Source organism: Lepus europaeus, chromosome 4 (genome assembly GCF_033115175.1).
Source record: "Lepus europaeus isolate LE1 chromosome 4, mLepTim1.pri, whole genome shotgun sequence".
In the NCBI taxonomy this organism is placed as follows: domain Eukaryota; kingdom Metazoa; phylum Chordata; class Mammalia; order Lagomorpha; family Leporidae; genus Lepus; species Lepus europaeus.
The window spans coordinates 83,742,254-83,814,342 of NC_084830.1; the positions used below are offsets into that span (position 1 = coordinate 83,742,254).

The 72,089-nt window shown below is 38.3% G+C and overlaps 2 protein-coding genes and 1 pseudogene across 2 annotated transcripts; 2 read left to right on the forward strand and 1 right to left on the reverse strand.

Annotated features, from left to right (window-relative positions):
- Positions 1-7,712: 7,712 nt before the first annotated feature.
- LOC133758712 (probable 28S rRNA (cytosine(4447)-C(5))-methyltransferase) lies at positions 7,713-9,649 on the forward strand (the record flags this gene model as incomplete). Its single annotated transcript, XM_062189883.1, is given in 4 exon segments — positions 7,713-8,133; positions 8,136-8,789; positions 8,792-8,973; positions 8,976-9,649. Coding segments are annotated over 4 exon segments (1,833 nt in total), but the record flags the coding sequence as incomplete, so codon positions are not given.
- Positions 9,650-9,710: 61 nt separating this feature from the next.
- On the forward strand, positions 9,711-10,983 carry LOC133757727 (prohibitin-2-like). Its single transcript, XM_062188462.1, is given in 2 exon segments — positions 9,711-10,200; positions 10,203-10,983. Coding segments are annotated over 2 exon segments (870 nt in total). The 5' UTR covers positions 9,711-9,806; the 3' UTR covers positions 10,679-10,983.
- Positions 10,984-31,540: 20,557 nt separating this feature from the next.
- Positions 31,541-32,428, reverse strand: LOC133758713 (probable ATP-dependent RNA helicase DDX43; annotated as a pseudogene).
- Between the last annotated feature and the right edge of the window lie 39,661 nt (positions 32,429-72,089).

Below are 72,089 nucleotides of genomic sequence, written 5' to 3' on the forward strand. Positions count from 1 at the left end.
TTTCTCATTTTTGCTTCCCATTCACTTCAACTCTTCAGAGAAACCTGGATCCTGACTCTGGGTCTCAGGAACATTCTCATCTATTTGTGATTTCATTTCTGTAAAAGAAAATGATTTGAAATTACTTGGAACCGATTTACCCTGAGAAAAATGGGAAAATCGCTTAACCTTCTTGTGTCTCATTTCTCACTCACTGGCACCCTGATGGAAGGGTGTATACTCTGTTTAAGTGTAATTCCATCTGGTTATTTCTGTCTGAAAAGTATCGATTATTCAACAGAAAACACAAATCCTAAAGACAACTTCATCATTGGGCCAAATGTTTAACAGCCAGAAGAAGCCATCTATCAAGTTTCAACACAAAATTCTTACAGGTTTCTTATGTTTGATCTCCCATTAAAATGTGTCCACAGATTTAATGTCTTTTACAAGGTCCATCTTACCATGATGTATAATTTACATCAAAAAATCCATACTGAATTAATTTTATCTTCTGATACAGTTTGACTTGTAATACTTTATTGTAGATTGTTCACTAGCTTCTTATCCAATAGAAAGATTATTTAACATAAAGCCAGTTTCCTTAAGGAGCAAGCTACTACTTCTTTAGTGCTAATTCTTCTAATTTGTTTAACTTTTGCTGACACTGTGAAATTTCTGTGATCAGTAGAGTAAATTAGAAAAAAAGCAACATAAATTTTTCCAAGCAAGCACAATGAATATCATGTTATATTTAAAAATTATACCTATATTCTATGTAATCTTTTATTAAAAATAGATTCATGGGGCCGGCTATGACACAGTAGGTTTATCCTCTGCCTGTGGTGCCAGCATCCCATATGTACGCCGGTTCTAGTCTTGGCCGCTCCTCTTCCAATCCAGCTCTCTGCTGTGGCCTGGGAAAGCAGTAGAAGATGGCCCAAGTGCTTGAGCCCCTACACCCATGTGGGAGACCAGGAAGAAACAGATGGCTCCTGGCTTCCGATTGGCGTAGCTCTGGTCATTGCGGCCATTTGGGGAGTGAACCACCAGAAGGAAGACCTTTTCTCTGTCTCTCCCTCTCACTGTCGGTAACTCTACCTCTCAAATAAATAAATAAAATCTTTAAAAACAAACAAACAAAAATACATGCACGGTTATTTTCCTAAGAATAATGCATATTGATATGTGATTAAGACATTTTTAAATCCAAATAAATCATCTTTTTAGTGGAGATACAGAAACAGCACCAATAATATGAAGTGATAAAATATTATATATCTGTAGCCACCCATCTGTAATAGAATGCCAAAACTTGTATTTTGTATCTAATTGTAGCTTAACATTCACTGACAAAATTTTCCCCATTCCTCCTTACTCTACCCACCCTCTGAAAGCCACTATTCCACTCTCAACTATGAGGTCAACAATGTAACATGTATTAAAACATAACATGGTAACCCACAATATGTATAATTTCTCTATGTCAATTAATTTTTTAAAAAATGGGAAAAAAAGAAATGTAACATAAAGGAGGATTGACTTCCAATATCATAGTGTAAGTGGCTCGGTGGACTTGTTCCCTTTGAGACCAGTAGAAATTATTTTTAAAAACCCCAACAACAACTTAAAGCCTCTAGAAATAGTCTTCAGGGCATAAAAATTCAAGAAAACCTGCAGAAGTAGTAGGAATAGCAGCAGTCTGTGGTTTTACAATCAAAACCACTCCCTTCCTTCTTTCTCCTAACTCAGAAAGTGGAATCTGCACTCCAGACTTCCAAGGCCAAGAATACAGGTCTCTTTCCTCCCTCAACTCCCCATTGGAGAGCTTTCTTGGTGGGAGGAGCAGAATATCAGTGTTGCTCATCCTGCCACAAACTACCTGTTCCTGAGGCTAAATTGTAGCCATGAGCATTTAGAAAGTGGAGTCCCCCTCTTATGCAAAGTCTTTGCTTATTTAATGAAGGCCCTCTGTTGGGTAAGAAGCAGCAGAGCATCAACAGTCCCTGATTTCCTTGCCTAGACTTGTCAGATAGAACAGGAATCCAAGAGGCCCTTAGCCCCTAGTCCACATGTACTTGTCAGTTTTTCATCACTATTCCTACCTGCAAGGAACTCTTAGAGAGGAAGATTTATTTTGGTTTACAATTCTGAGGTTCACTGTCCAGGGACAGAAAGCAATATTGTTTCAGCACCCCGTTAGGCTGGAGGATTTCAGAAGGAAATTGTATGGTGAGCCTGGAAGCAGAAAAACAGGGAGCATGGTCATTCATGACTCAATCAAGACTATAGTCTGGTAACCCAACCCAATGACATACAGAAGGTCTCACATCCAGACAGTGCGATTGGAACAAGTTCTACCCATAATTCATTAACGTAAGACTGGGTAGAAGTCCTTAACACATGAGGCTTTAAGGGACGCTCAACTATTATCCAACCCATATCATGATCTTACTCCACAGAGCATTCAACATCCTACAATGTGGGTATAACTCAGAGAGAAGAGTGCCATTGTTCCCATCCCCAGCTCCAATGCCCTGGCTTAGAGTTTGGGGATAAGAAACAAGCTGTGGCACAGGTATCACCTAAGCTTTTACCAAAGGAACTGGCTTCATTTCCCACATAGTGTGGGAAGTTCAAGCTTAAGGGTGCTCTCAAAAATAGTAGAGGTTGTGATTGGAAACCATTGAAAGGAGATTCAAGATACAGGATAAACTAAAGGTTGGTTAGTTTGCAGGAGAGATTTAAGGAAAGAGATGACTGGGAGGAGCTCTCCCTGGGTCTGAATAGATACAAAACACTGAAATTGGAGACTACACCTTCCAGCCAGCCAAAATTAGATTGAATTAGTTTCTAGAAAAATTTATTCAGCAAAAATACAGCAAACATCCTACAATGAAGTGGAGCCTAACATTTGGATGTGAGGGGAAGAGAAAAAGTCTTATTAACCACTGCAGGTTGATCGTGAGTATGTCCAAAGAGGTGCCTCTTTCACTAGCAATGTCAAAGGTGAATATTATCAAAGGTGAAATAAACTACAATTAGATAATCAGCCAGTCACTAAACAAACACACAAACAAATAATACTATTAAATGTGGGGAAGAACCAGTACCCAGGTTTTCTAAAATATAATATCCAAACTGGTTTCTAACCAAAATATTTGAGACATGAAAGAAATAGGAAAAATATAACCCATGCACCTGAAATTAAACCACGTAGCGGAAAATGCTTATGGGAGTGACTCAGTGGAAAGTTCAACAAAAACATATTTCAAAATATCTATTTAAATATGTCCAAAGAATTTAAGGAAACCTTGATTAATAATGCAAAGGAAGACATGATGACAATGTTCCATCAAATAGAGGATATCAGTAAAGAGGCATTACAAAAACTACCAAATGGAAATTTTGGAATTGTAAGAGTACCAACACTAAAAGGAAAAATTTCCTAAAGGAATTAAACAGATTTCAAATATCAAATTGAAGAATTAACAAACATGAAATAATATGATAAGGATTTCTGAAAATAGAAGGATGAAAATGAATATAAATCAAGAGTGCCAAGGAGTACTGTAAAAATTAAAAGAAATAATACAAAAGAAAAGAGGACGGAGGGCGAGACATTGGGTGGGAGGGAGGGTGGGAAGATCCACTATGCTCCTAAATCTGTATGTATGAACTACATGAAATACTTTCACCTTATACAAATTTTAAAAAGTGTAAGAAATAAAAGAATATTGTTATTTTGTTTTTTATATAACACTGAAAGTGGTGAGACTGAAAGGAGCAGATTGAAGTTAGCAGCATAATACATGCAGACTCCTCAAACTGTAAGTGCAACAAGCTACAACTGGGATAGGCATAAAGAGATGCACAAACAGACATTATAACAAAATTTCTGAAAGTCAACAACAAAGAGAAAAATGTGAAGCAGTAAGGAGAAAAATCACTCTTACCCTATGAGGCAACATGAATAACATAAATAGCTGACTTCTCAGCAGAAAAGTAATGAGATAACATATTTAAAATGATTTAAGATAAATACTATAAACTGGATTCCTATATCCAATAAAGCTATTTTTCAAAGATGAAGATGAAATAAACACACTTCCAGATAAAAAAAAAGTGAAAGAATTTGTTTTGAGCAGACATTCCATACAAGAAGAACTAAAGGAGTCCTTCAGAATGAAAACAGTAACAGCAGCTGGTAATTTGAATCCACATGAAGAAAACAAGAGCCCTAGTAAAATAACAATGCAGTTAAAAATAAAATATAACTGTATATTTATCATTTCTTACCTTCAATAATTTAAAAAAGCAATTATTGGGCCCAGAACTGTGGTGTGGTGGCTAAAGCCGCCACCTGCAGTGCCAGGATCCCATATAGGCACCGGTTTGAGTCTTGGCTGCTCCACTTCTGATCCAACTCCCTGATAATGTACCTGGGAGAGCAGTGGAAGATGGTCCAAGTCCTTGGGCACTTGCATCCACATGGGAGAAGAAGCTCCTAGCTCCTGACTTTGGATTGGCTCAGCTCTGGCTGTTGTAGCCATATGGGGAGTGAACCAATAAATGGAAGATTCTCTCTCTCTCTCTCTCTCTCTCTGTAACTCTGCCTTTTAAAAAAAGTAATTATGGATGTGGCATTGTAACACATTGGATTACACCACCTCCTGAGACACCAGCATCCTGTATTACAGCATTGGCTTGAGTCTTGGCTGCTTTGTTTCTGATCCAGCTACCTGGTCATGTCCCTGGGAAAGTGCATAATGCATAATGAGGGACCTGGATGGAGTTCCAAGCTTCTGGATCCTGCTGTTGTGGCCATTTTGGAAGTAAACCAGCAGATGGAAGATTCTCTCTCTCTCCCCCTGTCATTCCACCTTTCAAATAGATAAAATAAATCCTATAAAATAATTATGCAATATAATATGTGTATAATTTTGGAAGCCTATAATATATAAAATAATTTATTTGTGGTGTGGTTAACAATAAAACATAAAGGAGGTAGGTACAAAGATACTTGGCACATTACAGATGGCACATTAATAGTTATAAAAATGTATTAGATTCATAATATTAATAGACCAAACATATGAGAAAGAGAATACAAGGATACTATTTTATATTATATATTATACAGTATATACATATATGCTCTTAATAACAGAAAATGAAAATATATTAAATAAAAACTGAAATGAGATAAAGTATGAAATAGGCAATTGAACAAAAAAGTTGAAGAGTTTAAAACCCACATTCAGTAATAGCACAATTACAGGAAAGAGCAAAAAGAAAATAAAAACACAATGACCTCACCAAATGCTAAAACTTGTGGGTTCCCCTAAAAGCAGTGCTGAGACAAATTTATAGCTTAGATGCTTATATTTAGAAAGAAGAATTATAGAAATGTAATATCCTTATATTTAAGAAGCTGAAACAAGCAGAGAAAATTAAATCTAAAATAAAGGAAATAGGATAATAAAAATTATAACAAGAATCAATGAAATAGGCTGGCGCCGTGGCTCACTTGGCTAATCCTCCGCCTGTGGCACCAGCACACCGAGTTCTAGTCCCGGTTGGGGCGCTGGTTCTGTCCCGGTTGCTCCTCTTCCAGTCCAGCTCTCTGCTGTGGCCCGGGAAGGCAGTGGAGGATGACCCAAGTGCTTGGGCCCTGCACCCGCACCTGGCTTCGGATCGGCTCAGCACACCGACCGTGGAGGCCATTTGGGGGGTGAACCATTGGAAAAAGGAAGACCTTTCTCTCTGTCTCTCTCTCACTGTATAACTCTGCCTGTCAAAAAAAAAAAAAAAAAAGTCAATGAAATAGAGAATAGAAAAATAAATGAAATGAAATGAGAGCTTACTCTTTAGTAGGGGAGGGAAAAAGAGAAGAGAGAGCGGGAGGGATAGAAAACACCAAGATTTGTAGAATCAGAAATTAAAGTGAGGGCTGCTGTTGTGCCATAGTGGATAAACTCACCACCTGAGGCAACAGCATCCCATTTGTGTACCGGTTTAAGTCCTGGATACTCCACTTCCAAACCAGCACCCTTCTAATGTGCCTGGGAAAACAGTAGATGGCGGCCCAAGTATTTGAGTCCCTGCAGCCACATGAGAGATTCATAAAAAGTTCCAGCCTCCTTGCTTCAGCCTGGCCCAGCCCAGAATGTTGCAGCTATCTGGGGAGCGAACCAGTGGATGGAAGATTTCTCTTTCTCTCTCTCTATGTCTCTCTGCAACTCTGAATTTCAAATGAATAAATACATTTTTGAAAAAAAAAAAAAAGAAATGAATGCAGGGGTGGGCATTTGGTTCAGACACCTGTGTCCAATATTAGAGTATGTGGGTTCAAGTCCTAGCTTCTGGCTACCAATTCCAGCTTCCCACCAATGTGGATCCTGGAATGCAACAGATGATGGGTTCAGTATCTGGGTTCCTGCCACCCATATGGGAGACATCTATTAAGTTCCCAGATACTGGCTTCAACCCTGGTCTAGACCCCGCTGTGGTAGGAATTTGGAGGATAAGCCAGTGAATTGGAGCTTTTTGTCTATGTGTCTCTCTGTCTCTCAAATAACTAATAAATAAATAAAAAATTAGAAATGAAAAGGGGGGGAGGCGCTGTGGCACAGTGGGTTAACACCCTGGCCTGAAGCACTGACATCCCATATGGGCACCAGTTCGAGTCCCAGCTGTTCCACTTCCAATCCAGTTCTCTGCTCTGGCTGGAAAAGCAGTGGAAGATGGCCCAAGTCCTTGGGCCATTGCACCTGCATTGGAGACCCGGGAGAATTTCCTGGCCCCTGGCATCAGCGCAGCTCTGGCCATTGCAGATAATTGGGGAGTGAACCATTAGATGGAAGACCTCTCTCTCTCTGCCTCTTCTATCTCTGCGTGTAACTCCGACTTTCAAATAAATAAATAAATCTTTAAAAAAAAAGAATTGAAAAGGGGGACATCACGAACTGAACTTACCGAAATAAAATGACAATAAATCAGATAATTTATACCAAAGGAAAAATTCCTAGAAAGACACAAACTACAAAACAGACTAAACATATATAATATGAACAGATATTTTTCTATAAAGAGATTAAAGTAGCAATAAAAATATCATGCACAAAGAAAATATCAGGCATAGATGACTTCACCACGGAATTGTGCCAAACACTTACATAAAAATTATAAAAAGAGTTATACATATTTACTAAGTGTACTTAATTCAGCAGTGCAAGCCTGTTTAAAATTTAAAATGAATTAATATTTCAGTAGATATAGACAAAGTACTTGATAAATGCTTTTTGCCTTTCATGATAAAAGCACTTAATAATTAGGAATGCAAGGTAACTTTCTAAACCTAATAAAGAGAACTTATGAAAAATCCACCACTATTATATTTGCTGAAAGATAGGAGATTTTCTCTCCAAAATCAAAAACTAGATAAGAATTCCTGCTCTAATTTCAACATTGTACCTGTGATTGTAGTCATGGAAATAAGGCAAGAAAAATAATAAAACCATCTATTGCAACGAAAGAAGTAAAATTATCTGTATTCACAGATAACATGACATTATATATAAAAATCATAAGGAATCCTCTTTAAAAAGCTACTATAATTAATAAGGGCATTCAATCAGGTTTCAGGGTATCACAGCAATATAAAAAAGTTGATTGTAGTTGTCTACACTTATAAAAAAATAAAAATGAGGGAAACCTTCCTTTAAAATAACAATGTGGCCACTGCATCAGGTCCCACAAAGGAGCAGAAAGCCGACTCCAGCCTGCAGATCAGTGTGGAAGAGGAGGAGCCCTTTGTGCTGCCCCCTGATGGGCAGATGGAGCAGGATGCCCAGGCCCCAGACCTGCAGCGAATTCACAAGCGCATCCAGGACATTGTGGGCGTACTGCGTGATTTTGGGGTCCAGCGGGAGGAAGGTCGGTCTCGGGCTGAGTACCTGAGTCGTCTTCGAAAGGACCTGGCCACTTACTACTCCTACGGGGACTTCCTGCTTAGCAAGCTCATGGACCTCTTCCCTCTGTCTGAGCTGGTGGAGTTCTTAGAGGCCAATGAGGTGCCTCGGCCCGTCACCCTCCGGACCAACACCTTGAAAGTCCGCCGCCGAGACCTGGCCCAGGCGCTGATCAATCGTGGGTTAACCTGGACCCCTTGGGCAAGTGGTCAAAGACTGGACTAGTGGTATATGATTCTTCAGTGCCCATTGGTGCTACCCCCGAGTACCTGGCAGGGCATTACATGCTTCAGGGGGCCTCCAGCATGTTACCTGTCATGGCCCTTGCCCCCCAGGAACACGAGCGGATCCTTGACATGTGTTGTGTGCCAGGAGGGAAGACCAGGTACATAGCCCAGCTGATGAAGAACACGGGTGTGATCCTTGCCAATGATGCCAACGCCGAGCGGCTCAAGAGTGTTGTGGGCAACCTGCACCGGCTGGGGGTCACCAACACCATCATCAGCCACCACGATGGGCGTCATTTCCCCAAGGTGGTGGGGGGTTTTGACCGAGTACTGCTGGACGCTCCCTGCAGTGGCACTGGGGTCATCTCCAAAGACCCGGCTGTGAAGACAAACAAGGACGAGAAGGATATCCTACGCTGTGCCCACCTTCAGAAGGAGTTGCTGCTGAGTGCTATCGATTCTGTCAACGCCGCCTCCAAGACAGGCGGCTACCTCGTCTACTGCACCTGTTCTGTCATGGTGGAAGAGAACGAGTGGGTGGTGGACTACGCCCTGAAGAAGAGGAACGAGCGGCTGGTGCCCACAGGCCTAGACTTTGGCCAGGAAGGCTTTAACGCTTTCGGGAAAGGCGCTTCCATCCTAGTCTGCGTTCCACCCGGCGCTTCTACCCTCACACCCACAACATGGATGGCTTTTTTATCGCCAAGTTCAAGAAATTTTCCAACTCTATCCCCCAGTCCCAGCCAGGAGATTCTGCCACAGCCACGCCTGCAGGCCTAGGCTTGTCTGACGCGAAGGGTCAGGCCGCCCCAGGTCTGAGAGCAGCAGCCAGCCGGCCCCGAAGGCTGCAAAGGCAAAGCAGCAGGCGCAGAAGCGGCAACATCCCAAGAAGCTCAACGGCATCGCCAAAAGGGCAGGCGCGGAACTGGCCGCTGCACCTTCGGGCACAAAGGCCCAGGCCTCCCCCAAGCTCAAGGAGAACCGTCAGCCAGCTGAGAAGGCTGACGGGATCAGGGAGCTGGAGGTGAGAGGGCAGCCCAAGCGACCAGCGCATAAACGGCAGACCCCCAAGAAGGGCGCCGCCCTGAAGCAGAACGCCCCTCCCAAGGGCACGGACACAGAAACACCTGCCGTGCCCGCCTTCTCCAAGCCCAAGGATGCCGCTCAGCCCCTTGGGAAGGCCAGAGGGGCCAAGAGGCTCAAGCAGCATTTGCAAGAGCAGTCTTTGAAGAAGGCTCCCGTCCAGACTCAGAATGGCACCGCCGAGGGACCTCCGGTTCCCACCGCACCTTCCCTTACTTCCAGCCGGCCCCCACCTGCAAAAAGGAGGAGATCTCGGTCTAGGGGCCACAGCCAGCCCCTGCTGGCCTAGACAGATGCCCGCGAACCACACTGGGCTGACTCGCTGCCGTGGGCACGGGGCTGGAACTTTTTCCTCTGCGAGGATGGTGTCCCCACTGCGCACGCTCATGAAATTATATGCATTTCACAGCAAAAAAAAAAAAAAACTCCCGGGAGCAGCACGGCCTCGAACCCTCGTATGTGGGTGTGATCTCTGAACGAGTGGGGTCGAGGCGGGCCGCCACCCCAGCTCTGACTTCCGGTGCCGCCGGCCTCCGGACCAGACATGGCCCAAAACTTGAAGGACTTAGCAGGACGGCTGCCCGCCGGGCCTCGGGGCATGGGCACGGCGCTGAAACTGCTGCTGGGGGCCGGCGCCATGGCCTACGGCGTCCGTGAGTCGGTGTTCACCGTGGAAGGCGGGCACAGAGCCTTTAACCGGATCGGTGGCGTGCAGCAGGACACCATCCTGGCCGAGGGCCTGCACTTCAGGATCCCCTGGTTCCAGTACCCCATTATCTATGACATTTGGGCCAGGCCTCGGAAAAGCTCCTCCCCCACAGGCTCCAAAGACCTGCAGATGGTGAACATCTCCCTGCGAGTGCTGTCTCGACCCAATGCCCAGGAGCTGCCCAGCATGTACCAGCGCCTCGGGCTGAACTACGAGGAGCGAGTGTTGCCATCATCGTCAATGAGGTGCTCAAGAGCATGGTGGCCAAATTCAATGCCTTGCAGCTGATCACACAGCGAGCCCAGGTCTCCCTGTTGATCCGGCGGGAGCTGACAGAGCAGGCCAAGGACTTCAGCCTCACGGAGCTGAGCTTCAGCCGAGAGTACACAGCTGCTGTGGAAGCCAAACAAGTGGCCCAGCAAGAGGCCCAGCGGGCCCAGTTCTTGGTGGAAAAAGCAAAACAGGAACAGCGCCAGAAGATTGTGCAGGCCGAGGGCGAGGCTGAGGCCGCCAAGATGCTTGGAGAAGCATTGAGCAAGAATCCTGGCTACATCAAACTTCGCAAGATCCGGGCCGCTCAGAACATCTCTAAGACGATCGCCACGTCACAGAACCGCATCTATCTCACAGCGGACAACCTCGTGCTGAACCTACAGGATGAGAGCTTCACCCGGGGAAGCGACAGCCTCATCAAGGGTAAGAAGTGAGCCCGGTAACCGAGAACTGCCCCTGGAGAGGAAGTGGATCCGTCATCCCTGCAGGGTCCCAGCACAGCCCACGTCTGCCCCCCATATCATGTGATGATCCCCTCTGCACCCGTCACCCCAACGCTGTCTTGGATTAAGGAAGCGTGAAGACCGACCCTTGGGGAAAATGACTCTTCCTCCCTGTGTTGGCCAGGGATATTGGGACAGTGTGATTTCTCAGTGATTTCCTACAGTGGTGTTCTCTCTCTTCAAGACTAGGAGGAAATAACCACCACCCCAGGAATTCTCAATAAATTTTTATTACTTAAAAAATTTTATTACTTAAAAAAAAAATGAAAGTCAACAGAGTGCCTTCCCCTAGGAGGTTCACACCTCCCTTAGGATATACCCCATGGGAAGAGATAGATAGGTCTGGGCCTCTGAATTTACAAGGCCTAAAGCCCACCAGATTATTATCAAGCCCCTTCTATCAGGTTCTATTTGCCTCTCAATCAGAAAACTTAATTGTAGCTTAGACAGCACCTTTCTTAGCTCCTCTAATAATGACTCTGTCCTTTGTTCTAGGCCCTGTCTAGTGCACTTGGGCCTCATTCCTTTGTAATCGTAACCTCTACTCTACCACCAATGGCTCTACTCCCAACCTGTGTGTACTGATGGTCCTCTTCCCCACTTAATGCTGTATAATTGTTCAAACCTGGTAAATGCCACTCTTAGGATCATTGGTTACTATCCTCACTCTGTCTTTTATGACCTTGTCTAAATATGATCAGAGTCGGCAAACTTGGAAGGCTTCCATAGCCTTGGCAACTCATGACGACAGCCTAGGATGGTTACTGGCGCCATAAACTAGAGTGTCAATTTGTTGGGTCAACAACAGGAGCCACTGTGCAGTTGCTCCTCATGCGGGATCTCTGTCCTTAATGTGCTGTACATTTTGATTTAATGCTATAACTAGTACTCAAACAGTATGTTTCACTTTGTGTTTCTATGTGGGTGCAAACTGTTGAAATCTTTATACTAAATTGATCTTCTGTATATAAAGAGAATTGAAAATGAATCTTGATGCAAATAGAAGGGGAGAGGGAGCGGGAGAGGGGAGGGTTGCGGGTAGGAGGGAAGTTATGGGAGGGGGAAGCCATTGTAATCCATAAGCTGTACACTGGAAATTTATATTCATTAAATAAAAGTTAAAAAAGAAAAAAAATAAAATCAATAACACCAAAAAAAAATAACATCACAAAGAATTTTCTGAGTAAAATACAGAACTGAAAAGTACAAAGTTATAACCTGAAAACTATAAAATATTTCTTAACAAAATTAAAGACAATCTAACTAAATAGAAAAGAAATCTTATGCTTATGGGTAAGAATCTAGTATTGTTAATCTAGCCATACTACCCCAATTTTCCCCTCATTTAATACAATATCTATCAGAATCCCAGTTTATTTCTTTGGAGTGACCAGTCAACTCTACAATTCACATTCTTCTTTGAATGGCTCAGAATTGCCATAAGAATACAGAAAAATGAGAATAAAGTATGAAGACTCACATTTTATAATTTAAAAATTCAAAACAAAGCACTGATAACAAAGACAATGTGTTAGTGGTACAAGAACAGCTATGGAATGGAATTGAAAGTCTAGAGGTGAAACTAGGGGTCTATGCTAAACTGATTTGCAACAAGATGCCAACAGCATTCAATAGGAAAAGAACAGATCTTTCCATAAACAATAATAAGACAACTGCATACCACATGCAGAATGATATTTGACCATTACCCAAACAATGCACAAAATGTAACTTTAAATAGAGATAGAAACGTGCCAGCGGATTCCAATACAATCCCATCAAGGTGGCATGTAACAATGCCATCTCACTAGTCCAAGTGATCAACTTCAGTTCACAATTGATGGCTCTGATAGGTCTAAGAGTCAAAGGGATCACACAAACAAGACTAGTGTCTGCTAATACTAACAAATAGAATCAAAAAGGGAGAGAACGATCCATCATGGGAAGTGGGATACACAGCAGACTCATAGAATGGCAGATGTCCTAAATAGCACTCTGGCCTCAGAATCAGCCCTTAAGGCATTTGGATATGGCTCAAGAGCCCATGAGAGTATTTTAGGCATGGAAAGCCAAGACACTGTCAAAAAAAAAAAAAAAACACACCCTAAATGAAAGATCTCTGCAAGTGAGATACCAGTGGAAAGAACGGGGCCATCAAAGAAGGAGGTACCTTTCTCTGAAGGGAGGAGTGAACTTCCACTTTGACTATGACCCTGTTGGAATAAGATCGAAGTTGGCAAACCCTAAAACTTCCATAGCCTTGGCAACTCATGACTGGAGCCTAGGGAGATTACTGATGCCATAAACAAGAGTGTCAAATTGTTAAGTCAACAACAGGAGTCACTGTGTACTTACTTCTCATGTGGGATCTGTCCTTAATATGTTGTCCAATGTGAAGTAATGCTATAGCTAGTACTGAAACAGTATTTTTACACTTTGTGTTTCTGTGTGGGTGCAAACTGATGAAATCTTTACTGAATTGATCTTCTGTATACAGAAGATAATCAAAGAAATAAATAAAATAAAATAAAATAAAAGAAGAAAATTAAAGATAATTGAAAATGAAAATAACTTGGTTTTAAATTGGAAATTGCATAGAAAATTAATCAATTTTTAAAAAATATCACGTAGGATCTCTGTCCTTAACGTGCTGTACATTGTGATTTAATGCCATAACTAGTACTCCAACAGTATTTTTCACTTTATGTTGCTATGTGGGTGCAAACTGTTGAAATCTTTACTTAATATATAATAAACTGATCTTCTATATAAAGAGAATTGAAAATGAGTCCTGATGTGAATGGAAGGGGAGAGGGAGTGGGAAAGGGGAGGGTTGCAGGTGGGAGGGAAGTTTGGAGGGGGGGAAGCCATTGTAGTCCATAAGCTGTAGTTTGGAAATTTATATTCATTAAATAAAAGTTTAAAAAAAATCTGTTATATAATGAAATAACTTCACAGTGTGACAAAAATTATGTATTTGTTATAACATTGGCTGAAGTGCCCAAAGAAGCTACAAATATTAAATAAAGCTTCTGTGATTAAAAAAAATAGATTAAAGACCAAATTTTAGAGTTAACACTATGAAACACTTAAGGAGTTCAGGCAAGAGGGCAGGTACAGTAGGAAGAATCAGTATGCTCCTAAAATTGTTCTTATGAATTGCATGAAGTTTGTATAGCTAAATAAAATTTTTCTGGGAAAAAAGAAAACAAAGTGAAATATTTCCATTTATTCAGCAAAGAATTATTAGATATTACAGTAAAAAGCTTGAAAAACAAAAATTGTACTTTACCAAATGCAAAACTTTAGTTCTTCAAGGTTATCATAGAGAAAGTAAAAACAAAACAAAAAAACTACAAATGGGATAAAATGCTTACAAATCGTGTATTTGACAAATGAATTGTACCTAGAATACATGAACTCTTATAATGAACTTTTATAACTTTATAATAAAGTGATATCCTATCTTAAAAATGGGTTAAGCTATAGACATAATAATAAAGTATTAATGTAGATTCATCTATTATATCAAATTATCAGTCTTGTACGCGATGTTGATATTGTGGGAAGCTATACCTCCCATCATATTTTGCTTTGAATTATGTAAAATTGTTCTAAAATGTAAAGTCTTTAGAAAACATGGCAAAGGATCTGGTGATATTTTTTCAAGAAGGATGTACAAGTGACCAATAAGCTGATGAAAAGATGCTCTACATCCCTAGTCATCATAGAAAGCTAAACTTTACGATTATATGTATTTTATCACAAATATATGAAAAAGGGGCAAAGAAGCTCTCAATTAGGGACAACTGAAAAATGCCTTTTTATCATAAAAATACATTTAAGACAAGATAATTATATAGAAACTTAAGTGAGAAACTATCATATTATCAAGGAGAACAATGAGGGTGACAAGAGTTGGGTTTGGGTGTTCTATAAAGGTTGTTGTCTGCTGGTTCAACTCCTGGCTGCTCTGCTTCTGATCCAGCTCCCTTCTAATCACATGGAAAGGAGATTTTGTGAGTGCTTTACTTTGTACCAGAGACAGAAAGTGTCCTGTTTAATTATTGGCCACTGTCCTCCAAGGGCACTGCTTATCTAGATTTGGGACCATATTCACAGAGAACCTTAGGAGCCTCTTCAAGATCATACAGCTAGTTAGGGGCAGAGCCAAGATTATAATCCAAGTCAATTTGATTCCAAATGTTATGTTTTCACTACTACCACCTGCTCCTTCTGAGAGGAATCTTTATTTAAACTCATAGACTCAACATCTTATCTTTGACAGTGTTTTTTTTTTCCTAAATCAAGTATTTTAAAGGGGTAAATGATTTTAGAAGGGTAGTCTCAAATTTAAAAATAAACATTCTGAGAATATCTAATAGCAATGATATTTTAAAATCCAAAACTGTGCAGAGATACTGCTGTTGCTACTTCTGGTGATAATGACATTGATGATGACACATTTTAAGAACAGGTGTAAGGAACACACTGAGAGCACAGGACATAAAAATGCTATAAAAGACAGAAAATTATGTCATAAGGCAAATAGCCAAAAGAGAGCTGATACAAATAGAAATTTCATACAATAGAGTCTTTAATACAGAAGACATTCTTAGAGATAAAGTACATAGTGATTCATGATACACTGTACCAAGATGAAAGAATAATTTTAAATTTGTATGCATTTAATAAAGCAAACGCAATATATAAGACAATATCAATATCATGAAATAAAAAGAAAGACTGGGACATTGTTCCAGATTAAATGAAACTTAGGATGCATGAAATTAATAGAATGCATGAGCCTAGATTTTTTTCCCTACATTAAAAAAAAAAACAAGTTTATTACAGACAGCATTAGTGAACAATTGGTGGAATGTGAATATGGGTTATATATAACTTATTTCTTGAATTTGATTATGAGTGTACTACTGTGGTGACATCAAAGATTATTCTTGCTTTTAAGAAATGGATTTAGGATTTAAGAGGCAAGAATCTACAATTAATTTGTACATTACACACTCAAATACACACACACACATGAGGGAGGCATTAAGATTGGATAGGAGAGAGGAATAGATAAACAGAAATAATGTAGATACGGCAGAATGTTTAAAAAGGTGCAGCTAGACTGTCATGGAATGAATAGTGTCTTCCAAAAACATGTGGCTAAGTCCTTACAGCCAGTTGCTGTGAGTGTGATTTTATTTGGAAATAAAATCTTTATAGATGTAATCGAAAATGAATCTTGGGCTGAGCTCACTCTGGATTAGGGTGGGCCCAAGTGATTGGTGGTCTTAGAAAGGAAAGATTTGAGACAGAGAGATATGGTGAGAAGATCTTGGGAAGATATATTTCAAGATGGAGACAGACATTTTCTTTTTGTATTTTCATTTAGCTTGTTCCCCTGAAGTTTGTCAAAGGCATGTGTGTATCAATAAATACTTTTTATTGTGTAATAGTAGTCATGGTGAAGAGGATGGAAGGTGGCAAGGGGGGGGGGGATATTTGCCAGCAATATTTACAACAGAAATCTTAAATAACAAATAAGACAAGGGTAACAATATCTAAACAAACAATCAAATTAGAAAAAGGAAGGGTATGAACATCTATTATATCAAAGTGGATAAAGTGATAGTAAAAAAAATGTGGATGATGCTTGACATCATTAGGTGTTAGGGAAACACATACTAAAACAAATGAGATATCAAATTATTCCTACTTGCAGGTGACACGATTCTATATATAGGTGATATAAAAGATTCCACTAGGAGACTGTTGGAATACATAAAAGAGTTTGGTAAAGTGTCAGGATATAAATTTTTTTTAAAAATTTATTTGACAGATAGAGTTAGACAGTTAGAAAGAGACAGAGAGAAAGGTTTTCCTTCCATTGGTTCACCCCCCCCCCCAAATCTATAGCCAGAGCTATGCCAATCTGAAGACAGGAGCCAGGTGCTTCTTCCCAGTATCCCACACGGATGCAGGCACCCAAACCCTTGGGCCATCCTCCACTGCCTTCCCGGGCCACGGCAGAGAGCTGGACTGGAAGAGGAGCAGCTGGGACTAGAACTGGTGCCCATATGGGATGCTGGCACCGAGGTGGAGGATTAACCAAGTGAGTCACGGCACCAGCCCCAGATATATAAAAATTTTAAAAGATTTATATTTTTGAAAGACAGAGGTACAGAGAGGCAAGGCAGAGAGAGACAAAGATAGGGGGAGAAAGAGAGAGAATCTTCCATCCATGGGTTCACTCCCCAAATGGCCACAAAGACCAGAGCTAGGCTGATCCAAAGCCAGAAGCCTAAAGATTTTTTCAAGGTCTCCACGTGGGTACAAGGGCCCAATGACTTGGGTCATCCTTCACTGCTTTCCCAGATCATAGCAGAGAGCTGGATTAGAAATGGAGCAGTTGGGAAGCAAACAGGCACATATATGGGATGCTGGCACTTCAGGCAGTGGTTTTACCTGCTACACCATAGTGCCAGACAAGAATATAAAAATTAACACAAAAATAATTAGCCTCTGTATACAAAGACAATGCCATGGCTGAGAAAAAAACTTCTATAATCACTCCCATTCACAATAACTGCAAAATAAAGGAAATAACTAAATTTAATCAAGGACATCAAAGATCTCTACGATGAGAATTAGAAAACATTAAAGAAAGAAATAACAGGGCTGGCGCCCCAGCTCACTTGGCAAATCCACTGCCTATGGTGCCGGCACCCCAGGTTCTTGTCCTGATTGGGGTGATGGATTCTGTCCCGGTTGCGCCTCTTCCAGTCCTGTTCTCTGCTGTGGCCCGGGAGTGCAGTGGAGGATGGCCCAGGTCCTTGGGCCCTATACCCCCATGGGAGACCAGGAGAGGCACCTGGCTCCTGGCTTCGGATCTGCACAGCACTGGCCACAGCACGCTGACTATTGCGGCCTTTTGGGTGGTGAACCAACATACAAAGGAAGACCTTTCTTTCTGTCTCTCTCTCTCACTGTCTAACTCTGCCTGTCAAAAAAAAAAAAAAAAAAAAAAAAGAAAGAAATAGCAGAAGACACAAAATATGGAAAAATCTTCAATATTCATGTATTGGAAGAATCAATATCATCAAAATACCACACTACTGACAGTAATTTACAAACTCAATGTGATGTCAATTAAATACCAAGGACCTTCTTTTCAGATATCGAAAGAAAATGATGCTGAAATTCATATGGAAACAGAGCAGACCCCAAATAGTTAAAACAATCTTTTTTTAAAACTTTTATTTAATAAATGTAACAGTTAAAAATGAAATCTTGTCATTCACAGTAAAATGGAAAACATGATACTTAGTGAAATAAGCCATTCCCAAATGGACAAATACCATATTTTCTCACTTACCTGTGGCAACTAATAGAACACCTAAAAGGTAATTTATAGGAGGATGTTGACACCTTAGGATACCATGGCTTTCAACAGCTTTTGTCTCAACTGTTGAGGAACAGGTTGTTTTTTTGTTTGTTTGTTTTTTTGTTTTTTGCTTCATAGTATTTGTTGAACTCTTTACTTAATATATCATTAGTCTTATATGTATAAAGTTCATTGAAAATAGATCTTATTTAAAAATAAGAATGAGAATAAGAGAGGGAGGAGGGAGAAGGGTGGGAGTGCAGGTGAGAGGGCAAGTAGGGTGAGATGAATCATCATGCTCCTAAAGTTGTATTTATGAGATGCTTAAATTGTATACCTTAAAGAAAAGTTTATGGAAAAAAATAATCACAAAAAATAAGATAACTTGAAGGATAGAGGGTTGGCTTATGGTTGGGGGGAATTATGTGAGTATAATTATTCTTACCTTCCATTTAAATGCTCAAACATCTAATTATGGTGGTCGACTGAACCCTCAGAAGGCAAATATTTTAAATCTCTTATTATAGAAGCAGATCACCTATCATAAAACAATATTTTTTGTTAAAATTCTTTTTTTTTCTTTTTCTTTTTCTTTTTTTGACAGGCAGAGTGGACAGTGAGAGAGAGACAGAGAAAGGTTTTCCTTTTTGCCGTTGGTTCACCCTCCAATGGCCGCTGTGGCCGGCTCATCTCGCTGATCTGAAGCCAGGAGCCAGGCACTTCTCCCGGTCTCCCATGCGGGTGCAGGGCCCAAGGATTGGGCCATCCTCCACTGCCTTCCCGGGCCATAGCAGAGAGCTGGCCTGGAAGAGAGGCAACCGGGATAGAATCCGGCGCCTCAACCGGGACTAGAACCCGGTGTGCCGGCGCCGCAAGGCAGAGGATTAGCGTGTTAAGCCACTGCGCCGGCCAAAACTTCTTATAATCAATAGAAAAAAAATCCTATCTGTGTTCATATAGTATATGATATTCTTTTTTCTTTTAAGGATTTATTTATTTTTTTGAAGGGTGGAGTTACAGAGAGGCAGAAGCAGAAAGAGAGAGAGAGAGAACAGAAAGAGGGAGAGAGAGGGTTCTTCCATCTAGTGGTTCACTCCAGATGGACACAATATCAGGAGCTGTGCCTATCTGAAGCCAAGAGCCAGGAGTTTGTTATGGGTATCCCATGTGGGTGCAGGGGTCCAATGACTTAGGTCATATTCTCCTGCTTCCCCAGACTATAGAAAAGAACTGGACAGGAAGTGGAGCAGCTGGGACTTGAACTGGCACCCATATGGGATGCCAGAACTGCTGGTGGTGGGGTTACCCACTACGCCACAACTCCAGGCTCATACATGATATTCTTCACTAAAGTACTTCTTTAGTAAAATAAGAAATTAAAAAATATGTCCATGGTGCATTTAAACTGCTGGCTCAGTTATGATTTGTGTAGTTATATTAGGATGTCTATTCAGTTCATCTAAAATAATTTAGAAGAGCATTTTATCTTTCTATAATCCCTTTGTTATTGGAGATATTTAAAGTCTTGACCCTGTCAATCACATATGGGATCAGTATCTGGAGCACAGATATTAAAAGAAAGAAATAGAAATCATGTTCCATTACACTTCAATTTCTGAGAATAAAAAACATAGATATGAGGAAATAAATGGCATAGAGCTACTTTTCTTTTCACTTCTCCTATGAACACAGTTAAACATCATTGATAAATTCACTGCAAAATTGTATGAAGACCTCTAAAATATGTAAATAGAAATGCACGTTGCCTGGTTAACAATTTAGCCACATTATTTTTCTATATCTGCCGAAATGAGGAGAGCCTTATACACTATGACCAACAATCATGGGCAGACAAAAGAAAGAAAGGAAACAAGAATGAGCACATAGCACTTGACAAAATATCAGTAAAGAGGAAGCACTTTGGGGACTTGGTGCATAGATCCATACTCAGTGGCAGTGATGGTCCAATGTGCTTAAAACAGTGGCCACATCAGTGCCCATAAGGAATAATCTAATTGAAACCCACCCTGTTGGCACAGTAAGACCTGATCTGTCCACAACTGTGACAGTGTAGACCAGGAGAGTACTACTGTAAGCTACACACAAGTTCTAAACAATGTGAATTCCTGGAGACACAGTAGAGTTAAGGAGGATCAGGTATAAACTGCCATACTATTCAAAATATCCAAGATATGCTTGACTAGAAATTGTCATATTCAGAACCAGGAGAATTACAACTTAAGGAAATACAAGGAAGGGGAACTAACATTGACATAATCAGATGCTGGATTTATCTGATGAAGAATTTTTAACAGACATAATACAATTTATTCATGCAAGTAATTAGAAATCTAACCTAAAAAACCTTAGCAAGGAAATAGAAATTATTATAAACTTGAAATAGGACTAATTTCATAAATACAAATACTTATTTCAAAAATACAACTCAGTAACTTAAATAAATTACTTGCTTGAAGTTCTCAATAATCTAGTAGAGATGACAGAAGACATAATCAGTAAATCTGAATAAGGGATATAATATACTGAAAAAAGAAATATTAATTGAGGCTCAGACCTGCAGGAAACATAAAAGATCTAAAATAACATTAGAGCCCCAGAAGGTGAGGAAAAAGCATGTGTGTCCTAAAGAATGTTTGAAAAAAATAATACCTGAAAGTTTTTAAAAGTTGTGACATTTATAAGCTACAGATTCAATAATATTAACTAAATCCAAACAGGATTCAAGGGCAGAAATCCTTACCAACATACACCATAACTAAAGACTGAACAATGAAGAAAAAAAATATTAAATGTAAATAGAGAGAAATGACATAGTCTACAGGCAAACTTAACTTTGAGTGGCTATGGATTTCTTTTCTGAATCCATGGAATAAAGAAAAAAGCACTGGGTTTTTTAAGATGTTGAAAGAAAAGGACTGTTGCTGTGAGTTCTGTATCACTGAGAGTTCCATATTCAACTACCCTTCAGGAAAGAAGAAGACCTAAATGAAAGATCTCTGCGAGTGAGATCCCAGTGGAAAGAACGGGGCCATCAAAGAAGGAGGTACCTTTCTCTGAAGGGAGGAGAGAACTTCCACTTTGACTATGACCCTGTCAGAATAAGATCGAAGTCGGCGAACTCTAAAGGCTTCCATAGCCCTGGCAACTCATGACTAGAGCCTAGGGAGATTACTGACGCCATGAACAGGAGTGTCAAATTGTTAAGTCAGCAACAGGAGTCACTGTGTACTTACACCCCATGTGGGATCTGTCCCTAATGTGTCGTCTAAAGCGAAGTGATGCTATAACTAGTACTGAAACAGTATTTTTACACTTTGTGGTTCTGCGTGGGTACAAACTGATGAGATCTTTATTAATTATATACTGAATCGATCTTCTGTATATAAAGATAATTGGAAATGAAAAAAAAAAAAACAAAAACCTGGTGTTAAATTGGAAATGGCATAGAAAATTAATTAATTTGAAAAAAAATTATGTAGGATCTCTGTCTTTAATGTGCTGTACACTCTTATTTAATGCTATAACTAGTACTCCAACAGTATTTTTTTTCACTTTGTGTTGCTATATGGGGGCAAACTGTTGAAATCATTACCTAATATATACTAAACTGATCTTCTGTATATAAAGAGAATTGAAAATGAATCATGATGTGATTGGAAGGGGAGAGGGAGCGGGAAAGGGGAGGGTTGTGGGTGGGAGGGAAGTTTTGGGAGGGGGAAGCCATTGTAACCCATAAGCTGTACTTTGGAAATTTATATTCATTAAATAAATGTTAAATTAAAAAAAAGAAATTATGATGAGTACTAGAACAGATAAAGAGATTTCTAGAGAAAGGAAATAATACATAGCAGAGGAATGAATGGTGTTTTGAAAGGAACAGAGAAAAACAGAACAGGTGAAAATAGGAATAAGTACTACTATGGATTCTTCTGTCCAACAGTTTCTTGTAAACAACTGATGATTGAATACATGTCACAATGTCTGCTCTGGTGTTCATTTCATATAAAAGAAATTCTAAAGATGATTATATTTAAAGGTGAGGAAGTGAAAGATCTCTACAATGAAAATTATCAAACATTTAATGAAAGAAAATAATCAAGGACTCACGGAACAATGGAAAGATATCACTTATTCATAAATTGGAAGAATCAATATCATTAAAATATGTACACTACCTAAAGCAATCCACAGATTCAATTCAATCCCTATTAAAATACTAATGACATTCTTAATAAAATTAGAAAAATGATCCTAAAATTCATATGAAACCACAAAAAACCCAGAATATCCAAAGTTACCCTGAGCATGAATAATCAAGCTGGAGGCATCATAAATGCCTGACTTCAAAACATACTACAAAGATATAGTAACTAAAACAGCATGATACTGGCATAAAATTGATGCATAGATCAATGGAGGAGAATAGAGGGCACAGAAATTTATCCACATATCACCAACTGACTTTTGACAAAAGTTCTCAGGACACACAAGGAATAAGGATAATCATTTCAAAAACTGATGCTGGCAAAACTGGATATTTTTCATACCACTCACCATATACAAATCTCAACTCAAGATGGATCAGAGACCTAAACTTAAGATCTGAGAAAATCAAATGGAAGAAAACATAGGAGAAGCACTCCAGGTCATTGGTATAGGGGATAACTTCTTGAACAAGACTCCTGAAGCACAGGCAAGAAAACCATACTAAACAAATGGGAGTATATAAAACCCAGAAGCTTCTGCACAGCAAAGGAACTGATCAGTAGAGTGAAGAGATATCCAACATATTGGGAAACATATTTGCAAGCAACCTATCTAACAAAGGATTAATATGCAAAACACATCAGCAACTTAGAAAACTCAATAACATCAACAGCAAAAATAACCCAATCCAGTTAAGAAATGGGCAAAGGACCTCAACCGACAGTTCTCAAAAGAAGAAGTACAAATGGCCAACAAATATATGAAAAAAATGTTCAATATCACTAGCCATCAGGGAAGTACAAATCAAAACTACAGCAAGATAACACCTCATCCCTTTCAGAATGGCTAAAGTACAAAACACATAGAGTAACAGATGCTGATAAGGATGGGGAGAAAGGCAGACATTTGCACACTGTTGGTAGGAAGGTAAACTAGTGCAGCCATTGTGGAAACAGTATGGATATTTCTCAACAAACTAGAAATAGACTTGTCATATGATCCAGCAATCCCACTACTGGGTGTATACCAAAAAGAGATGAACATGTAGTATCAAAGAGATATCTGCAACACAATGTTTATAGCAGTACTGCACAACAGAAAAAAATTGAAATCAAGGTGTCCATCATTAGAAGAATGGATAAAGAAAGTGTGATATGTATACCCCGCTGAATATTACTCAGCTATTTAGAAAAGAAGAAGGAAATGCTACCATTTGCAACAAAATGGATGCAACCGGAGGACATCATGTTGAATGAAATAAGCCACACACAGAAAGACAAATGCTGCATGTCCTCCCTTATTTGTGGGAACTAAAATTAAAAAAAAAAGAAAGAAATTCCTGTGTGCATCAGTATTGTTGCAAATATAGTTTTGTAAAACATTGTTTTATACTTTTGCCAAACTAATGGGTTAGAATGTCATACTGCTATGATTTTGATGATCTGTGATTACTTTAAAATCTACTTTATATGGATGAAATGGTCATTTTCCCATTCAATTATTGTTTATGGCCATTGTCTACATTCCCATTAACCTGGAGTCTTTTTGCTTTTTGCCTGTATTTTTTTTTATTATTTTGACAGATAGAGTTAGATAGTGAGAGAGAGACACAGAGAGAAGGGTCTTCCTTCTGTTGGTTCACCCCCCAAATGGCCACCACGGCCGGCACTGTACCAATCCAAAGCCAGAAGCCAGGTGCTTCTTCCTGGTCTCCCATGTGGGCACAGGGACCCAAGCACTTGGCCATCCTCCGCTGCCTTCCCACAGCAGAGAGCTGGACTGGAAGAGGAGCACCCAGGACTAGAACCTGGCACCCATATGGGATTCCGGTGCCGCAGGCAGAGGATTAACCAAGTGAGCCACGGCACTGGCCTTGATTTTGCCTGTTAGACTTATTTGGTAAAACATTAAGCCTTTTTATTGTAATGTAAATTTAAAATATGTTATCTCAAAAACTATAAAAATAGGAAGAAAGAAAGGGAGAAGGATTGATGGTAAGAGGGAAAGAAGATGGAAGAAGGAAGGGATATCGTTATATTAGAATAGTTTCTACAAACTATATTGAATCTGTTAAAAACTATTAAAAATTGGCCGGCGCCACGGCTCACTAGGCTAATCCTCCACCTTGTGGCGCTGGCACACCGGGTTCTAGTCCTGGTCGGGGCACCGATCCTGTCCCGGTTGCCCCTCTTCCAGGCCAGCTTTCTGCTGTGGCCAGGGAGTGCAGTGGAGGATGGCCCAAGTCCTTGGGCCCTGCACCCAATGGGAGACCAGGAGAAGCACCTGACTCCTGCCATCGGATCAGCGCGGTGCGCCAGACGCAGCGCACTACCGCGGTGGCCATTGGAGGGTGAACCAATGGCAAAAGGAAGACCTTTCTCTCTGTCTCTCTTTCACTGTCCACTCTGCCTGTCAAAAAAAAAAAAACTATTAAAAATTAAAACAAAAAAATTAATTCTCCTAAATGGTGAACTGTAATCACGGGACTGTAATCAGTTACATATGTATATTGTATTAACTAAAACAATATATAAATAAATTATATAAAATATAGATAAAACAAGATGGAATCCTAAAAGTATTCAAATTACCAACAGGAAGGTATGAAAATACAGAAAAATGAGATGCAGAGGGCATGAATACAAACTATATTATATACTTAGGTTGTAACATAGCAACAATTAATTTAAATTACGAAATATTGTTATATCTATATGCAATTTTATTTGAAGTTTAGTTTGAGGTTAACTTTTTCTAGCTATAAATACCCAATTCCACCAGAATGATTTGTTTAAGTTCACTTTTCCTTTGTTAAACTTTCTTAAGTCTTAGTCAAAATTTGGTCATGTGGATGTCTATTTCTGTTATTTATTCTTTCCTATTGATCCATGTGTCAATTGCTTCACCAATATTGCACTCTCTTAATTACTGTGATTACATAGTATGCCACAATAACAAGTAGGGTGATTCTTTTTTTATTTTTAAAGATTATTTCTTTATTTGAAAGTTAGTTTCACAGAGTGAGAAGGAGAGGCAGAAAGAAAGAGGTCTTCCATCTGCTGGTTTACTTCCCAACTGGCCACAATGTCTGGAGCTTTGCCAATCCAAAGCCAAGAGCCAGGAGCTTCTTCCGGATCTCCCAAGTGGGTTCAGGGGCTCAAGGACTTGGGTCAATTTCTACTGCTTTTCCAGGCCAAAGCAGAGAGCTGGATCGAAAGTGGAGCAGCTGGGACTCGAACCGGTGCCCATGTGGCACACTGGCACTGCAGGTGGCAGCTTTAGCCACCATGCCACAGTGCTACCTACCCCAAGTAGGGTGATTCTTTCCAATTTTTCTTCTTTAAAATTGTTTTACCTATTTTAGTTGCTTGCCTTTATAAATAAATAACAGAAGAATTTTTATATCTATAACATCCTCTCTGATATCTTTATAGGACTTGTACTAAATCTACATATCAAATTAGGGTAAATTGACATCTGTACTATGCTGACTCTTTCTGTCTACTAATATGATGTGTTTCTCCATTCTTCTTTGAGTTTTTTCATAATTGTTTTGTAGTATTCAACATAGAAATTCTGTATAACTTTTGTTGGATTTATTCCTAAATATTTCATTTTTGTGTTATTTTTACATAGTATTTTATTTTTTTAATTAAACTTTTATTTAATGAATATAAATTTCCAAAGTATAGCTTATGGGTTACAATGGCTTCCCCCTCCCAAAACTTCCCTCCCACCCACAACCCTCCCCTTTCCTGCTCCCTCTCCCCTTCCAATCACATCATGATTCATTTTCAATTCTCTTTATATACAGAAGATCAGTTTAGTATATATTAGGTAACGATTTCAACAGTTTGCCCCCATATAGCAACACAAAGTGAAAAAAAATACTGTTGGAGTACTAGTTATAGCATTAAATAAGAGTGTACAGCACATCAAATTAATCATATACCTATATACTACTAATGACACTGAAATTAGATTAAAAATAAAATACTATATACATAGTATTTTATTTTTTTATATACATACATTTTTATTATATACATAGTATTTTATTTTTAATCTAATTTCAGTGTCATTAGTAGTATATAGGTATATGGTTAATTTGATTTTCTATATTTATTTTGCTGAATTTATTTATCAATTCAAGGAATTTTTATGTTGATTCCTTAGATATTTTATATAGACAATCATGTCATCTGTAAATAATGGTAGTTTTCTTTCCTTCTTTTTCCTAGTTTATAGGTATTTTATTTCTTTTTCTTGCCTTATTCATTCAATGGCTAGATTTTCAGTACTATGCTGGATATGTTCAGTGACAGTGCACATATTTGCACTGCTCCCAGTATTAAGGGGAGAAAATCCATTTTTTTTACTACTAAGAATTATCTTTATGTTAGGAAGATGCACTTTCTGAAACTGAAGTGGTTTTCCCCATCCCTGAGAGTTTTTAATCACACTGGGGTTTGTTAAATTATCTTCCTCCATCAAGTGACACTGGCATTTGATTCTTTTTCTTTAGCCCATTTGAGATGATGAGTTAATCTGTTGATTTTCAAACGTTAAGCCAGTCCGCATGCCTGCAATAAAAACTACTTGATTACTGGCTATAATTTTTGATATATTGTTAGATTTAATTTACTAATATTTTGTTGGGGAATTTTGCATCTAAGTTTGTGACATACTGATTTTCAATGTTCTTTTTAAAAATTCCATCTAGTTATGGTACCGAGACACATTGTCCTGATAAAATGAATTGGAATATTGCCTCTTCTTCCATATTGGAAGAGATTATACTGTATTTTTGTTAATTCTTTTAAAACATTTGGTCAAATTTTCCAGTGAAGTCTCTGGAACTGGAGATGTTGATTGCATATTTTATTACAAATGCAAGTTTTTATGGTTTTAGGGAAATTCAGATTATCTGTTCATTGAGAATGAGTTTTGGTAAAATTTATTTTCAAGAAAGTGGTAAATTTCTTTCTTTTTTTATTATTAAACTTTTATTTAATGAATATAAATTTCCAAAGTATAGCTTATGGGTTACAATGGCTTCCCCCCCTCCCATAACTTCCCTCCCGCCCGCAACCCTCCCCTTTCCCGCTCCCTTTCCCCTTCCATTCATGTAAAGATTCATTTTCAATTCTCTTTGTATACAGAAGATCAGTTTAGTATATATTAGGTAAAGATTTCAACATTTTGCCCATATAGCAACATAAAGTGAAAAAACTACCATTGGATTACTAATTATAGCATTAAATAGCAATGTACAGCACATTAAAGACAGAGATCCTACATAATTTTTTTTCAAATTAATTAATTTTCTATGCCATTTCCATTTTAACACCAGGTTGTTTTTTTTTCATTTCCAATTCTCTTTATATACAGAATATCGATTCAGTATATAATTAGTAAAAACCTCATCAGTTTGTGCCCACACAGAAACGCAAAGTATAAAAATACTGTTTCAGTACTAGTTATAGCATCACTTCGCTTTAGACGACACATTAGGGACAGATCCCACATGGGGTGTAAGTACACAGTGACTCCTGTTGCTGATTTAACAATTTGACACTCCTGTTCATGGCGTCAGTAATCTCCCTAGGCTCTAGTCATGAGTTGCCAGGGCTATGGAAGCCTTTAGAGTTCGCTGACTTTGATCTTATTCCGACAGTGTCATAGTCAAAGTGGAAGTTCTCTCCTCCCTTCAGAGAAAGGTACCTCCTTCTTTGATGGCCCCGTTCTTTCCACTGGGATCTCACTCACAGAGATCATTCATTTAGGTCTTTTTTTTTTTTTTTTTTTCCCATGATATATTGGCTTTCCATGCCTGCTATACTCTCATGGGCTCTTCCGCCAGATCCGAATGCCTTGAGGGCTGATTCTGAGGCCAGAGTATTGTTTAGGACGCCTGCCATTCTATGAGTCTGCTGTGTATCCCGCTTCCCATGTTGGATCTTTCTCTCCCTTTTTGATTCTATCAGTTAGTATTAGCAGATACTTGTCTTGTTTGTGTGATCTCTTTGACTCTTAGACCTATCAGAGCTATCAATTGTGAGCTGAAATTGATCACTTGGACTAGTGCGATGGCATTGGTACATGCCATCTTGATGGGATTGTGTTGGAATCCCCTGGCACATTTCTAACTCCACCATTTGCGGCCAGTCCGATTGAGCATGTTCCAAATTGTTCATCTCCTCCCTCTCTTTTTCCACTCTTAGATTTAACAGGGATCACCTCTCAGTTCTGTCTCTCTCTCTCACTATCCACTCTGCCTGTCCAAAAAAAAAAAAAAAGAAGGGGCGCCGGATTCTATCCCGGTTGCCCCTCTTCCAGGCCAGCTCTCTGCTGTGGCCCGGGAAGGCAGTGGAGGATGGCCCAGTGCTTGGGCCCTGCACCCCCATGGGAGACCAGGAGAAGCACCTGGCTCCTGCCATCGGATCAGCGTGGTGCGCCGGTCGCAGCAGCCATTGGAGGGTGAACCAACGGCAAAAAGGAAGACCTTTCTCTCTGTCTCTCTCTCTCACTATCCACTCTGCCTGTCCAAAAAAAAAAAAAAAAATTCTTTCAAGATCTCAAATTTATGAGGCTAAACCTCCTTATAGTATTTTCCTTGTCAACATTTTAATTGTTGCAAAATGTATAGGACCATCCTCTGTCAAGGGTAGAATGTTTTAAACATAATAAAAATGTTATGTTGGTGTTTTTTCTCAGATCTATAACTTTGTTAATTTTCTCTTGTAGTTGTGCTTCTAAAAGTATACAAGCCCCTAAAATTAGAGGCTTCTATACATATATTTTCAACTCTATTAGTTTTTGTTTCGTGTATCTTGAAGCTTAGATGTTTGGTGGATACACATCCAAAATTGCTGTATCTTCATATTGAGTTGATTCAATTGTTTTTGACCTGGTCCTTTGTGTTCATGGTAATTTACGTTGCCTCAAGGTCTACTTTATCTGATATTATTGTAGCTAACTTGCTTTTCTATTATTAACTGACATATCATTTTCTACTCTTTTGCTTTTACCTATCTGCACAATTGTATTTTGTTATTAAATACACAAGGAATTATTGGTTAGGCAGGAATATTTAGACATGATACCAAAAGCATGATGTACAAAGGAAAGAAGTTAATAAATTGTACTTCATCAAAATGGTAAGTGGTGCTCTACGAAAGATTCTGTTAAGAAGATAAATGAGCAAGTGTCACTGGATGAAAGTGTTGTCAATCACATGTTCCACAAGGACTAGAATGTAGAAAAAAACTCTCAAAGTTCAACAAAAAAAATACAATTAAAATATGCAAAATATACCAACAGACATTATGTGAAACAGGTTATACAGATGACAATTAAGTCAATGGAAAGGTTTTCAGCAGTATTAGCCATGGGGAAAATGCAAATTAAGAATATAATCGGATGACACTACACACCTATCAGAATAGATAATGTAGAAAAAAGTGACAACCCTAAGTGCTGACATGGATACATTGCTGGTATAAATGTAAAAAAAAAAAAAAAAAAAAAGCCTTTATAGAAAAGTTTAGCAGTTTACTATAAACATTTCAAGAATCTTTTATCTATACAATTTATACAAATTTCATTCTCGAAATTTATATCAGAGAAATGGAAAGTCATGGTTTCACGAAAACTTGTACATGAAAGTTCTTAGAACCTGTATTCCTAACACTCCAAATTGGAAACAACCAAGATGTTTTACATTGGATGGATAGTTAAATAAGTTATGGCATACACATACAATGGAATATTACTCATGCCACAATTTTAATGAATCTCTAGGCTAGTATGCTGAAAGAAAAAAAGCCAGTCCCCAAAGATTGCATAGTTAATGTGCAGGGATGAAACTTTATTTAAGTCTGTTGTCAATTTCCTCTTTTGGTATTATACTATGATGCACAATATGTTAGAATTAGAGGATACCAAATGAAGGGGATATGGAATGTCTCTGTATCATTTCATACAACTGTACATAAAACTACATTCAGATTTTTTTTTTACAAGTTAAACGAGGATACCAAGAATCATGCATTCACAGTCAAGTCAAGTATAGCAAGTTCCTGAGCCTCTTTAGCTTGTTAAATCATTAAGATAAATGCAAGCAACAGGTTTTAGCCTGGGTAGTCTTAAGGTGTTCTCTCTGGGGACTCTAATAAATGCCAAATTCAGTATCTTGTTGCCATTGAACATTTTTTTTTTAAATGACAGTATTATTTTTTTGACGGGCACAGTTAGAGAGAGAGAGAGACAGAAAGATCTTCCTTTTTCCATTGGTTCACCCCCAAAATAGCTGCTACGGCCAACACGCTGCGCCGATCCGAAGCCAGGAGCCAGGTGCTTCCTCCTGGTCTCCCATAAGGGTTCAGGGCCCAAGGACCTGTACCATCCTCCACTGCCTTACCAGGCCACAGCAGAGAGCTGGACTGGAAGAGGAGCAACCAGGACAGAATCTGGCGCCCCAACCGGGACTAGAACCCAGGATGCTGGTGCCACAGGTGGAGGATTAGCCTAGTGAGCCGTGGCACAGGCCCAAATGACAGCATTTTTAAAAAGCCTTTTTGACTACCCATTTGAGAAGATTAGATCTGGCATATTTACCTACATTTGGGCACCATGTGGTTAAGGGGCTTTTCCACAGGCACAAGGCTGGGTAATGAGGTGACAGGAAAGAGAAGTAAATCTCTGTATAGGGGCCCCTTCCTCTGGGCCACACTAACTTCTTCAAGCATGAACCACTCATTACGCTAAAGCTTACCAGTCTTCCCTACAGCACATTTCCTTGGTTAGCCACAGAGCCCACACCTTGCTTCCTAGAGGTCAGCTTCTCAAAATAACTGGGGAGGTATGTAGGAACATGATTATGGAGGATTTTATACTCCAGAAGAGCAAATGAGATATCATTTGATTGACGGTGTCTTTGAAGGTAGTTGAAGAAAGAAGTATTTTAGCAAAATTTATCTATTCTTGAAAATAAAGACATGAGATTAGCAAAATTTAGTATGGATAAAAGTCAAACTGAGAACTGGAAAGAATTAAATTCACATGTGATTTTTAAGGATTAGCCAGACAGCAACAAATACTTGTTGTATATCTAATATTGATATTGGCCATAGAAAGATATTTACAATAGTGTTGGCTATATGGGTCAAAATCTAGTAATGGCTTTTGCTTTTTTTCATTTTGACAATGGTTTGTTTATACACAAAGTGACTTCTATCAAAACAGTCAGTAAAGAAGACATTTCTATTCGAGAAAGACATGGTCTGTGCTAGGCTGTTTCTTGCACTTGTCATAATCGTTTGCCTATCTGGTCGAACGTCTAATAAAATCTTCATTATCTAGGGTTCAAATCCCATATCCAACATTTTATCAGCTTCGTCCAAAACCAGGTAGGTAACACTCTTGAGTCTAATGAAGTTATTCATCTGTAGATCATTTAACCTTCCAGGGGTTGCAATTACGATGTCGACACCTTTGGAAACATCTTGTATTTGTGCGTCTCGATCTCCACCACCATATATGCAAACACTTCTAAGATTTTTGTATGAATACTTAGAACATTCGGCCTGTACCTGCAGAGCCAACTCCCGAGTGGGTGTAAGGACTAACATGCCGGGGCCGTTCCTTTTCTCCCTGCCAACTGGTTGACGATCTAGATGAATAAATCCAGGCATCAAATATGACGGTGTTTTCCCGGTTCCTGTTTGGGCTACTCCTATCACATCTATTCCTTGTAGAACTATCGGCCAAGTTTGCGACTGAATTGGCGTTGGCTTTTTAAAACCTGCCTTTTTAATATTTTTCATTACTTCAGGAAAAGTTTCAAAGGCATCTTCAAATGAACAGGTAGGATTCGGTACAGGACGTTTTTCACCTTCTTTCAGGTCGTCGCACATTACATTAAAGTTTTCCTTCCTCCATGTGTCTATCTCTTCTTGTGTCATCGATCTTGTTTATTCGGATTCTATATAAAAGTTTTTCTTAATTGGAAGTAAATCAATTTTGCGACTTAGATTGTAATTTTTTGATTTTTCATGCATTTTGACCATCAGGAACCTCACCAGATATCCAAGGCTGTCTGACCACACATATGCAACATAAAGTGAATGGTGAATGAATTCTTTGGGAATTTTCAGGAAAAAAAAAAAAAACTAATGAAATAGAAAGAATTTCTCTTTAGGGTAGAATTACTTGGGGGTAATTTTGATAATTTGATTTTCTTTCTTTTTTTTTTTTTTGAACTCTCTTTAAAATTACATATCAGGGCTTTAGTTCGGAAATCGGATTTATGGATAAAGTACAGCAACAAAGGTTTATTGATGCAGTAGTGACTATGGAATAGTAAGATTTAGTAGAGGCTTCAGGAATCTCTGTCCATGAAAAGAAGATATTCAAAGAGTACTGACTTCTTTCTGCATTTTACTAGAAGTGAAACTGAATGAAGAGTTAGTAGACTGATAAATGCCTGCACCAAGGTTGAATTTCCCCTTCATCGATAACTTCATTTTAATAAAATAGTTGACACCTCAATGACCAATGCACTCTCTGGTGGGACATCCATCCATTGCCAAAATGATCAATAGACTCAAGTAAATTATGTCCTGTCTTTAAAAGACTGAGATAATAACATATATTATTAAAGAAAACACAATGCAAGCAGAAGAACTGGGCCTGAGAAGCTGTGAAACTAGCACTTAGCAGGTGGAGGGAATTCATTCAAACCTGTTCAAACCAGCACTGCTCTTCAAATGGCTTCTGCCTTCACATTGAAAAGGAGTGACCCCTCTGAAAAGATTCAAAATGAGAATTGTCTCTGCAAAAGTGTGCATGAATTCAGAGAGAGAGGTCTTATTATTTTATTAGTCTTTTTAAGTCTTACTACTTTATTATTGGTGTATGTAAGAATAACCTGAGGTATTTGTTAACCTGCAGACCCTCCACTGGGTACTAGTACTGGTTGCTACTCTTCCAGTCCAGCTCTCTGCTGTGGCCTGGGAGGGCAGTGGAGGACGGCCCAAGTGCTTGGGTCCCTGCACCTGCATGGGAGACCGGGAGGAAGCACCCGGCTCCTGGCTTCCAATCAGCACAGTGCTGGCCATAGTGGCCATTTGGGGGGTGAACCAATGGAAGGAAGACCTTTCTCTCTGTCTCTCTCTCATTGTCTATAACTCTCTCTGTGTCTCTCTCTCTCACTGTCTAACTTTGCCTGTCAAAAAAAAAAAAGACATTATTAAAAAAAAAAAAAAGATGCAGACCCCCAGCCTTCACTCCCATATTCACTCCAAATTTTTGTTAGGTCTGGAATAGGACACAGAAATCTACATTTTAATATTTATTGTACTCCACTTCTCCCAAACATATGGTAGATTCCTACACCCTGTAATGATCATTTGGGAAATATTTCATGAAACACAACATACAGTCCACACATCCTGTTACAGAAGATGGAACAAAAGCTTAGAAGATGGTCATGAGTCATACATTGAGTTAGTATAATATAGATTGATCTAACCACCACCTGTGTACTCTGCTGCTTATCTTTGTCACACAAAGCATGGCATTCCAGTGTGTCAGTATGCCCTTGTTCATTATATCTTTGCTGGCCTGTAAAGTCCATGGCATGTGTATCTCTAAATGCTGCTATCCAATCTTTCCATCACATGGTTTGATAAGGAGTCAATACAGAGCTAGGCAAGGTGTTATAAAGGAGACTAGGAGGATTAGAATTAGAGACAGGAGCATGAAGTATGGCACAACAGGTTAAGTTGCAGTGCTGGCATACCATATGGGCACAGGGTCAAGGCTGGGTGCTCCATTTCCAATCCAGCTCCTTGCTAACACACCTGGGAATGCAGTAGAAGATGATGCATGTCCTTCCACATGGAAGATCCGGAAGAAGCTTTTTGATTCTGCCTCCTGGCTTTGGCCTGGCCCAGCCCCAGCTCTTGAGGCCATCTAAGTAAGGAGTGAACCAGCAGATGGAAGATTTCTCTGTCTGTCTCTCCTTCCCTCTCCCTGTAACTCTGCCTATCAAATACATGAATAAATCTTTAAAAAAAACTGAGAGACAACTCTAAACCCTTAGTTCCCCCTTAAGAACGTTTTTGCAAGCCCATGAATTGCTATCTTCAGGGTTACGTTTCCTGCTCTCTCTAGTAGCTTAAATCTTAGTGAATCGGGTGTTGATAGTCTGATATGGGCATACATATCAGGATCATGCCCTTTGCTTTCTAGATACCCTCACTCTTCTACAACTTCTCTTATTAGATTAAAATAACAAAAACATTTGTTCATTGCAAAAATACAGATCTCTCATGGCAAAAAAAAGTAGAGAGAATATTACATTTTTCTAAAGCCTGTTTCTTATTAAGCCAGACTTGATTGGTTTTAGACCCAAGAGACATAGGCCAGTGCTTATTTCCATGGTTTCCTTAAAGTTATATTCCCTTGGAATCTTTCCTTTTCCTATTTTCTTCTAAGAAAATAACCAAAGGAACACATTTTCAACCTTGATGCTATCTCCTAAGAGGTTAGAAGAATCAGTTAACTTTTTTCCTGTGTTTGGACTGTCAGCTTCAATATTCTCCCAGATATTACTTTATTTTTTTAATCACAGTCTCCTAGCAATAGCAAATTTTTATTCATGCACATGATGGCTATGATTTTCTAGATAGAGTTTTGTGCTTTGGAACTTGAATTGCAACGCAATTATCTTTCCGTTTTTACCCCTGCTTTCCAGGGAGATAACCCTACAAATTTTGATTTTCTAGACATAGCTTGGTCTTCTTTGAATTGCAAATTTCCTTTCCTTTATATGTTTAGGCTGAAATTTTTATATTGCAAGAACACATTCTTGTATATTTTTTCACATACACATATATGCCCATATGCATTTAAACATATATGCTTATTAACTCAGATACAGAAGATGGGTAATAATCCTCTGCTCAGCATTATTTTGAAGGCATATCTGAAGTTTTAATATTTCATGTACATGGGAATACAAGACTATATATCTTGCAGTTCTTTTAAATTTGACTGGTTAGTTTACCATGTCAATCAATGACATTTTCACAATTCAATTGAGTGTATGCTATCCTTTAGAATTTGAAGTAAAAGTTCAATATTGGCCAGTATCTTAGACTAATTTTAGAAAGCTAGAGAGGAGAGGATAGTGGAATACGTGCTGTGACATTTCATAATATTAGAATGTTAAAATTGGAAGGAAACTTGGAATTAATCCACCCAAGCGATTCGTGGTTTGTAAGAATCTGATAAGAAGGAGGCTTTACCTCCCTCTCCTCAAGATAAAGTTACACACCCAATTTGTAATAATTTCAGGGAGCCTCTTGTATATCTTTAGTTCTGCTTTAGAATAGCTGAATAACTGCAGTGCTTATAGATGAAGACAGATTGGCAAGACTTTGTCATTACTGAATTCATTACACTAGCATAGTATCTAGCACAAGGTATGCACCAAATGAATAGATGTTTGACACATGAAAAATGAATAGCTTCCTACTTATTTATAGAGACAGGTAATTATCTTTTTTCACCTTTTACCCCACAGATCTGATTGTAGAAATTGATTTGAAATTAATCTCCCTACACAGTTGACCTCTCTGTAAAGTTCTACCCATAGCACAAACAAAAGAAAGTATAAGTGAATGTTTTTATTTAACTTACTTATAGACAGATATATTTAAATCATTACCAATAACCTTTTTGATTTATATTTTGAAAATGAAACCTTGCTACAGGTATTTGGCCAAGCAGTTAATACAATGCTTGGGCTAGCTGCATCCTATGCTAGAGTGCCGGGGTCTGATTCTCAGCTCTGCTTCTGATTCCAGCTTCCTGCTAATATGCAACTTTGGAAGCAACAGGCATTGGCTCCAGTAGTTGGATCCTTGCTACCAACATCAGAGACTCAGAATGAATGTCTGGATTCCTGGCTTATATTTCTCCCAGCCCTGACTGTTAAAAGTCATTTGGGAAGTGACCTAGTGAATGGGGGAGGGAGGGATGTCTGTCTGTCTATCTCTTAGTCTCTCCATCTCTCCATGTCTTTCTGCCTATCAAATATATAAATAAACAAAAACATTGAAAATGTTCTTTTCCACATATTGGATTCCTATTGTCATCTACAACACTATTTATATAGTTACAAACTCTGAACATTTATATATCTTCTTCTTAAAGGTTGATTCAGAAGGAACAGTTGCCCAGATTGTGCTGTGATTAGTGAAATAAAGTAATGATCATTCTTAAAATGAATAATTTACTTAAATTTACTTTTATCTGCTCGTAAGGATTTATGCAAAGTATTTTGAGAAAGACATTATGTGGGACCTTGTTCCCCTGGTTGAAAGTAAATAGAAATTTAGAATATACATTAATAAGGATGTTCTCTTAGATAAAAATAAATATCTCTTCAAACTACTTAAACTCATAAGCTAACCATATTTTAGTATCTAAAATTACCTCAAGAATGGAAAGAATTTCGGTGGATGGAATATGAGATTTTTTTCTCAATAGTCTCATACCTTTTGATTCACAGACAGATGATCATCGTCGTTGGAATTCTTGATGGTTGATACATGAGACTGCAGACGTCATAGAAGAGAGATCTTTTGGACATACTGAATTGGACCATCCATATCAACCAACTAGATCCACAGTAAATTTAGTGGTTTGTGCTTACCTTTTGAATATTTTTTGTGCTTCTGGAAGATATAGCTTCATACCTTATACAAAATTGGTGCATTTTGGCCACAATTTCTTCAAATATTCTATGTGCCTTTCTCTCTCCTTTCCTTCTTGACTCTCCATGATGTTTATGTTGCTATGCTTGAACACATCCGACAGGCCTCAGGTTTTTCTTCTTTTTTTTTTTTTTAAAGGTTTTTTTTTTTTTTTTTTTTTTTTTGACAGGCAGAGTGGACAGTGAGAGAGAGAGAGACAGAGAGAAAGGTCTTCCTTTTGCCGTTGGTTCACCCTCCAATGGCCGCCGCGGTAGCGCGCTGCAGCTGGCGCACTGCACTGATCCGATGGCAGGAGCCAGGTGCTTCTCCTGGTCTCCCATGGGGTGCAGGGCCCAAGGACTTGGGCCATCCTCCACTGCACTCCCTGGCCACAGCAGAGAGCTGGCCTGGAAGAGGGGCAACCGGGACAGGATCGGTGCCCCGACCGGGACTAGAACCCGGTGTGCCGGCGCCGCAAGGCGGAGGATTAGGTTTTTCTTCTTTTTAATTGTGTTTTTTAAGAGAGATGGTTTCCATTGGCACGTCTCTGAATTTGCTGATCCTTCTGTCTGTTCAAAGCTGCTGCTGAAACTCTCTAGCAAGCTTTTCATTTTAGCTATTGAGCTTTTCAGCTTCACAACTGCTTTTCTGATATCTATGTCTACTTTTAACATTCTTTATTTGTCCACACAACACCTTTTGATTCTCTCAGCTATTTGTCCCTATTTTTCAGCTGTTCAAGCATATTTAAAACAATTGATTTAAAGTCTTTGTCTGAAAGCTCCAGTGTATGTGCTTCCTCAGAGACAATTTCTGCTATGAGTCACCTTTTCTTGTTTCTTTGTACATTTCATGCCTTTCTCACTAACACCCAGGCATTTTTTTAAGATTGATTTATTTGAAAGGCAGAGTTACAGAGAGGCAGAAGCAGAGGGAAAGAGAGAGAGAGAGAGAGATCGATCCTATATCCTCTGGCTCACTCCTCAGGTGGCCGCAATGGCCAGAACTGTGCTAATCTGAAACCAGGAGCCAGGAGCCTCCTCCAGGTCTCCTATGCAGGCGCAAGGGCCCAAAGACTTGTGCCATCCTACATCATCCTCCCAGGCCACAGCAGAGAGCTGGATCGGAAGTGGAGCAACCGGGACTCAAATGGGTGCCCATATGGGCTGGCGGCACACAGGCAGTGGCCGTACCAGCTATACACAGTGTTGGCCCCATCACCAGGCATTTTGAATGTGTTCATATGGTAACTCAATCAGATTCTTCACTCTCCTCATGTTTGTTTTTGTTGCTTACTTTCATTCCTATTTGTAGCTATTTATTTACTTGAAGATTTTTCTAGAATATTTTTTTAAAGCCTGAAATCTTTCTTAGTTATGGTCTTTGAGATCTGCATGTGAGGAGAGGGAGGAAAAAACATTGCGCTTCTTTCAGTATTTGCGAATGGATTCTGTACTGGGGACGCTCTTTCAACCCTCAGATTGCTGCAGCTTTGTCTCTATATTTCTGGCTTGCACTGAGTCTAGAAATCAGCTGGACATCCACCTCAGCTTTTTTTTTCCCTAAGCATGGCTGTTACCCTGAGTATGTCCATAATTTTCTAAATTCATCGATATACATGAGACGTTTTCCATGACGTCAGTTCCCAAAGGACTTTTTCTGCAGCATTTTCTGCCTGGCTTTAGGCATTCCAGGGCATGCCTGAACTATAATCTTTGCACCAAACATTAAGTATTGTTTGCTTGCTTTACAATGGGCCTTATTTGTAGATTATGATCTAACTATATTCTCAGGCCTGATCAGTGTTCAACCTCCCTTCAAGGATTGTGAATCAATGACTGACTACCTCAAGGTCTTTGTGGAATAATTCCAACTTTTGAGTCATGTCAGGTTCCGCATACATTGATTGTCTTTTCCCTTGAGAATTATTAAGCTTTCACTGGCTCTCTATATGCTGAGAATTTTTAGACCACATTCTGGACATTTTGAGTATTATATTATGAGAGGCTGGGTCCTGTTAGAATCCTTTAGAGAACGTTAATGTTGTTTATCTGTTTTATGCACAATCAGTCCAGTTAGTTTCAGACCATGAGCCACCTTCCACAGACTGTGGCTCTGATGCTAGTTTGTTTTACAAAGGCTTTGAAGTGCCGTTTTGGTGCCTCCAGCAGCCACCTCGGCTATGGTCTACAGTGCAGTTTTGCTCTAAAAACCTTTCTATGCAGAACTGGGTAATTTCTGCACATGCGCAGCTTGGGAAGGAAACTGCAATCTCGCACACAGTGAAAAAGGCTATTCTTTACCCTCTCTGTGCTGGGATTCTCCCTCCCCTGTCTGACCCAAAGGGTGCCTTTTTCTGAAGTTGTGGTTATATGATTGGGGATTTAGCCTTTTGTACCAACATTTTCTTTTTTTTTTTTTTTTTTTTTTGACAGGCAGCGTTAGATAGTGAGAGAGACAGAGAGAAAGGTCTTCCTTCCATTGGTTTACCCCCCAAATGGCCGCTACGGCCAGTGTGCTGTGCCCATCTGAAGCCAGGAGCCAGGTGCTTCTTCTTGGACTCCCATGCACGTGCAGGGCCCAAGCACTTGGACCATCCTCCACTGCCTTCCCAGGCCACAGCAGAGAGCTGGACTGAAAAAGGAGCAACTGGGACAGAATCCGGCACCCTAGCTGGGTCTAGAACCCGGGGTGCCAGAGCCACAGGAGGAGGATTAACTTAGTGAGCTGTGGTGCCAGTCCCCATTCTTTTTATAAGTGTTTTTTTTTATAACTATGGTAAATCAATGTGAGAAAAGTGGGGGGAAACCCACAAGGGTTGGAGCATAGGAATCCCGTTCCCAGTGCTGTGTGCAATATGAAACATTTCCTTTCCTCAGAATTTTGGATGCCTGGAGAGTTGTTGCGGCCACTGCCCACGCAAGAGGGATTCAGCCTCATGACAGGGCCTGCCTTGGAACAGCGCTAGAAGAGTGTACTCAGAAGGAAAGAGGGCAAGCTACCCTTCCATGCTGTATTCTGCACACCCTCTCCTTCATGTTCTTTTCACCAGAAAGAAACATTTTCTTGGACCTCTGGATATCTGCACCAACTCCCCATTTCCAAGATACAAAGTTCCCTAGACACTGAATCAAGAGATATTGTAGGGCCGGCTCTGCGGCTCAGATGGCTAATCATCTGCCTTGCGGCACTGGCACGCCAGGTTCTAGTCCCGGTGGGGATGCCGGGTTCTGTCCCGGTTGCCCCTCTTCCAGGCCAGCTCTCTGCTGTGGCCCGGGAGTGCAGTGGAGGATGGCCCAAGTGCTTGGGTCCTGCACCCGCATGGGAGACCAGGAGAAGCACCTGGCTCCTGCTTTCAAATCAGCGTGATGCGCCGGCCGCAGCGCGCTGGCAGTGGTGGCCATTCGAGGGTGAACCAACGGCAAAAGGAAGACCTTTCTCTCTGTCTCTCTCTCTCTCACTGTCCACTCTGCCTGTCAAAAATAAGAAAATAGATAGATAAATAAATAAATAAAAAGAGATACTGTAGGAATGAAATGAGCCCAAAAGGAATTCACTATGGTATGGTTTTGTCTTCCAATTTTGATCCTTTTTGTTTACCTGCTATTACTTGCTTTCAGAATTTTCATATAGTTGTTTTAAATATTTTATCAGTAGCAAAGTGTTCACTCTGTATTACCCTAATCCAGAAGTTTGTTTTAATTGAAAATAGAATAGAGTTACCAAAAACTACATAAAACAAATGGATGGCTCAGGAGCTACTCAGTTTAAAATAATAGCATTTTCCAAGCACCCAAGAGGCCCTCCATGACATCCATTTCATCCTAAAGGCCTTTTCCCCCTCTAAATTAACTCTTAACCTGACTTTTATAACAACTTCAGGGTGATTTCTCACTCAAGTATGTGTCTCCAGACATTATGGCTTAGTCATGAACATTTATTTTTATTTGATTTGTTGTATTAATCTGTATATTAATCAATGCATTTTCTTTCTACTGCTTTGTTTTCCTTAGAAAGTTCTTGCTGAAGAGGCTAGGACCTTTGACTGCTTCCCAGCAGTCTAGTGGGTGCTAATGATATACTGTTACAAGGTCCTGCCTGTGGCCCAGTTGCACTCCACAAGGTTAGTCTTCTGAAGAATGAAAAGCTTATTATTATCATTCACAATTAAGAATGCAAGATAAATATGTCCCAAATCTATCCCTGACTGGAAGATGAGTGTAAGTTTACCAATCACTGGTGTCTATAAAATGGACTGATGATGGGCAGATTAATGAGAGAAACAGCATACAAACTTATAAACATGCAAATACACAGAAACCACACAAAATAAGAAATTCAAAGAAGGGGTTGGTTGTTGAAGCTTAATCACCTTCTTCAATGGGGCAGTTACATGGTGGCTGTAGGCAGTTACAGAGGAATAGTAAATACTTTTTAGGGAGATCAATGGACCAAAAAACAAACAGCCTGAGATAGAATTCACTAGTGCTCTGGGTATATCAACTCTAATCTTTCTTCCTGTGACTTAATATTTTGTTTGCAATGGCATCTTCAGGTGGATATAGGACCAACCAAGAAAGCCCCTTCCTGCACTTTTGAAGGAAAACAGGGACAAGAAACAAGCTGTGTGGGTCGGGGAGGGAATGGAGAATATCACAGAGGCACCAAGTCTCCTTTAGTTACAAGAATTTAGCATGCCAAAGTGTCAGAGTACCATATTCTGAGCCTTAATATCCTTAAGTCTATAGGGAACTATCAGGGAGCAAAAATAATTTACCCTTTCACCTTTTCTGAGTACTTAGCCAAGATTTATTGTAACAGCAGACAAATTAATGACAGCAAACAAAAAGACATGTGATAATAAGTATATTGCCTGTATATGTGGGAGAGAGATAAATGAGTAAATTTATAATCTCAAAGAAGTGGCTTTGACATCAATATACTAGAGTTCTCTGAAACCAAGAAAGGTATAGGGAAAGGCCTGGTTAAGATGAGATGGCTTGGGGCTGGCATTGTGGCATAGCAGGTAAAGTTGTATCTGTAGTGCCAGCATCCCATATGGGCGCCAATTTCAGTCTGGACTGCTCCACTTCCTATCCAGCTCTCTGATATGGCCTGGGAAAGCAATAGAAGATGGCCCAAGTCCTTGGGTCCCTGCACCCGTGTGGGAGACCCGGAAGAAGCTCCTGGCTCCTGGCTCCTGGCTTCGGATTGGCTCAGCTCCAGCCGAACCAGTGGGTGGAAGATCCTTCTGTCTCTCTCTGCCTCTGCTTCTCTGCAATTCTGCCTTTCAAATAAATAAATAAATCTTTAAGAAAAAAATGAGATAGCCATGAAAAATAGTATAAAGCAAAGTGAGGTTTATATGCAGGCTTAAGGTGGTGGCTTCTCCATTTATTTAGTGTTCAATGAATTCGAGTCACCCTTCTCTTCTTCATGCAGTTGGGGGCACCCTTACAAATGAGTATGTCCTTTATTGATGAACAATTCATTTACTAAATGGTAACTTTCCAAAGCTAGTGCTTCTTCCATTTTTGAAAACCACCTCAAAATAACCTTCTTCTTAATGAGAAATATTTTATATTCTGGTATTTTGGGGTGATGTGTCCCACATACTTTCACAATCAAAACACAGAGGGACAGACAGACAGAGCTCTCCCACCTGATGGACAGACAGACATACGTCCACACCAAATGCAACAGCCTGGCTTGGGCCACGCTGAAGTCAGGAGTCATGCATTCCACCTGGATCTCCCACCTGGGTGGTGGGAACCTAAGTGTATGGGCCATTACTTGCTGTTTCAGAGTTCACATTAGTAGGAAGCTGTATTCAAGAGCAGAGCCAGGACTTGAATCCTGGTATCCTGAAATAGGATGAGCATTCTAAGCAATTTTTTTTCTAAGATTTATTTGGTTATTTGAAAGTCAGAGTTCCAGAGAGAAAAGGATATGTAGACAGAGAGAGATCTTCCATGTGTTGGCTAACTCCTCAGGTGGCCCCAAGGCCAGGGCTGAGTCAAACTGAAGCCAAGAGCCAGGAGCTTCTCCTACCTGGATGCTATGGACCCAAACACTTGGACCATTTTCTGCTGCTTTTCCAGGCACATTAGCAGGAAGCTAGATCAGAAGTGGAGCAGCTGGGAAATGAACTGGCACCCAGAGAGGATGCCAATGTCACAGGTGGTGGCTTTATCCATTATGCCACAATGCCAGCCCCCTAAGCAATGTTTTAACTGCTGATCCTAGTGCTGGTCATGACTACTCTATATTTAGTGCTCACCATTAATCCTTATGTCAATGTCACTTCCATTATGTTGGCTTCTGAAGCTTTTTCACTCAGTGGTTCTTTTTTTTTTTTTAATTATTTTATTTATTTGAATGGCAGAGTTACAGAGAGGCAGAGGCAGAGAGAGACAGTGATCTTCCATCCACTGGTTTACTCCCCAAATGGCCGCAATGGCCGGAGCTGGGCCAATCCGAAGCCAGGAGCTTCTTTTGGGTCTCCCACACGGGTGCAGGGGCCCAAGGACTTGGGCCATTTTCTACTGCTTTCTCAGGCCATAGCAGAGAGCTGGATAGGAAGTGGAGCATCCAGGACTTGAACCAGCACCCGTATGGGATGCCTGTACTGCAGGTGGTGCTTTACCTGCTACACCACAGCGCCAGCCCCACACTCAATGATTCTACAGAAAAAAAGATTTTAGAGCAGTATTATCTAATTGTTATATTTAAAATAAGAAAAATTTCTGAAAATCCTTACACTTGAACACACACATGTACAAATGGAAAATGCGTATTTTAAGAGATGGTTCCCAAGTGAATTCATAGGCCCATAAATCAAGTGCATATTTTTCAGTAAAATGTTGTCTTTTATTGTACAATATGCAATACTAAATGAAGACTTACATTAGACAGATATTAGTAGATGTTCACGACATTAATGAACAGATGATTTCCTTGTATTTTTTAAAAAAGCTAATGATGGCATTGAAAATTCTTTCTCAAACAAATTAGTCAAAACCAATTAGGAAATTTTTAAAAATAATACCAATCCCTTAGACTATAGTCCAATCTCCCTTTGAACATCTTAGATTCCTAAGATTATAAAATCGTTCAACTATTTTTCTTTTAAAGTAAACAGAATCCAATCAAAGATAAAAAAATTATTTTCTAAGGTTCTAAATTAAGTTTTCATTTGAGATATGCAGAGAAATTTAATCAATGATAATGGCCAGGGATTTAAATCTACTATTGTTACTTAATTTACATTATAAACAAATACCTTTGTGAATTCTCCCTGAAAGGGTAATCACATACTGTATTTAAATAGACTTGCATCTTTAGCTAAATTTAACTTAAAAAAGAAACATTTATGTCCTCATTAAATTTGTTTTACAGTTTTATTTCGTTGATTTAAGGTTCTTTTAAAACTGCATGTAATCTGCCCATACTGATGATTATCCTAATTTAAAAAAAAAATACAGTCACAATTCAATCATTAAGGAAGGAAGCAAAGTTTCAGTCCATTAGCAGTTGTTTATAATAACACATTTCAATTGATTAAACTGCAGATTCTTTTGTAGGTTATGTTTTATAAATTGAGCCTAGTGAAGTAAACATAACATTTGGTAATAGTCTTCATAGCAACTGTCAAAATGACTTATTGTTTTTCAAGTCCTGCATTCCTTCAGAATTAATAATACCTTTGTGCCCTTTATAACACTTATTATTGATGCCATGAAGTTCTCTATATTTAATGAGTAGATGTTTCATTATAGTACATAGTTCTGTTGACAGAAAATTTTTCTAATCTGTTTCTCTTTTTTTCTTGATTGAAGGATTGTAAATATGCAATTAGCAGTTGAAGTACAAGTAACAGAAGAAAATATCAGCTGTCAGGATTTCTGTTGAAAGGCACAGGATGCTTTAAGCTAAGACAACATGACAAAAGACAAAAGCATTCTTGCCAATGAGGCTGAAAGTTGGAAATATTTACACATGCAATTTGTCTTTTCTTCTTGAAGTAATTGTAGTCATTGTCTTCTATGAAACATAAATTAATGAAAAGACACATTCCTTTCTTACAAACCAATTAAAGTTAAGCTCCCCTAATACTCTGCTTAGGATTTCTATACCTAATTGCTTCCCAGTGTGTTTCAATAATGATGGGGCTACTAGCTTCTAGGAATCAAAGAAAATAGAAAATATGCCTTATGGAGAGTTTTCAATTTACAGAAGTAAATTATCATAACAGGATAATGCTAGGAATTCATGGTCAATAGCAGCTAGAATGTTTATTACTCCTTTCAGTTTATCAGTTTAATATTGGGACTGGCAGAGGGACTATGATATTTTTATATCTTGAATTACACTCCAATTTTCTATTGCTTCTTTTTTGGTCTCATGATTTTGAATAAGTATCTATGTTTTAATTTGTGACACCTATACTTTTTCAGTAGGTGGTCAGACATAAAATAATTTGTTTCACCTATAAATAACATGTATATGCTCAACTGATACAGTAAAAAAACCCTTCAGATATTTTTAAATTTGCAAAAAGATCGTGTATATTGAAAATGAAAAATGCAAATAATTCAATTTCTAAATATTTTTATAGAAGGTTGCCTATTTTGTACTATCTGTAATAGTAAATGTGCAACATAATACTAGAAATAAAGAACACATGAAATACATACCTATTTTAATATAAATTATTTAACTTAATTTTGAAGGCTTTCAAGATGGTAAATGAGTTCTTCCACCTGTGTACTCTGTATATGGTGTAGAGGAGGGGAAAAAAGTCCATGTTACAAAGGACAGATTAACCACATTTATTCAGTATCAATTTCGGTTGAATTGGGAGCCTTCCTAAGGAAATGAAAACATGGAGAAACAAATAAACCTGAGTGTTCTGGTAGCACCGTGGGGAAGGGTGGAAAAATATGACAGAACAACTGGGTATGAGTGAGGTATAAATGGGGTAATGTGGATGGGGTAGAAGGTCTGTTCATCCAGTTTCCTCTTGGTGATTCTCTGTCTTTGCAAACCAGATGTTGTTTTCCTCCAGGTCTAGAAAAGATGCTTCTAACCTAAGCAACCCATGATCTGCTTCCAAAGATGGACAAGGCCTTTCTTGCACTTACTTTTGAGGTCCTCAGTATGCCGAGATGCCATATCCAGGAATAGTATGTCTTCAACCTCATCAAAGATTTATGAAGAAGTCTTTAATTCCCATGGACTTGAATTTTTAGTTCTTTCTCTGAAAGGTAGATTCTTCCTTATTTTGAAATGACAAAGATAGTTACATTTTTCTCATTTTTATAATTGGTGGCTAAGTAGGTGATTTGACTTGGGTGTTTTATTTGCATTTGCTACGAAGTAGTTATCCAGTTTTACTTTTGTTTATATAGTGAGCTAAGTTTCCCTCTGACTAGTGCTAACTCATGCTTTCTCCAGGCTCTGAAATGGTATTTCTTTCATTTACAAGTTTTCTGTAAATAATTCTGCATGTGGACTTTCTCTGCTGTTCTGTGACTATTGACTTATCCATCTATTTACACAATATTATCTTATTTCCATGATTTTGTTGTAAGCTTTATATTGTAGTTGGGTGCTTCCCTCCAGTTTATGTTAATAATTAATTAAAAAATTCCCTTAGATACTTGTGTATCTTTTTCATATTAAATTTAAAGTCATAAATTTCAAGTTTCTACAAAACCCTCCTTATGAATCAACTTTAATTTGAAAATTAATTTTGGCAGGAGTGTGGTAGAAATTGATATGTCAGCAATGTTGAGTTATGCATCATTTATTTAAATGTTGTTCTATTTCTTTCAATGAAGGCTTAAATTTTTTTTCTCCATATTTCTTGATGTTTAAATTGTGTCTCCATATTTCTTGATGTTTAATTGATGTTTAAATTGCTTACATTTCATTTTCACTTATTCTTGGTGAAACTGATATCGGACATGACCCCCTAAAATCTACACTAAAATGTGGCCCCTTAAAGTTCCCTAGAAATGCTATCCGGGGTGCCACATGTGCTACCAGAATTTGGGGTGTCATACAATTTCACCACGGGCTTGTTACTAAATCCCCAATATTAATAAGCCCAAGAGAGTTCTTGCCTAATATTTAGAGAATAATTCTAAATATTGGCACAGATAAATAAGGCAGCATGGTGCATTTTAGGCTTTTATTTAGTGAGAAAGATGCATAGGAAAGTGAGAGCTTATTTAAGAGAGAGGTGAATAGGGATTCATACTGAGCACCAGGAACCAGCCACGTGGAAGAGCATCTAGGCCTGTATCTGGGCCAGGAAGCCTAGAGCACATGGCCCGAAGGCCATGCACCCTGGAGGCGCAGGGCTACAGCAAGGCCCCTCATGGCAAGAGGCCGGGGAAGAAGAGAGGGCCCGGATACACTGTGTCCCAGGCTTTTAACCTACTTCCAAAGGGGAGTGGTTAATTAACCTGATTGGCTGCTGAGCACCCAGGTGTGGCCAGGTAGGGGGATGAGGTCACACAGGGGTGTGGCGAAGGCTTGGTCTTCTAGTTTACAGATCTAATCAATTTAGCCTGTATGCCTGCCTACTTCAAAACTTAAACAACTGGATTTGTAAGATAGTCATGTTTCTGGCCGCCATGCTGATGCTTCCTTGTGAAGGAGTCAAAAGCTGTCTGGGACTGAAAGAGTGAAAACTGGCATTAACAAAACAGCCCTGCCATTAATCAGGATGAGAGGACAGACAGAGATAAGTTGGCTTCTACGTTAACAACATGGTGTTTCCTAAGGTCCTCATGCAGGTGTACACTGCCACGAAGACCCTGATCTGAGTGATTACTGCTTTCTTTCCAATGATGCTTCAGATCGGCTTCACTTGTCTCATTAATTACAGAAGGCACCCCCTCATTCCAATGCCTAATCTCTAGCTTATCCCTGAAATTTTATTTTTTATTTTTTTAAACTGTTTAATCATAGGACTAGTGCTGTGGTTTAATAGGTTAAACCTCTGCCTGTGGCAGCAGCATTTTATATGGGTGACAGTTCAAGTGCAGCTACTCCATTTCAGATCCAGCTCCCTGCTAATGTGCCTGGGAAAGCAGGGAGGATGACCTAAGTGTTTGGGTGACTGTACCCACGTGAGAGACCTGAAAGAATCTCCTGGCGTTTGGCTTCGGATCAGCCCATCTCCAGCCGTCTGGGCCGTGAACCAGAGAAGGAAAGACCTCTTTCTCTGTCTCTCATTCTCTTTGTTTCTCTGCCTCTCAACTAAATAAATCTTTAAAGAAAGTTTATTTATTCAAAAAAAATAAATAAAGGCTGACAGAAAGAGGACAAACACACACACACACACACAACACAGGGAGAAAGGGAAAGAGAAAGAAACTGTCCATCTGCTGGTTCACCGCCTAAATGGTCACAGCAGCTGAGGCTGGGCCAAGCAGAAGTCAGGAGCCTAGATGTTCATCTGCGACTCTCGTGTGTGTGACAAGGAGGCAAGTACTTAAGCCATCATGTGCTGTTTCCCAGGTACATGAGCAGAAGCTGGATTGGAAACGGAAGTGGAACTCAATCTCAGGCGCTCCCACACAGCATGTCAGCTTAACATACTGCCCCACAGCACTTGCAACCCTGTGACTTTACATATCTCCTTTAAAGCAGTGACCAATCTAGAGAGGATCATAGTTTTCCTTAGGTGCTCTTCAGAATCTTTCAGAGGGAAACTAAAGTTAGCAAAGATAAAGCTTTATCCCTCTTATTTACCTGAATTCCATATTCCTCTGGAATTTCTTCCCTGAATATAAGCGAAAAAAAAATTGGTTTTTAGACTACAGGCTTGTTAGGTTTAACTAAGTAGAGTAGCTTGCTTATTATTTTGAGGTTTGTATGAAAATGCTCAATTATTCGGAAAACATGATTGTTTTTCTTTTTCCTCATGCCTCTTAGCAATTTTGTTTTCCAGTTGCATTAATCATGACATAATCTCTATGATGCTGAACTAAAGTAAAGATGGTAACCATTCTCAATTTACTCCCTACATTAAAAGAACAATAGTTAGAAAAACTTGCCTATGCTCACTATATTTAAACAACAGCAAACTCGCCTGAATCCTGGTCTCAAAGGAAATAAAATCTAAAGTTTTGTTGTTGCTACTGCTACTTTGGACAAATTTGATATTTGGTAAAATATTTGTGCTACTAGCCTTTGCTAAGTTAAGGAATTCCTTTCTCTACTAAGTTTTGTTATTCATGGCTTGTTTCTATTGTATATAAAAATTAGCAATTTCTTTTTCTTCATCTACAGTTATTTTTAGTATTTTTAAATGATAAAAAGGTCTTTGTTTACCTAGACTATCTAAACCATAATTTTCTACTTTATTTCTAAATATACTTTTTTTATATTACATCATACTTTTTGTTCGCATTTCCCTAATAACTAACGATACTGATAATTTTTAATACCCTTATTGGTAATTTGTGCATCTATGTTTAAGGTAATTTTGAATACAAATTATTTGAAAAAATATATTCTAATCTTGTCCTTGTCCTGTGTTTTTACTGTCTTTGGCATATCTTGAAGAGCAAATATTTTTCACTTTTGTATAGTCAGTTTATCAATGGTTATCTGTGTTTTATGATGTTTTATGTCTTAAACAGCAAGTAACCTAATACAAGGTCTAATGACTTCTCTCCTATTTTTAGTTTTAGTAGATTTTTTGTTTTCTCTTTTATTCTATGGCACATGTTGTGCAAATTTTTGAATTAGCTATGAGAAGGGGTCAAGTCATCTCTCTCCACTCATTTAAATGTTCTTCAACCGCTCTGTTTCATAGATTTTAATGTAAATGTTTCTTAAATTTAGCTTATTTAAATATAAATCTACATGCTTCATATTTTTTGCTGTTGCAAATTGTTTCAGTGTTCATTTCAATTTCCAGTTGTTTGTTGCCAGTGTATGAACATTTAGTTAATTGTTGAATATTTATTGATTTTGTATTTTGCAAACTTTCTAAATATAAAAAATGTCCTACATGAAGGATCTCTGTGAGAGAGACCACAGTGGAAAGAAGTGACCATCAAAGAAGGATGGACTTTTCCCTGAAGGGAGGAGAGAACTTCCATTTCACTTATGACCTTGTCTAAATACTGATGGAGATTGTGGATTTAAAAGGCTTCTATGGCCCTGGCAGCTCCTGTCAGGTGATCACTGACATCATACATAAGAGTGTTAGTTGTTAAATTAACAACATGAGTCACTCTGCACTTACTTCCCATGCAGGACTCCTGTCCTCAATGAGTTGTATTAGGAGAATTAACTGTAAAACTTGTTCTTAAACAGTTTTTTGTGTGTGTGCATGTGTGTGCAAATTGTTGAAATTTTTACTTAGTGTAGAGTTTTTCTCCTATGTGTAAAGTTAATTGAAAATGAATCTTTATGGAGAATCTTTATGGGAATGGAAGGGGGGTTGGGGAGCAGAAATGGTGAGAAGAATCACTACATTCCTAAAGTTGTACTTCTGAAATTTGTACTCATTAAATAAAAGGTTTCTTTGGGAAAAGAAAAGAAATTAATCAAGATACCAATAGCAAAAATATCTGAAAACCTTATAAATATTTGGAAATTAAATATTACACCTTCAAATAATTCATAAGTAAAATAAAAAAATCACAAGGTAAATTATAAAATATTTTGGACTGACTGTAAAAGAAATAGATAAAATAAAAATTGGTGGAAGCAGTTTAATTTGTGATAGATGAAAATTTGTGACAATGTTTATATTCAAAGGAATACTTGTCTAAAATCAGTGATTGTGGGCAAAGTCAGAGGAATGTAGGAGCAAAAATTTACAAAAAAAGTAAATTTAATTCAGAATAAGAAGAAACAGAAAATAATGAAGAGTAGAAAGGGAAACTCAAACAAAACCTAAAAACTGGGGGAGAAAATCATTGAAAAAAGAGCATTTTTTTTTTTAGAAACTCAATAAAGGTAATAAAACTCTAGCCATACAGTTGAAAAGAGAGAAGCCTCAGAAATACTGGTAATGAAAAAGATATGAGCATAGATGCTATTGATTTAAAAATGATAATAAATAAAATGAACTACTTCATGTCAATACAATCAGCAACACAGTTTCAGAATGGGCCCATTTCTTGACAGACACAAATTCACACATGTACTAAATGAAAAATAACTGATGTGATTAGGTTGTGATATATCTATTGATGAAATGTAAAAGCCAAAGGGAAAATTCAAAGATTCAGATGGATATAAAGGTAAACTCTCTCAAACATATGAGTAGGAAATAATAAAAATTCCATAGAAACTCTTTCCAAATATTCTCTGTCATGGGTTGTATAGGACTTGTATCCACAAAATTCATTCTCTTTGTAAATATTAGATGTCTCTATTTGTCTTTGATGACATTTTGTATTCAAAGGTCTACTTTGCTTTATACTAATATAATTATTCCAGCTTGTATATATATTTATGGAATTACTATTTATATGGTATAGCTACTTCCATAATTTTTTCTTTTCACCTTTGTTTCTTAACATTTAATGCCAGTTCCTTGTAGTATTTGTAGTATTTAGGCTATTTGTATTTAATGCAATTATCACTATGTTTGGTTTTAAAGCTAACACCTTTTTTTGTCTTTTATTTGTCACATCTGATTCTCATTCCTGTTTGAAAACTTCCAGTTTGGGGCAAGCATTTAGCTTCATGGTTAAGACACTAATTCAGATGTCCATGACCCATATCAGAGTTCTTAGGTTCTAGATCCAATTACAGGTCCTGACTCCATATTCCTGCCAGTCCTCTACCAGGAGATAGTTATAATTGCTTGGGTGATTCAATTACTGTATTACTATGACCAACTTTGGAGACCTGGATTGCTTTCCTGGCTCCTGGCTTTGGCCTTGGCACAGACTGGTCATTCCAGATATTTGGGTAGTAAACAAGGAGATTAACATTCTCTTGCTCTGTATGTCTATCTCTCTCTTCTTGCTCCTTCTGTTTCTCAAGTAAATATATTAAATAATTTTTTGAGATCAAAACTTCCCAGTCCAGTGCTGTACGTAAAGGGTAAAGATGTCACCTGCAGTGCAAGAATCCCATGTGGGCACTTGTTCGTGTCGTGGCTGCTCCATGTCTGATCCAGCTCTCTGCTATGGCCTGGGAATACAGTGGAGGATGGTCCAAGTTCTTGAGCTCCTGTACCTGCCTGGGAAATCTGGAAGAAGCTCCTGGATCCCAGCTTCAGATTGGCCCAGCTCTGCTCATTGCAGCCTTTTAGGGAATGAATCAGAGGATGAAAGACCTCCCCCCCCCTCTAATTTTTCCAACCTCTCTATAATTTTGCCTTTCAAATAAATAAATAAATCTAAAAAAGAAAAAAAAAAAACAAAAACAAAAAAACAAAACCAAAAAAACTCTTCCTGTTTTTTCGGATTAATTGAATAATTCTTAGTACTTTTATAAAATCTAAATCACTGGCTTATTAGCTATTCTTTGTTTTATTTTTATTTATTGCTATGAGTTCATAATCTGCATATTTAGTTTAAAATAATTAACCTTCAAATAATAATGTCACTTGATATTAAAACATACTACGTTTCTAACCTTCTATATCCCTGTTTCTTGTGTTTTGTTGCTGTTGTCATTCATTTTACTTGTAAATGTTAAAAAACCTCCAATATATTTCTACTATTTTTGTTTTCACCTGAATGGAGCTCCAAGTCCCTGGCTTCAGCCTTGTCCACCCTGATTGTTGTGGGCATTTGGAGAATGAATCAGCAGATGGAAGATGTGTCTCTCTGCCTCTGTCACTCTGCTTATCAAGTAGATTTTTAAAAATTAAAAAAGATAATGAATAAAATAAAATGACAAATTCATAAAATTTAAAAAAAATTTTCAAATTAAATAAGAAAAAATATCTTTTATGGTTTCTCATGTATTGCTCTTTCTGTTACCTCTCATTTCTTTGTATATATTCTTCAACATAAACAATTACTGATGACATTTCTTTTCTTTAAGCTTACTTATATTTCTTTTATTTGAAAGGAAGAGTAACAGAGGGAGAGAGAGAGAGAGAGAGTGAGAGAGAGAGAGAGAGATCTTCCCTTTGCAGGTTTATTTCTCAAAGGGCCACAAAAACAGGGCAGAGCCAGCTTGAAGCCACGTGCCTGGACTGCCTTTAGGGTCCTCAACACAGATGGCAGGGATCCAGGTACTGGAGCCAAAACGTGTGTTTGTATGCACAAACACAGAAAGCATCAGAAGCAGAGGCGTGAGTCTGTCCCAGGCACTCCCATATGGGATGTAAGAGTCCTAAGCCATGGCCTAACCCACTGAACCACAGTGCTTCCCGAGAGGGTACTTACAGAGTAGATTTGGTGGCAATGATTCCTCTCATATCTAGTTTTTCTGGAACAGTATTTCACATTCATTTACAGTAAAAAGTATTAGCTCAATTTCAATATCGATTTCAATTTTTAAAGTACAGCTGCTAGGCCATTTTTATAATTTTAAAATTATATTAGACATGGGAACTATTTGTAAAATATTGAAGTGTGACAATGAAAGTTATGGGACTATACATTTCCAAAGTCTATGTTAAAGAGTAAAAAATTCCAGTTTCATTACTTACTGAGGGAGAGAAATGTCCCCCAGCTCTGTACTTACACCACATTTTTATTTTGACATGATTTATTGATTTTCACTCTAAGTGCTACTATACCAAACAAAATTTTTCCAAACTTTAGGCTTTTCTTTACCATCTGTGAAGTATGACTTAATTGTTATTTTTAACTGTTCTTTAAAAGGGTCTTGAAAGTCAATTTTCACCTTAAAACAGTGTGATCAATAAATATATGATTGCACTACTATTTGAGTTAAAAGCAAGAGTGGAGGAAAGGTGAAAGTGGTATTCAATCAGTAGATTATTTGATAAGATATCATTTTAACTCTCTCACATTTCTGCTTTGCACAAGCAAGAATTAACAGGTTCCAAGGTACTACAATGTTTGGCATTTTTTAAAAAGATTTATTTATTTATTTGAAAGGCAGAATTACAGAAAGAGGTCTTCCACCCGCTGGTTCACTCCCCAGATAGCCACAACAACTGAAGATGTGCCGATCTGAAACCAGGAGCCAGGAGGTTCTTCCAGGTCTCCGACAAGGATTCAGAGATCCAAGCACTTGGGGCATCTTCCAGTGCTTTCCCAGGCCATATTAGAGAGCTGGATTGGAAGAGAAGAAGTTGGGACTAAAATCGGCACCCATGTGGGATGTGGGCACTGGCCCCAGTATTTGGCATTTTTACTGCCAGCTAAGAATCATGATTTTATTCTTATCAACAAATCATTCTTAAGAAAATGAAAGTGTTTCTAGGTATAAACATTGCTAAATACTGTAGCTAGTATTCTCCTAGTCAAGATTAAAAGAAAAATCTTTCTACAATTAGGTAAACAAACACACAGAATTATGGAAAATTATATCACTAAGTATGTGAAAGGCTCTATAATAGAAAAATGCAAAAAAATGAAATGATCATTTATTAATGTTTTTGCTTTGGAAAACATAACTCTCTTCCAAGAAATAAACAATAATGCTAAAAGATATGGTTAATAGACTGTATGTTATTAAAGCCAAAACATACTATTTGCTTCAAAGAGGACATTTCTGACTTTTCCATTCTCAATTGTCTTTGTCCAGAATGGGATCCTATTTTAAGTCATTTTTGAAGACTTAATAATCTAAATTTATTTATTTCCAAAGGATGTTTTCATTTCTGTGCATGGGCCCCCAAATGGTGAATAACTGGTCAGCTATAAAGAATCTGTAAATGGTAAAGCTAATTGACAAAGATTGTCAACAATTAAAAAGTTCCTACTACATTCAAGACTAAAAGTGATTAACATGATTCTTGATAAGGCAAGAGATTTTTAACTAAATAATACCATTATGAAATCTAGAGGCAAAAAAACCACAGGAACTCCTCCCAAGGTTTTCTCTAACTGCAGAGCCCGTGCTTTCCTTTTTTAAACATTAGGTTTCTACACTATTTTGTTTATGTGTAATTTCTTCTTTTGCTCTTTTCCCCTGATTTTAATCATCTTACCCAATTTGCAGGACAGCCTGTGAACAGTGGAGTGGGAGGTAAAATCATTGTCCTAAGGAAGTCTTAAGGGTCCTTTACACCTGCCACGCGTTCAGCCCAAGTCTTACCAAATGCCTTTAAAGCAACCTAATGAAAATATATGCTTGGGTAGCCATATCTGATGTTGTTCAAGATTACTAGTGAGCCAATCACAATTTCAGATGAATATTTGCTTGGTTCTTTTTCAATTCTACTGTAAATTTCTGAGAAGAGGTTTCAGTTCTCCTGGCAATCTCAATTTTGTTCCCAAATAACTCTAGAGGGCAAATGAAATGGCTCTTACACTTTCAGAAGCAAATACTCCTTCTTTCACCTCTAAGAATTCAGCAGAGCTTGTCCTGCGGGCCAGACTCTAGCACCTGCAGCTGCAACTGGTGGTATTTTTTAATCTTCACTTCCTCTTTCTTCATTCCCTCCTTTCCTATATTTATCATTTGTCCACTCTTCTCTCTCCTGATGTGTTCCCTTGTCCAGTGGGGTCGTGTTCATGCATAACCTCTGTCCTTGGTGGCAGAAGTGGATCTCTGATTCCACAGTGGACCTTCTATGGGTCATGTCCTCAGGAACTGGGCCCCACCTTGCAATGCCACATCTTCCACATCCACCAGGCACAGGGAACGACCATGGCCATGACTAATGCTGGCTCCCACTTCATCATTCCTCGGAGCTGGGGCATGGATTCACCACACACAGGTCACCTCCAAGCTAGAAACAGGGTAGCAGTTGACTTTCTTCTTTGAAATATAATTTCTCTGGACACAGTATCCTAGGTTGACAACATTTTCTTCTGGTTACTTCTAAGCTTTTTTTGCTAGCACAATTTGAGGTGCTTGGCTATGATTTTATACTTCTTTGGATTCGCTGGGCTTTTTGGATCTGTAGGTTTATAAATTTCCTCAAATGCAGAAACATTTTTAACCTTTATTTCTTGACATTTTTTTTCCTGCGTCTCCTATTTCTTGTTGTAGATCTGTACTTAAGCCAAGTTTGAGTGTCCCACAGTTCACTGATGATTTTTGTTTGTTTTTTCAATTTTTCCTTTCTTTTTTATAAATTTTATTCCTTTGTCGATCATTTCACTTTCCTTCCTATTATGTCTAATATGCCTCTGTCTCTTATTGTAGGTATTTTCTAATTCTTTAGAAGCTCTATTTTTGTCTTTTTTGTATTTTCTTTATCTCTTCTTATCATGCTTGTGTTTTTCTCTTCATTTTTTGATCACATGGAACATATTAACAGCAATGCTGCCAATCTTCTTTTCCATGAATTCAATCATCTATTTTTGAATTTGTTTTCATAGATTAATTTTTATCCCAGTATGGGTCATATTATCCTGCTTTTTTGTATACCTTGTAATTTGTTTTTAAATTGTATTATAAATTATGTTACCCATGTTGGACATTTTTGTAATCTGTTAAAGAACATGCAGTTTTGCTATCTGGGATCTATTGATTTCGTTCCAGGCTTTCTTTTACGTTTTGGCAGTGTTTTCTAGATACCCCTCGCCCTCCTTTAATTACTCCAACTCTTGAAGCAAGATCTTTCCAAGAACTCTAGTACTGCCTTCTTATGAGGTCTCTGCACTATGTCTGGTAGCAGCCCAAACACTTTGTAGCCTTGTGCAAAGCTAGGGACATTGTTTTCTGGTGGTTCTATCATGACCTGTCGTATACACAAGTAAGTACTTGCACCAAATCTCAGAGGAGCCTTCTGAAAATCGGCAGAACAATTTCTCTGTTAGATCCCTCCTTCCAAATTCCCTGTCTGCAAACTCTGGTTTCCTTGGCTTGCCTGGACTCCCATTTGTATTCAGTCTGTGGTTGAGACTATTGGGCTGTGCTTGCATTCTTTTTCTTTATGCTAAAGACAGGAAACAACCTTTAGGAAGCAAGGATATCAATCATAGACCTTGCTTTACTGTGGGTTTATTTTCCTGAGGATCCCAATCTTGTTCTGTTACACATAGATTGTGTCTGTCATATTGAAGGGTAGGCAATTCCCATAGCACTTAATCCTTCATGATCTAAAGTTGAATTAATATGTTTTAAAATATGTATTTATTTATTGGAGTTATTGAGTGGGGAGAGAGAGAGAGAGAGAGACAGAAAGAGAGAGAGAGAGAGAGAGAGAGAGAGAGAGAGAGAGAGAGAATCTTCCATCTGTTGGTTCACTACCCCAAAACCACAACCACTGGGGATGGGCCAGGCTGAAACCAGGAGCCAGGGGCTTCTTATAGGACTCCCATCTGGTGCAGGGGCCCAAGCACTTGGGCTATCCTTCCCTGCTTCCCTAAGTCATTGGCAGAAAGCTAGATCAGAAGTGGAGCTGTGGGAACTCAAATCAATGACCATATGAGCTGCTGGCCTCACAGACAACAGCTTAACACTATGACACAACATTGACCCCAGAGTTAATTATTTTTAAGCTATATATTATTTTAATACATTTTCCTTGTCTTTTTTGAAATAAATAATTTTATAGGCTTCATTACATGAGATACTCAGTTTTCTTGTTATTAAATATTTTACGTGACAATTGTATATGTCATTAAAAGCTTGTTAGAATCTACCTCTCATGTGTGATTTGTCTTATTTTTAAAGATTTATTTGTTATTAGAAAGTCAGATTTACAGAGACAGAGGGAGAGACACAGAGAGAGAGAGGTCCTCAACCTGCTATTTTATTCCCTACATTGCTGCAACTGACAGGACTGAGCCAAGTAGACGCCAGGAGTCAGGAAATATATCTGGATCTCTTATATGGGTGACAGGGGCCCAAGCACTTGGGCCATCCTGCACTACTTTTCCTAGGCCATTAACAGGGTGCTTAATGAGAAATGGAGCAGCCAGAACAGGAACCAGCACACATCTGGGATGACAGCAATGTGGCTTTACTTGCTCTGCCACAACTGCCACAACTGATAGCCCTGTCTTTTGTTTTATTATTATTATTGATTTATTATATATTATTCTTTTATTATTATTTGTTTTAATATTATCTTCAGTAGCACTTTCATACTAAAATTTAAACTTATTTTTGTATCCTAGTTGTAGCTTTCTTTCATTTTATTTGTGACTCTCTGCCAAAGTTTGGTCTATAGTGTGTATGTTCTTCAAGAATTTTTGTTAAGTATGTCTCTAGTTTACGATAGCCATTTTCATCTATTCTGTTGAATCTAGCAATTTACTTGTTAATTCTTGTTATTTAAGGCTTATTTTGTTATATATCTTCTAGTCTTATTTTTTCTAATCTTTCTTGTTTTCTGACAAAGAAGTTTGAAAATATTTGAAGTATTTTGAAATGTTTAGAAATAAAAAAGAGAAACAGTAGAAAAAGTGGAAACAATTATAAACAGTTCACATGCAGGTAAGGACATATTATTTCGAGATCAGTGTAGAAACATTAAACTTTCTAGGTAGCAGAGAGGTGATACTTCATTTTATTTCTAGTAGGTTACCAAATATTAAAGAACTCTGTAATTCCCTGAGTTGGCTAAGTTTGGAGCTGAGCAATCAAGGTGTACACAATATAATGATGAATGTTTAACTCGGTGGACAGTTTCAGGAGACGTTCTGACAATGCTTAGTAAAATCCAGAGTGAGATGCCCCAACATCCAGCAATTCTGTTTCTGGATATGTTCACTAGAAAAAAAGTGTTCTTTTTCTCACTAATGCATCCTCCACGCCTAAAGCAGTCATTATGCTTATTAGGTACTTAACATGTACTTGTTGAATTAAATAGCTCTCTCCCACAAAAATCACAACTAGATATGTATGAGAATGTTCATTTGAGAATGCCCATTACAGTGTGATTTGCAATAACAAAGAAGCTGTATTGGATTTATTACTGAAGGAATGAGTAAGCAAGATGTGATAACATTCAGTGGGATACTACTTTGTAATAAGTAGTCAGCATAAAATAGCAGAATAGATCCCTGCAGAGTGAAGAGCAAGGATCAATAGAAGGCCTAAGCAGTATACTCCTTTAAAATTTAAAAATGCATTTAAAATGAACTTCATATTTTGAAGGTCATGAATTATAGCAATCAGAGTAGGTAGGACAATGGAAAGAAGAGAAAGAATAGGAGACAGAAATTTAAAGATAATTAAATAAAATTAAGTCACAGAGGTGCCTTACTCTGTTGTATGCCACATATGGTTCATACGTGTGGGTCTGTGTTATACCTTTGAAGTCCAGGAAAAAGAATGCATGTGCATTTCATTTTAATTTTTTTATCTTTTTAACAAAACAATTCAATTTACTAATGACAGTTTTCCAAGGTCTTAGATTACAAAATTACCCCATTCTATGTGAATTCATGCTATGCCCCAAATCAGCTATTTATTTGATATTAATTTACAATTAGCAATCTGGCTTGCCAGTGAGTGGCAGATGGACCACCTGTTTGTTTAGGTTACATAAATCCAAGATTATAGGCCATAGCAACATTTTACAAAATGATTGATGGACTGAGTAGCCATAGAAATAATACACAAAGCTAATATAAGCTACACATTTTTATGTAACTCATTAAATCTGAGAAGCTGAAGGTTATCACTGTGGGTAATTGTCTACTGGCCCATTTTCAGCACACACGTGGAATGAGTGCATTGGGCCTGTTTTGCAATAAACAGGTGTCTGTCTCCACCTCTGTGACTGAGCTGGACTGAGGCATGTCAGGCTGTCACAGTGATGTACCATCTTTGCAACATCTAGGGAAAGCAATAACCGGCTGCAAGGAAAGCAGAGACACCCAGGGAGGAAGTGAAAAGATTGCTGTGCATGAACTCCTCCAAGCATTGAAGAGAAGAGATCAGCATTGAAAAGCACAAGAGCCAACAGGAAGATGACAAGCGGCCTTTATTTGAAAGGCCTATTCAAAGAGGTGGTTTCCTTTTCAGAGTAGCACAGCAGCTACAAGAAGTGGGTTGGCCTCTTTGCCTGTGAATTCCATGCCAGGCATGTTGTCGTTTTGGAGAGTGACATTTTAAATGAAGAAACACCCCCCCCCCCTTCTCTTAGCAGTAATTGGGGAAGGAAGAGTTTGGACAATAACAGCATCATTTCTCTCTGGAGAAAATCACAACCACCAACTTTTGGTGGCTCCACATCCAGTCATTTTTTCTGCTAATCTACATAAAGTATAAGTACTTGCATATGAATGCAGACATTTATTGTGTATTTTATTTGTATTTCACAATAAAGTGAAGAATATTTTCTTACACTTGATTTTTAAAAGTTTATCTTGAAGAAAGCTAAGAATATTATATATATGGATCTACCACCACAGTGTTTTGTGCCTATAAATCTCCCTTAACCTCTACTGTGTAATTTTACATAGTATACAAATTACATACACTATATTCAACTACTATTCAATTAATCTCAATAAATAAGCACAAAGGATTTCTCTCTCTCTCTCTCTCATTCCCTCTCTCTCTGCTTTTTGTGTAAGCGATATTGCAGTGAGCGCTCTTGCCCGAGCATATTCGAAAGTATTTCTTTAGGGTAAATCTTACACTGAGAAGAGGCATTATTAGATATTGACATATTCCTTTCAAAACATCAACCAATTTATACTCTTAGAAACTTACAGCTTATTTTTGATTTATTTCCTTTTATAAGTAAACTTTTGCTGAATAACCTTTACATCAGTTACTTTTAAATACATTTTTGCAAATGTGTGTAATCTCCCCAGTGTTGATACCTACACAAGCTTGTTATACAAATATTGCAGAGGTATATTTATCAATTTCTTTTAAGTCTCTGACTTAAGGCCAACTCTCCCACACCCTATCTAAAGTTAATAACAAAGGAAAACACTGGCTGTTAAGAATAGAATTATTTAAAAAACGGGTGTATTATCCAGGTACTCATACTGCTGGTCCTATGCCAGAAACATTTTCTTTTATTGTTACTTGCTTTTTAAACTTTGTTTAGCCACTTAAAGAAAATCTGCTTATGGCACAATTTGCCTCAAATCCGTTCCAAGTTATATATTTGTTTTCCAATAAAAAAAAAATTACAACTTACCCCCCCCCCAAAAAAAAAAAGAATAGAACTTTCCTGGTTTCCACCAAATTATATTTCCAATTGTACCCTCAAATACATCCCTAAGTCTTGGTTGTGGAGAAAAAAAACATTAATTTGTAGAGTTCATCATTTGCATATTCCCTTGTTGGGAGAGCATTTCCTATCCGTTTTCAACCTTACAATGCTCCATGAAAACAGCAGCTGCCTCCTTCTGCACCCCCTATGCCTAGCAGTTAGTGTAGAGTTTCTGGTTTACAGAACAAGTTCAAGGGTAAAACTAGTCCTTCCTGCTCTTTTTCCTCCTTGTCACTATCTTGCTTCCCTCTTGTCCCTCAAGCCGGTCCACCTCACATCTTGTCTTTCACACATTTCACTTGGTGTGCACTGAGGCTGTTGATGAAGGGCTCTCCTGTGTTATAATAAACCAGTAATTTTTTGCTAACCTGAAGGGAGAAAAATTAGCATCCTACTTTTTGTTTTAATTTGAATTTCATTGACATCTATCACCTTTTCATGACTTTACTCTTCCTTTGCTTTTTATTTTCCATGAACTCCGGGTACATATATTTGTTCGATCCATAAAATCTTTCTTACTCATTCTGAATAGCAGTGCTTCCTTCCTATGTAAGTGATAACATTCTATTATCCTCATTTATGTTTTCAAATTTAGCAAACTGATACTTAGATTTTTTAACATTTTTGATGTATTATTATAAGCATTGTTCACATATTTCCTTTAATATATGTATAGTTTCATTTTTTATATTCCTATATTTGAAACATTAATTGATTTGGAACTTATGTTGTGGGTGGTATGACAAAGGAGTTGTTTTCATTTTGTTTTTGTAATTTTTCACATAATGTTCTGTGTACCTTCTCTGTGTATGCTGATGATTTTGTAATGCATACTAAAATTTCATGATATATGCTTTATGCTTTTATGTGTAACTTTAGGGTTTAAAGTTTTTGTCCTGTTACTTTTTGTTCTCCATTGTTAAAAATTGATTTTGGCAATTGCAATTCATAAAAATAAACCTCAGTTGTCAATGAGAAACATTTTGTGCATGTTGGGTTTGGAAAGCTTGAAGTTATAAACAAAGGAAGGGAAATACACATTTTGACAGTATTTAGTATTCCCAAACATTAACATGACGGCTGTCCATTAGTTCTGGTTTTCTTTTATGCCACCAAATAAAGTTTTATAGATCACCATTTCAACGAACCAAAAAAAAAATCTGGTATATTTACAGATGTCCTTTTTATTCTAGGAACTTAATAGTTTTGGTTTTTTTTTGTTTGTTTGTTTGTTTTAAAATTACTGGAAAAACTATCAAAACATAAATATTTTAATTAAAAGCACTTAAGTAAAATAGAAATAAAAAGCACATCCCATTATCTTACCACTTGGGTAATTTTCATAAAATCCACCCATGAATCCTGCACCCGATTAAGTTATTGAATATTACCAGTGTTTCAGAATCTGTTTCATACTTCCTTCTAGATAATATCCCATCCCCAGTGAATATCCACTGAATTAGTCCATATTTCATTACTATAATAAAATACTTGAGGCAGGTTATTTTATAAAGGAAAGATGTGCAAAATATGTGTTCAAGATTCTGGTGATGCAAGGCCCAAATAGCATAGCCCAGGCTCTTGTGAGGGGTACCATTCACCACATCATATCATAGTGGAGCACTTGTGTGTATCTGTGTCACTCTTATAACTACCAGGGTTCAATCAAGGGTCTCCACCTTAATCATCCACTCTAATAACTCACCAAAGACCCTGCCTGTATCATTAATTTTAAACCTTGGGAATTAAAATTCCTGGGGCCGGCACTATGGTGCAGAGGGTTAAAGCCCTGGCCTGAAGCACAGCCATTCCATATGGGCACAGGTTCTAGTCACGGCTCCTCCACTTCCGATCCAACTCTCTGCTATGGCCTGGGAAAGCAGTAGAAGATGGCCCAAGTCCTTAGACCCCTGCAAACACATAGGAGACCCGGAAGAAGCTCCTGGCTCCTGGCTTCAGATTGGCGCAGCTCCGGCCTTTGCAGCCAGTTGGGGAATGAACGATCAGATGGAAGACCTCTCTCTCTCTGCCTCTCCTTTCACTATGTAACTCTGACTTTCAAATAAATAAATAAATCTTTAAAAAAATTCTTTATGAGTCTTTTAATTTTGGGGAGACAATCAAAATTCAAACCATAGCAACTATTATCCTTAATTATTTTCTTAAGATTTATTTCATTTATTTCAAAGAAAGGTACAGAGAGGGGCAGGGAGGGGAGGAGGAAGAGAGAGAGAGAGAGAGAGAGAGAGAGAGAGAGAGAGAATCTTCTATTTACTAGTTCACTCTTCAAATGGCTGCAATCGTCAGGGCTCGGCCAAGCTGGAATCAGGAGCCAGGAGCTTCACTCAGGTCTCCCATGTGGATACTGGGGCTCTAGGACTTGGGCCATCTTCCACTGATTTCCCAGGCACAAAATCAGGGAGCTGGATCAGAAAGGGCACATTCAGTCCTTGAACCGTTGGCTGTGTGGGATGCTGACATTGCAGGTGGCATCTTAACCCATTGTACCACATTGTCCTCCCAGATTCTTAATTCTTATAGCCTAGCTTAACTTTGCTTGTTATTATAATTTCTGTAACTGGGAATGTACTAAATATACTCATTTGAATCGGCTTTTTTAACTCAGGATGTATATGAGTTGCATCCATAGTGTTGAAAGTAGTTGTAGAGATTCCAATCCACATCCTTGTTGTATTTTATTCCTTTTAGTTAATACATGCAAATTTACCTATCAATTTTAGTATTTGCATAGCTTATTTTTGCTTATTGTGAATAGTGCTATATTAAATGTCCCATTAAATTAATTTTGGTGAAAACTCATGTGCATTTCTCTGGTGTGTGTACTTAGGACCAAAATTGCTGGTTCATAGAAAATGTACAAGTTTGACTTTGATAAATACTGTCTTGTTTTTCCAGAATGTTTGGTGCAGTTTAAACTCTCACCAGAGATGTACAAAGATTCTCTTTATTTCACATTTTGGATGACAATTAGCATTTTCCATCTGGTGGTTCTATAGTGGTGTCTACTCATGATTTTTATTTGCATTCACCTGGTTGAGTTTTTTTCTTTTTTAATTTATTTATTTGAAAGGCAGAGTTACAGAGAGGCAGAGACAGAGATAGAAAGGTCTTCTGTCGCTGATTCACTCCCCAAATGGCCGCAATGTTCATAGCTGCACTGATCCAAAGCCAGGAGCCAGGAGTTTCCTCTGGGTCTCTCATGTGGGTGCAGGGACCCAGGCACCTGGACCATCTTCCACTGCTTTCCCGGGCCATAGCAGAGAGCTAGGTCAGTAGTGGCACAGCTGGAACTCAAACTGGTGCCCACACGGGATGCCCTCACTGTGAGTGGCAGCCGTATGGGCTACGCCACAGTGCCGGTCACAAGGTTGAATTTTTTTAATGTTTTATCGCTATTTGAAAGTAATGTAGTTGCTTAATATGGACCCTTTATTGGTAATATGCATTGTGGTTAGGTTCTATGGTCATTTTTTATTCTCTTAACATCAGTTGATGAACTGATTATTACTTTTAATATAGTGCAATTACACATTTTTATTTTATTGTTAAAAAATTTTGAGTTCTATTTAAAAGATTTTATCTATTCCAAGCTCATATTTTGTCCTATTTTTCCTCTAAAAACTCTAGTAGTTTACTTTTCATGTTTATATTTCAATCCATTTAAAAATGATTTTTTATACCTGGTGAAATGGGAGTCAATATTTATTTTTTCCATATGAATATTCAATCAGTATAGCACTCTTTTGAGTAAGAATATACTTTATTAGTGCACAGTGTGGGGTCTGAACCTAGACTGTCTTCTGTTCCAAGGACTTCTTTGTTTATCTTTGGACTATTGGCACATTGTTTCAGTTATTGTATCTTCATAATAATTTTTTAAGATTTATTTTATTATTTGACAGACAGAGATACAGAGAGAGGTAGACACAGCAAGAAAGAGGTATCTTCCATCCACTGGTTCACTCAACAACTGGCCGCAATGGCTAGAACTGGACTGATCTGAAGCCAGGTGCCAAGAGATTCTTCCGGGTCTTTCCCATGTGGGTGCGGGAACCCAAGGACTTGAGCTGTCTTCTGCTGCTTTCCCAGGTGCATTAGTAGAGAGCTGGATTGGAAGTGGAGCAGCCGGAACTTGAACCAGTGCCCATATGGGATGATGGTGTCGCAGGCCTGAGCTTTAACCCACTGCGTCACAGCTCCGGCCTCCATAATAAATCTTAATGTTAGCTACAATTAGTCCACTGATTCTGTTATATTTTCTAAAAATGCCCTAGCCGTTATTGGCTTTCACATTTTCAAATGAATTAAAGCCAGCTTCCATGTATATTATAATACTTTAATTTGGAAAGAATTGTTATATTTATAAAAATTGACTATTTCAATCCACAAACATGGTATATTTCTTCATTTATGTAGGTTATTTACATTTTATCTGAATAATGTTTTCTTTTTTAAAGATTTATTTTATTTATTTGCTTTTTAAAATTTTTTCAACTTTTATTTAATAAATATCAATTTCCAAATTACAACTTTTGGATTATAGTGGCTTTTCCCTCCCACCCTCAACCACCTCATCTCCCACTCCCTCTCCCATCCCATTCTTCTTCAAGATTCATTTTTAATTATCTTTATAAACAGAAGATCAACTTAGTATAGTATAGATTTCAACAGTTTTCACTCACACAGATATACAAAGTATAAAGTAATGTTTGAGTACTAGTTATACCATTAATTCACATAGTACAACACATTAAAGACAGAGATCCTACATGGGGAGTAATTGCACAATGACTCCCACTGTTGATTTACCAATTGACACTCTTATTTATGAGAGTCAGTAATCACCCGAGGCTCTTGTCATGAGATGCCAAGGCTATGAAAGCCACATTTTTTTTTTTTAAATTTTGACAGGCAGAGTTAGACAGTGAGAGAGAGAAAGATGGAGAGAAAGGTCTTCCTTCAGTTGGTTCACCTCCAAATTGGCCGCTACAGCTGGCACGCTGCTGCCGGCGTGCTGCACCTATCCAAAGCCAGGAGAAAGGTGCTTCCTCCTAGTTTCCCATGTGGGTGATGGGCCCAAGGACTTGAGCCATCCTCCAATGCCTTCCCAGGCCACAGCAGAGAGCTGGATTGGAAGAGGAGCAACCAGGATAGAATCCCAGCGTCTCAACCGGGACTAGAACCAGGGGTGTTGGCGCCACAGGTGGAGGATTAGCCAAGTGAGCCGCGGCGCCAGCCTAGAAGCCTCTTGAGTTCACAAACTCCTATCTGATTTAGACAAGGCCATTGTCAAAGTGGAAGTTCTCTCCTCCCTTCAGAGAAAGGTACTTTCTTCTTTGATGGGCCGTTCGTTCCACTGGGATCTTGCTCGCAGAGATCTTTCATTTACGTGTTTTTTTTTTTTTTTTTTTTTTTTTTTTTTTTTTTTTTTTTTTTTTTTTTTTGCCAGAATGTCTTGGCTTTCCATGCCTAAAATACTCTCATGGGCTCTTCAGCCAGATCCGAATGCCTTAAGGGCTGATTCTGAGGCCACAGTGCAGTCTAGGACATTTTCCATACTATAAGTCCGATGTGTATCCAGCTTCCCATGTTGGATCATTCTCTCCTTTTTAATTCTATCAGTTATTACTAACAGACACTAGTCTGTTTATGTGATCCCTTTGACACTTAATCCTATCATTATGATCAATTATGAACTGAAACTGATCACTTTGACTAGTGAGATGGCACTGGTACATGCCACCTTGATGGGATTGAATTGGAATCTCCTGGCACATTTCTAAATCTACCATTTGGGGCAAGTCTAATTGAGCATGTCCTAATTTGTACATCTCCTTCCACGATTCTAGCTCTACCATTGGGGTAAATCCGGGTGAGCATGTGCCGAACTGTACATCTCTTCCCTCTCTTATTACCACTCTTATATTTAACAGGGATCATTTTTCAGTTAACTTTAAATGACTAATTGTTTGTTAATTAAAGAGTTCAACCAATGGCATTAAGTAGAACAAAAAAATAGTAAAAGGAATAAAATAGTAAGTTGTTCCTCGACAGTCAGGACAAGGACTAATCAAGCCATTGTTTCTCATATTGTCCATTTCACTTCAACAGGTTTCCTTTTAGGTGCTCAGTTAGTTGTCTTCTCAGGGAGAAGATATGGTATTTATCCCTTTAGGATTGGCTTATATCATTTAACATGATGCTTTCCGGATTCCTCCATTTTGTTGCAAATGACTGGATTTCATTGATTTTACTGCTGTATAGTATTCTATAGAGTACATATCCCATAATTATTTTATCCGATCTTCTGTTGATGGGCATTTAGGTTGATTCCATGTCTTAGCTATTGTGAATTGAGCTGCGATAAACATTGAGGTGCACACAGCTCTTTTGTTTGCCAATTTAATTCCCTTTGGGTAAATTCCAAAAATTGGGTCATTTGGTAGGGTTATATTCAGGTTTCTGAGGAATCTCCAGACTGACTTGCATAGTGGCTTTACCAGTTTGCATTCCCACCAACAGTGTGTTAGTATCCCCTTTTCCCCACATCCTCTCCAGCATCTATTGTTGGTAGATTTCTGAATGTGAACCATTCTAACCGGGGTGAGGTGAAATCTCATTGTGGTTTTGATTTGCATTTCCCTGATGGCTAGTGATCCTGAACATTTTTTCATGTGTCTGTTGGCTGTTTGGATTTCCTCTTTTGAAAAAATGTCTATTGAGGTCCTTGGCCCACCTCTTAAGTGCGTTAGTTTTGTTGTTTTGGAGTTTGTTGATCTCTTTGTAGATTCTGATTATTAATCCTTTATCAGCTGCATAATTTGAAAACATTGTTTCCCATTCTGTTGGTTGCCTCTTCACTTTCCTAACTGTTTCTTTTGCAGTACAGAAACTTCTCAATTTGATGTAAGCCTGTGCCTCTGGGGTCTTTTCCAAAAAGTCTTTGCCAGTGCCTATATCTTGCAGGGTTTCTCCAAGATTCTCTAATAATTTGATGGTGTGGCATCATAGATTTAGTTCTTTAATCCATGTTGAGTGGATTTTTGTGTAAGGTGTAAGGTAGGGGTCTTGCTTCATGCTTCTGCATGTGGTAATCCAGTTTTCCCAGCACCAATTGTTAAATAAACTGTCCTTGCTCCAGGAATAGGTTTTAGATCCTTCATCAAATAAAAGTTGGCTGTAGATGTTTGGATTGGATTGGTTTCTGGTGTTTCTATTCTGTTCCATTGGTCTATGCATCTGTTTCTGTACCAGTACCATGCTGTTTTGATTATAACTGCCTTGTAGTATGTCTTGAAATCTGGTATTGTGATGCCTCCAGCTTTGTTTTTGTTGTACAAGATTGCGTTAGCTATTCGAAATCTCCTGTGTCTCCATATGAATTTCAGCAACATTTTTTCCAGATCTGAGAAGAATGTCTTTGATATTTTGATTGGTATTACATTGAATCTATAAATTGCTTTTGGGAGAATGAACATTTTGAAGATATTGATTCTTCCAATCCATGAGCATGGAAGATTTTTCCATTTTTTGGTATCCTCTTCTATTTCTTTCTTTTTTTAAAAAAGATTTAATTATTTATTTGAAAGAGTTACAGAGAGGAGAGGCAGAGAGAAAGAGAGAGTGAGAGAGAGAGAGATGGAGAGAGAGGTCTTACATCCAATGGTTCACTCTCCAATTGGCCCCAATGGCTGGAGCTGCACCAATCTGAAGCCAAGAGCCAAGAGCTTCTTCCAGGTCTCCCACGTGAGTGGAGAGGTCAAGAACTTGGCCATCTCTTTCTGCTTTCCCAGGCCATAGCAGTGAGATGGATTGGAAGTGGAGCAGCCAGGGCTTGAACCTGTGCCCATATGAGATGCCGTGCTTCAGGCCAGGGCATTAGTCTGCTGTACCACAACGCTGGTCCCTATTTCTTTCTTTAATATTTTGTTTTTTCTCATTGTAGAGATCTTTGACATCCTTGGTTAAGTTTATTCCAAGGTGTTTGATTGTTTTTGTAGCTATTGTGAATAGGATTGATCTTAGCAGTTCTTTCTCAGCCATGGCATTGCCTGTGTATACAAAGGCTGTTGATTTTTGTGCATTGATTTTATATAATGCTACTTTGCCAAACTCTTCTATGAGTTCCAACAGTCTCTTAGTAGAGTTCTTTGGATCCCCTAAATAAAGAATCATATCATCTGCAAAGAGGGATAGTTTGACTTCTACCTTCCCAAATTGTATCCCTTTAATTTCTTTTTCTTGCCTAATGGCTCTGGCTAAAACTTCCAGTACTATACTGATTAGCAGTGGTGAGAGTGGGCATCCCTGTCTGGTACCAGATCTCAGCAGAAATGCTTCCAACTTTTCCCCATTCAATAGGATGTTGGCCGTGGGTTTTTCATACCCAATCTGCTTATAGTTTTCATCATGAAATGGTGTTGTATTTTATCAAATGTTTTCTCTGCATCTATTGAAATAATCATTTGGTTTTTCTTCTGCCGTTTGTTAATGTTGTGGCATATTGATTGATTTGCAAATGTTGAACCATCCCTGCATACCAGAGATAAAGACCACTTGGTCTGGGTAGATGATCTTTCTGATGTGTTGTTGCATTCTATTGGTCAGATTTCATTGAGTATTTTTGCATCTATGTTCATCAGGGAAATTGGTCTGTAATGCTCTTTCTCTGCTGCATCTTTTTCAGGTTTAGGAATTAAGGTAATGCTGGCTTCATTGAAAGAATTTGGGAGGATTCCCTCTTTTTCAATTGTTCTGAATAGTTTGAGAAGAATTGGAGTTAGTTCTTCTTTAAATGTCTGATAGAATTCAGCAGTGAATCCATCCAGTCCTGGACTTTTCTTTGTTGGCCTTTATTACAGATTCAATTTCTGACTTGGTTATGGGTCTGTTTAGGTTCTCTAGGTCTTCATGGTTCAATTTAGGTAGGTTGTATGTGTCCAGGAATCTATCCATTTCTGAGATTTCCCTGTTTGCTGGCATACGACTTTTTGTAGTAATTTCTGATGATTCTTTTTATTTCTGTGGTGTCTGTTGTTACATTCCCTTTTTTATCTCTGATTTTATTGATTTGGCTCTTCTCTCTCATTTTTTAGTTAGTTGGGCCAATCGTGTGTCAATTTTCTTTATTTTTTCAAAAAACCAGCTCTTCGTTTTGCTGATCTTTTGTAATTTTTTTTATTCAATTCTGTTGATTTCTTCTTATTTTTAATTATTTCTATTCTCCTACTAGTTTTGGGTCTGATTTGCTGCAACTTTTCCTATTTTTTTTACTTATTTGAAATAAAGAGTTACAGAGAGAATTAGAGACAGAGAGGTCTTCCATCTGCTGGTTCACTGCCCAGATGGCCGCAATGGCCAGATCTGCACCGATCCAAAGCCATGTGCCAGGAGCTTCTTCCAGGTCTCTCATGTGGGTGCAGGGGCCCAAGGACTTGGGCCATCTTCCACGGTTTTCCCAGGCCATAACAGAGAGCTGGATCAGAAGAGGAGTAGCGGGAACTATAACCGGTGCCCAATTCGCATGCCAGCATTTCAGGCCAGGGCTTTAACCCACTCGCCACAGCAGGCTTTGGCTGGGCTAGCCTGAAACAAGAGCTGGAAGTTTCTTCCTGGTCTCCGACATGGGTTCAAGAGCACAAGGACCTGGGGCATCCTCTGCTGCTTTCCCAGGTGCATTACCAGGGAGCTGGATTGGAAGTGAAGCAGCTGGACAGGAACTGTTGCCTCTATGTTATGCCAGTGTCCTAGTCAGTGGCTTAATCCATCATGTCACACGCTGGCCACAAATATTGATTTTTTTCTAATCCAATGATTTTACCAATTCTAATAGTTTATAGATTCTATTGGGTTTAAGGTCAAACTACAAGACTTCTGTGAATAATGACGTTTTATTTTTCCTTCATAAATCCATATGCATTTTGCTGATTTCTAATTTCACTGCCTAGAGGCTCTAGCACAATGTTGAATAAAAGTTGAAAAACTAAGTATATTTGTCTTAATTGAGGGTAAATATTTTAATATTTCTCTATTGAGTATACCTGTTATAGATATTTAAACATATTATCTTTTATGCTAAAAAGATGTCTTTCCTTCTGTGTGCTAAGATGTTTTATCATGAATGAATCTTAAATTTTTGATAGTGCTTTTTATGCATTGGTTGAGAAGATCATAAGCAATTTCTTTCTTGTCTTAATTTACATTGATTTCCAATGCTGAATCATAGTTGCATTCCTGGCCTAAATAATAACAGCTGTAATACATTGAAGTTCTTACTTATAGCTGGATCCTCTTTTTTATATATTGCTTTAACTTTGAATTAAGTTTTATATTTATGTTGGTATATATTAGGTTTTTGAAGTAAGTTCAATTGTTCTCACAGAAAACCATGAAGTGTTGTTATTTTACTATTCACCAAGAAAGTGTAAGATGTGTTGGTTTCTGCTTAAGTTCTTAGAATATATCTAATGGGTCTAAATGTCTCTTTTTCTAGATGATAAAGATTGGCATTGATAATTTTTCTCTATTATGGATTAGTGTTGCTAAAGATTGTATTAATTTCATAAGTCATTTTGCAAAACACATCTTGACTTCATTTATCTCTACTGTGCATTTGTTTATGTTGTTATTTTATTATCTTTTCATTTCATTTCTTTCAATTTTCTT